Genomic DNA, 72,089 nt, shown 5'->3' with positions numbered 1-72,089 from the left:
GTACCTTCATCATCATCTTCCACTCTCTGCAACTTCATCCATCTTCTTCCACTCTTCACAAACTTCATCTCCTCCAATCTTCTGAATTCAACAATCTCCAAGAAAACAGAATCAAATCTTCAAATACCTGCTTCATCTTCATCAATCATCATCACATAACTCTTCAATTCCTTCGTGAGACATCTTCAACGCACCTCGTAAGTTGCAACATCGTGTAAGCTGCAGGATCGATAGTACAGTGATACTCATCATTCACGAGTAATAACCACCTCACGGCTTCGTCGTCATACACGAAATTCAATCGTACCAATAACGCAGCGCGAATCTGAAACGGAGAAGAAAGATAGAGCCGAATTGGCTTTGGAATTCTCATCACCGCAATACTGTGGAAGCTTCGTCGGAGATTGGTGAGAGGGCGTTTGAGGTGGAGATATGGGGACGGCGACGCGATTTTTGCTAACGGAGACGAACGGAAGAAGATCGGAGAAGAGTGAGAGGCCGTTTTTGGAGCTCTACCCGGAAAAGATCGCACCGGAGATGGGAGCTTGATTCGCCGTCGAGAGAGATAGAGGAGAGGTGAGTTTCCAAGAACCCTAATCCCTTTCTATTATTCAATTATTTTTAATTCAATTTTCTTCTTTTTTTTTAATTAGAATTTGAGTAAAAAAACTGGATGCTGAAAAAGCCTTGGATTGGAACAAGCTCTTGGGCCATGAGAATGCTGTTTGGCCCATGTCACGTTTGTGCTATAGAAAATTGAACAAAAACAACACTTTGGGCCAATACTGTGCTGGGCTACACCCCCTGTTTTCAGGCTCTCACCCCTGTTTCCATGTTTTCCTTTTTAGATGTAGATTTTTGACATAATCTTTGTTCTATTTTTTAGGTAATAAAGAGTTCCCTTAGCAACATAAAAAAGGAATAAAAACATGTAGATATTTTGACATTTTTCGGTTCTAGTTGTGTTGATAAAAATTGGCATAAAAAACAATAAAAATACTAGTTTAGACTTATTAGAATTTAGGTTCTTTAAGTGCAATTTAGACTTGAGATAGAATTCTCTTAACACCAATAAAACTCATAAAAATAGTAGTATTTTTTAGAATAATTTTGTACTAATATTTGAATTGCTTCTCTATTGCTTTTGTATCATTTTCATGCTATCTTTGTATAATTGTTGTGTAATCTTGTTGCTTAGCTTTTTGGCCATATTTTGGGCCTATTTTGTCAATATCATTTGTTTGCTCCTTTTAGAACATATTCCATTAACATGATAACTTTAGGTAGACTTTCCCTTAGATTCTAGTTTAGATCTTTAATAGGTTTTAGTGCATAACCTTAGATTAGAGAATAGGTTAGTGCCCCTCTTTCATTTCTTTTTCTTTTTCAACTCTAAAATACTTAATAAAAAAACCTGACAAAGATCACACTGTGACCTTTTCTGATGTGTAGTGAGAAAGAAATGATTGGGGCGTAGGCCCCGATGTACGTTCTTTCTCACATAGTAGAAAAGAAATGATTGGGGTGTAGGCCCCGATGTACGTTCTTTTCTACTAAACGGAAAAGAAATGATTGGAATGTAGATTTCGATGTATTTCTTATCCGTTATTTAGAGAATCGATTGTGGTGTAGACCTCGATGTGCATTCTCTAAATAGTCAAAAACAAAACTCTTTTTCTTGGTGTGATCTAAGTCGCAAAGTAAATCTCCCTTAAAAAATACTCAACCAGAAAACATTCAAAATGATTAATAAAGGCTTTGACTTAAAACAGAGTAAGGAAGCGATGCGAAGCCCTGTAGAGGGTCTTCGTCATCGTGGAATTACAATGAAAGACACAAACCAAACTTTTGCTTTTCTTTTGCCTTGTTAGGCGCTTAAGAACAAGTTAAGTCCTTTCCAAAAGTAGGCGTATAAGTCTCCAAAGGTCGAGCATCGTGGATTGTGACCTTAACCGTTGTTCAACTAAAAAACACAAAACAAATGGAAACTATGGAGCCGAACTACGGTCGCTCTGATTCCTGGTAAGGGATACGTAGGCATTGGGTCGCGGGGCCTAAGCGAGCACACTTGTAAATAATTCCTTCTTTTCCCCGTATTTCTTTTGCATGCATTCGCATTTAGGTTTTATACATAGATACACCCTTTAGATAGAAACAAACATAGGTGGATACCATCGAGTACGATGGGCGTGAGGGGTGCTAGCACCTTCCCCTTGCGTAACCGACTCCCGTACCCTGTTCTCTGGTCGAAAGACCTTGTTCTTATTCTGAGTTAGGTTTTCTGATATTCCTTTCCCGCGATGGGATGAATATATTAGTGGCGACTCTGATCCATTTTTCGCGGTAGCGACAATAGGCGACAAGTGCTTCGTCGAATTCAGTAGATTTTGCGCGTTCGATTGACTTGATTTGCGTAGTAGTGTCCACTTCTCTGTTTCGTTCTGCTTGAACCTGATCAATTAGATTTTGAATATCGATGAGGGTTTCGCTTACATCACTAGGGCAAGCAGTGATGTTAATCTTGCCTATCAACTTTTTGATGTTTGAGCCAGCACTTACTTTTGTCTTCAATTTCTCGAAAAAGTCAACTTCAAAAACAGACTCTTTCACTTGCTTCAAGAGATCATCATAAGATGTTTCAGATGCACTAGTGCCAGAAGGAGTCGAAGCCCCAGACATACTCTTATCAGAAAAGGATTCCCTCTGAGCCATCATTAGTTTCATGTATCTAAGAGGGTCTTTATGCTTCAGAGTAGTCATTTCCTCTTCCGTAAGTGGCAAGTTTGGATCTTGGGTTGCAGCAGTTTGAACAGGATTGGGTTGTGAGGTGTTTGCAGCAGCCGTTTCGACGATAGGATCTTTGTTCATTTCAGGTTCTGTCTCTTCCTCAATCATTCTTTCATTATGATCGAAAGTTTGTTCAACGTCCTCAGTGGATAGATTATCATCATAATCTATGGGAAAACTGGCATGAAGAGGAAGATTGTTAGGAGTCTCTTCAGAGTCCTCACCTCCCGAGTTGGCTTCTTCTGCGTGTACCAAATCTCTGTCCAGGTCTTCTCCGAGAGAAGAAATCTCTTGCTATTGTTGAGTGTTAGTCTGTTTGAGCAATGGTTCCCCAGTTGAAGATCCTTTGTTTTGAGCAACATTGCTTTAGGGTAGAGGTTGGTTTCCTTCATCTGAGGGATCACCTTGGTTGGCAGCAGTAGTAGTCATGATTTTTTCCTAAAGAGAAGAATTTTAGTATAGAAAAGAAACTCGTCATTTCGTCAAACGAAGAATAATAAGAAATTCTTACCGGTTGAACATCAGGTTCAGAAGCATTGCTCCCAATGTGCTCCAAAACCAAGTTGCCAGAAGGCTGAGGTTGAGTTTCTCTGGGAGGAGGAGGAACGATTTTGAGTTTAACATTAGCAAGGTTTGTATCTTGGTAAGAAGATACGGTTGCTTTGTGTTTCTTTTGTTTCTTCTCTTTTGGTTTGGGAGAAGCAATCTCTTCATGTTCTTCGACAACGGCAGCATCACTACTGGACTTTTTCCTTTTGTTTGGTGTCAAATGAGGTTTGCCACTACCCTGAAAAAGGAAAAAACGATGGTTGTTAGAGATTGGAAAGAAATAAAAGACGGTATCATTAAATACCTTTGATTTTTTCGTTGTTTTGGAAGCAACCTTGACAACTGGAACTCCTTGACTCGAAGAAGTGGTCATGCCCGAAGCAGTTTTAGCTGCAAGTTTGTCCTTTCTCGGTATTTTCCTTTCGATGGCTGAAAAGAAAATAATTTGGTCGAAACATGCAATATGATAAAGATTAGTAAGTTGAAAGGGTGTAAAACCATGAAATCCAAACATTCAACACCTTGACCCACTAGAGAGGTAATCCTCACTGCATCCAAGTCGAATTGAAGGAAGTCTTTGAAACTGTCTAAGGTATGTTTGGTTGCAATTACTCTTTTAGAAGGTTTTTGTCGATCATTCGTCAACTCTTTAAAGAGATCCCCACATACAAACCAAGTTGGATAAGGGGAAAGAATGATAAAGCAAAATCTGCACTAGGTAAGTTTGGAAATTGGGGTGGCTCAAACTCAAAAGCTAAGTCATATCTAAATTCGGGTTTCACGACTTGAAGAGTCTTTCTTTTAGAAATTTGTTTTTCAAACTTTTCTTTGAGAATAGGGGTTGCATCACAAACCGTTCGAAGAATCTGGGTAGGATTATAGATAGTTTCAAAGTACTTCTAGAATGCTTGGATTTCTTTGCAATGTGTGATTTTACCTTTGTAAGATTGGTCCTGCAAAGATGAAAAAGCTTTCGTTAGATTGGCTTCAATTTCTTCAGTGGTGAACATATTCTAAAAATAGAAGTTCGTCTACCATTGGTCGAACCCTGTTGTGGAATAGAATGTTGGCTGGTACGCTATCAATTGGAATTCAGCAAAATATGCATAACATTGTTGGTGTGCTGCAATATCTCGAGCTGCCCAAATAGTGCTCGCAACACATAGATCACATTTTCTTTGAAAAAGGGAAACAGGGATAAGTTGGCATAACCCAAATTGTCTGGAGACGAAGTTAGGTTGATAAGCCAACAAGCATACATGGCTTTTTACTGGCAGGATTCTAAAGACCAGCAATCGAGGAAACAAGAATGCACGCCATATATTTTCAATTGTGGTGTCACTTTGTTTGACGACATCTTCAAGTGAAGCAGTAAACCAAGATGGACCATGAATTCAATTGGCGAATGGAGCCATCGAAGGAGTAAAGGTGTGACATGACGAAAACATTAAGGTGTATTGGGTGAGAGAGGCTTACAAATTTGTATCCTCGTCAGCAGGAGTTAACCGAAGAAGTCTGGTACCTTCGCTTGTTCTATTCTTTATATCTGGGTTGTTTTCATTAACTTGTCCACGTGTTGACAAAGAAGGTTCAAAAGTAGAATTAAGCCACAGTTGAAGGAGCCAATAAGGTCCAGACAGAAGCAAGTTGGTGCCAAGTTTATAGTTTTGTAATTTATCACTCGCAGACCCTAAACTCTCATATAAGCCTGCTAAGAGAAGTTCACTTAAACATATTTTTCGACCAGCATGCAATTGATTAGCAAGTGTCAGAAACCTCTTTGCAACTTGCAAGGATTTACAACAAAAGACGAACTTAGATAACCATAAACCTAAGAATGCTATATGTTCTGTATTAGAGACAGTTTCTTCTTGAGTATGGTACAGACTGGTGTAGGAACTAAAAGTAGCATTCTTGACGGTAAATCCGATTAAGTTCTCGCTATCTTGATAAGGGTCGAAAGTTTCTCCTGTTGGGGGAAGTCCATAAATATCAACTATGTCGAAAAGTGTGGGAGTTATCATTCCACATGGGAGGTGGAAAGTGTTATATGTGCTATCCCAATAGTACAAGCTAGATAACTACAAAGGTTGACAATAGCTAAATCCTAATCTTGACATTTGAATAAGGTCGAAAATACCTAATTCTTTCCAAAGCGAAGCTTTTTGGGTTTCAACTTTATCTAGCCAAGATAAATATGATTTGTCTAAGGATGGACAAGAACAAAATGGCCTAAAGTTATTCGTGATATAGTCTAATTGGAAAGCTTCTCTCGTTTCCCTAGTGGAATCAGCAGATTGCTGAGTTGAACCTTTTTTCTTAGAAGGAATGGTTTTGTTCACTATGGGTTTTATGTCAGAGTGACATGGGAGAATTTTTACGCATTTCCCAAATGACTTTCTAGGGCTAACGGTCCTAAGAACCCTAATGTACTTTCAGAGAGAAGAGATGGAATCATTACCTGAGAAGCCATGATAATTCTTTTCTCTTTCGTAAGTTTTAGGGTTGTGATGTTTTCCCGATTTCCAGTAGTCACGATCTTGCTTGTTGGAGTAGTGTGAAGGCCGGAACTCTTGGAAGAGCCAATGTCTGTGGTTTTCTTTAATTTCTTTGATTGCTTATCAGAAGGCATTGTGATTTTTAGGTTTTGATATGGAAAGAGGGTTTCTGGAACAGAGTTACAGAGATTGTGAGGAAGAGGGAAGGTTGAAGATAGAGTTGCGTGAAAAAGAGAAATTTGAGGTAATGATGGGTCTTTATAGAGTCAGCTTACGAAGAGTAGGTTAGATTTTTCAGAAGTCTTGGGTCACATGCCATCCGTTTTAAAGGACAGCTGTGAACTTACTGTTTAAATTTCTCGAGAGTGGGAAGTTATGATGAATAATAACTGCATGCACATCTCGATGAAACGTTTTGAAAAAGTAAACCACGATTGATTGACAGTTACTACTGTAGAACTAAAGAGCGGTCAAAATCTAGAGTTACAAGATAAGTCTATCCCTGCATGAATTCGAAATAGCCATTTATTAGGGGAAATTTGTTAGCTGAAGATTTTGACTAGCAGATCGTGATACCTTGAAGTGTTGGATTATGATGAAGAAATAGTTCTCATAGAGCTAGTTAAGGATTTTTCTCCTTGGAAGAAGTATTATTCGACCAAGAGTAGTTTTCATCATATTTACAAGTGTCCTTCGACGGAAGCGCTAACATGATCGAAACGCTAAAGCAGGAAGATTTGAATTTCAAATGGAACGGTTTTGCTTAGCGGACGCGTGGGAACATCTGAAATGAAGTGAGCGCTTGAAATATCGAACGTGGCAAAGATCTATGTAGAGACCGTTAGGGTCGAAGTAGTATAAATAGGAGCACTATTGTTTAGTTTGATACGTTCGAATCAATATACAGAAAATTCACAAAATTACTCGAAGTACCGGCGCGAGAGAAAAAAGTCTTTGCTAAAACAATGTATGTGTGAAGAATATCATATTTACATATGTCTATGCTATTTGTTCAATGCAAAGTTATACGTAAAAGTTATTTGTTTATACAGTTGCTTTATTTCATTTCAAAGTCATTTATTTATTGCACTTTACATTAGAAAGTTGTATATTTCTGCAAATTAGAAAGATTATTGAACATGAATCAAATTACTAAAACACTATTCGACAATGTCCTAGGATCAATCTAGTCGATCCTGCGAGTAACCAGATTGTTTAAACACTTTGGAGGACTAGCGGTTATTTTTCAGAAATCACTGGTAAACACCTATACCGAGAAGACATATGCGGTTGGTTTTGCTTTTTTGGAGTGCAAAAAAAATGGATAATTTTACATGGGCATTAGAAGTGTGTCGATCACTTTTGAAGGAACAAGTCGAGATGCCTAAGGCAATTGTTACGGACCATGATACCGCGTTGATGAATAGGGTGGCAAGGGTATTTCCTTCTTATAACGCATTACTTTGTCGATATCACATAACATGTAATGTGAGAAGTAAGGTTAAACCGATGGTAGGGACGAAACAAGTAGAGACCGAATATGGGAAATCAATGAAGGCCGGTGTGGTTGTTGAACAAATAATGGACGCATGGAGTCGGATTACAAATTCTTCGACAAAAGAATTATACGCCGATTATATCATTCAATTTCAGAAAGTGTGTGAAAGGTATCCTGATTTATTGAAATATGTTGAAAACACCATTCTTGATAAGGTGAAGGGGAAGTTTGTATGTGCATGGAATGATAATGGCAGACACCTTGGGAATACAACCAGCAATAGAGTCGTGTCGGCACATGCTAGTTTGAAAAATTGGTTGGCTAATAGCAAGGGTGACTTGTGTCGAGATTGGGAATCTATAAATCTCATGATTAAAAACCAACACAATGAGAGACAAACAACATTTGGTCGGAGCATTACGGTGTTGGAACATCGATTCAAGGACAACATACTTTATTCTCAATTGATCGGCAATGTGTCTTGGGCCGGGTTGAACTATATTTTTTACGAGGCTAAACGAGGTGAAGTTGTAGGTTCCGATAGCGTAAAGTGTGGTTTTACTATTTCTAAAACGTATGGTCTCCTGTGTGCGCCTATTATTACTAAAAATATAGAACTAGGTGAGGAAATAAGAATGAAAGAAGTTATCCCTCATTGGAAAAGACTTATTTTTTATGATGATGGTTGCATCGAAGGAGAAAAATAACATATCTCCATTACTTCCAAATTGGAAGTGAAATTATGGTATCAAATATGTGATGTCGAATGAGATGTCACGACACAAATATATATGTTGATCACAATTATGGAACAAGACAGCAGCAGTAATGATAACAGTGCAGAAAGATAAATAACACAAGGAATAATTTACCTTGTTTGGAACAACCTTCCTACTCTGAGGGCTACCAAGCCAGGGATGAAATCAATTGTTAGAACATAGTTTGGTTCTAATCTTATCTTAGTGTTTTGATGATAACAATTAAATAAATTTTGTATAATTAAATATGATACTCTAATCCTATATCTCTTATTTCAGAAGAAGTTCTAACATGTGCTAAAGTTCAAGCAAAACAAGTACCATTAGAACTTGGACTACATACAATGCTAAAATGAACAATATAAAGAAAAGTCACGCTGAAGTCTAAAAGAAGTTCTAATGAAGAAACTTCTTAAAGCACCAACCGCTGAAGCATAATTCTGATAGACATTATTTCTACAAAGTCGGAAAGAAGTTTTCTTGAAGAAATACAAGATAAAATACTCTAATAGAAGAAAGATTACCGTTGGAGACATAATGATTATTAACGGCTAAAAGCATATTTAGTAACAAGTCTCAAGAAGCGTGGAAAGCAAGTTTATCCAAGATAACACACAAACAAGAAAAGCTAAGCTAGCCTATTATCTAGTATTGGACGAAATCTTCAAATTGCTATAAATAGAAGATCATTTGAAAAAGAAAATAGACAACACAAGAGAGCTCATACATGATATAGACAATACAAGCAAGATACATGCAAGCACGCTAAAAGAAAAGATTTCATACTTGAACACTTATACTGAAAGAAAATATTATTGTTCATAGTATCATTTTAAGTTCATCTTCATTGTACCAAAACTTAGTGAAAAATCACAGTTGTGATACAGCTTAGATTAAGAAGCATTTAAGATCACTTGTTAGAGAATCAGTTTGTAATTTTTTCTTGAGTAACCAAGTTGTGGTTAAGATTCTCAAGAAGTTAAAGTTTGTATTCCTTGAGTAACCAAGTTGTGGTTAAGATTCTCAAGAAGACGTTGGTTGTTTCCTCCGTGGATTGTTGTAATCAGTTTTTTATTAATGGATTAAGTCCTCGACGGAGAGAGGCGAAATCACCTTGACGGGTGGACTGGAGTAGTTAAGTTATACCGAATCAGGATAAAAATATCGTGTCATTTTTATATTGCAAAAGAAACCACTTATTCAAACCCCCCCTTTCCAAGTGTTTTCATAACCTTCATCAATATCCGATAGTATCAATTCAGAGTTAAACTCCCCCGTTTATAACTCCTCACTTAATCACTACCCTTCCGATGACTTCTACCTAAGACTCACCTAGGTATGAGGCCCTCCTCAAATCCCCTCAGTCACAAACCCGTGACATTAAACAACACAAACAATAGATCGTAGAAGACACTCTTCCAAAACACACAATTCTCAATGCTTAAAAGCTTATGAGAACGACACTACTCTCCTTGCTTAACAGCTTCGGAGATTAAATCAGCATTCAACACCTACAGGTTTGTGAATGCACACATATGGAACTTACAGCACAACTAACAAATAAGGAATCCTATAACCCTAAAAACACAAATATCATTTCCACTTAAAACTAGGTATAGGCCAGTCAATTTATAGAATTAGTATTGATTGAATTGGGCCTAAAACCGCAGCAAGGAGGGTGCACGAAGCCTGTTGCTTGATCTCCAAGAAAATAGGTTTTCCATCCAATCTTTCCTAAATTGTCTCCAATTATGAAGATTGTGAAAACCATCAAATATCTCTAATTGAATCAATCTTGGATGCACATCAGCTAACCAAATATTCCATAATATTCTATAGCTTAATAAAACAAATGATATACTTGACAGATCAGCTCCAGCTCACACACCTCAATAAACACGATATTATACATGTGATGTTGTGACAACTTGTTCAACATGTTGAACCCTGATTGATATTAATTTATATTCAACATGTTTCAGCCAGGTTGGTTTTACCAAAATGCATGCCAATCTTAGATGAAATTCTGGTCTCAGATATGAGATGTCGAATGATATGTCACAACACGATATCTGAGTTATGAACAAGAATAATAACAGTAACAATAAACGACAGAAAGTAAATAACACAACGATATGTTTACCCAGTTCGGAACAATCCTTCCTAATTTGGGGGCTACCAAGCCAGTATGAAATCAATATCCGATAGTATCAATTCGAAGTTAAACAGTCCCAGTTCACCCTTCTCACTTAATCACTACCCTTCCTATGACTTCTACCTAAGACTCACATAGGTATGAGGCCCTCCTTAAATCCCTTCCAATCACAATCCCTGTGACAAAAATAAAAACCAAAGAAAAATAACCAGAAGATACTCTTCCATAACAAACTACTCCTTGATGCTTAAAAGCTTACGAGGATGCAAATACTCTCCTTGCTTAAAAGCTTCGGAGATCAAAACAACATTCAACACCTAAAGGTTTGTGAATGTACACATATGGAACACACCGAAAATAAGGATTCCTAAACCCTAAAACAAATAATATCAGTTCCATAACTAAACTAGGTTACAGCCCTTCTATTTATAGATATGTCTTTTTATGGACTGGGCTTCAAATCGTAGCAGTGAGGCTGCCAAAATTTTGCTACTTATTCTCCAAGAAATTAGGTCTTCAATCCAATTTTTCCTTTAATATCTTCAATAATAGACAGCATGGAAATCTTCTGATTGAAACCATCTTTGCAAAAATATCAGCTGATTGATTTCTTCGAATATTCTAAGCTGAAATAAAGATTCTTGTAGAAAATAAAACCGCCTGATCCATTAGCCAGATCAACTTTCTGCAGCCAGGATGTCATGACATCTTGTTCAACATGTTGAAGTCTGCATGCTAAGTCATCTAGCATCTCTTCCAACATGATCTTCCTTAGTATGTTTTAGCAAAATGCATGCCAAAAATCAGAGAGCCTTCATTAGAGAAACTACAATCTCCCCCTTTGGCACATTTTGGATAAAACAACCAAATAACCCTTTCATCATAAGAGCAGCAGCAGCGGAAAGCACGAGCAAGGTAACAACACAAACAAGGTAACAAATTAGAATCACAGTCACATCTCCCCCTCAACATATGCTAGCAAAGTATATCCTAACATAGTAGCAACAAGCAGACTCCCCCTCAAGCATAAGCACATCCTGCATACTCAATTACTACTCCCCCTTTTTAGCCACAAAGTGACAAAGGTAATAGAACTAAGCAAGGTACCTGTTAATCATCATTTTTTTCTTCTTTTCAAACATGTAATCTTAAAAATATCCTGGGAATTTAATCCTTACAAAATCATAAACTAAAATAAACAAAATCATAATGCAAACCCAAATAAAATAAAATGACCAGCAGTCATGCACTAGCAACCACAGTAGAAGTTCCTTTTTCTCAAATGGTACCAGCAGAAGTTGTACCCATTTCAGCCTCTTTAGCTCTTCCACTTGTAGATGCCCCTCTTGAAGTAATTGCTATAATTCTTAATAAATACATACCCCAAGTTTTCCCTTGAGGTGAGTATTATTCAGGCATTTCTGAGAACTAATAGCAAGCTCCCTTCCAGTTTTACCATGCTCCAGAATCACAGTCCTTATTTGCCTAGTATCTCTAATGAGATGCCTAGGATCCTTGTAAGTATTGAGGACATTAGAGTTGTCACATGATAATGTCATGACATTTAGAGAAGCATTATCATTAGGCACCATTTGTTGGGCACCAACATTTTTACCCATTGGAAAAATCACACAATTCTGCTCGTCACAAGGCCAAGAGACATTAATTTCCAGGATAGAAACTTCTTCAGAATTTTCAGTCTAATCATAGCATTCTACCAGGATACAGTCCAAATCATAGGAATGTAGAGCTTTGCTTGTACCCAATACTGACTCCAGAATTCCTCCTGCTTGACTGAGGTGGTTTGTTGTGAGTGCTTCTTGACCTCTGATACAACCACCAATTTCTGAAGCTATATTTGTTCCGGTATTAGTAAAATGTAGAAGCTTCCTAGTCGTGCTTTGATGCAGATTTTGATAACTGCTTCCTCTTTCTTCATCTTTAGAACCTTTCTGGTGATAGGAGATAGAAATTCCTCCATGAATGGTACTCTCCCGACTGAGTTCCCAACCAACATCCTTTGCACACATGCTTTGATAGAGGAGAATTGAGTCCTCCATTTGTTTAGCTCGCGCTCCTAGAAACTTTGCCAACCTTAACTGCATCTGTTTGACAAGATGTTGGAACATTTCATCCGACATCCCTTTGGTACTTATACATACCTGGGCATAGTTTCTCGAGCCCTTCTTGACACAGAGAGCTTTGTCAATTTCATTCCCTTCATATTCATGACTGACTTAGGGCTCAATTAACATCATCCACCATGCACTTAGATCTTGGTTCGTGTCTCACTCACACATTCTTAGATCGAGTATGAGTTCAAGAAATGACTGATTACTTATATAATCCCCTTCAATTTGATATTCACCTAGACAACCAGTATGAAAATCAATACTTTCTTCAACTTTGGGGGCGATGTCTTGCTTACTTAGGACATGCTTCTCATAATCTCTTGGGATCAGGTTCCTTGTATCATTCCTTGTGTACTGATTGAGTTCAGCTTCCATGAAATTAACCCATGACTCATCAGTTTCTACTTTATTCGCATACCTTGACCCACAACTGGAACTTGAATAACCTTTCCTTGATTTGGAAGTTACTCTTTGACTAGGAACATTGAACCTCTGTTATTAAGGGTGACCTTTTGGCATTCTGAAGACTAGGTCTCTGACAGCTATCTGAGTTTCTTCAGCTTCAGCATTTGCACTAGATTCTTCAATGTTGGTATCAGATGTTGAAACATCTTCAGCAAAGCTTACTTCATATGGTGTTGTAGTTGTCTTGATAGTGTTCTCTTTTCTGATAGAGTTAATGATGATCATATCTGTAGATTCCATTATCTCCTTGGACTTGGTCGGGTCACACTTTTCTTCCTTACGAAATGTGACTTTGGAATCCGCAGACTTCTTTCTGTCAGAAATCACCATTTTGGCCTTACAGAGGTTATTACTCATGACACCTGCATCTTTCCTTCCTCTTGAGCCTTCAGCTTCATTGACTGGGATTTTCTTCCATGCATAGCATGGCTTGCGTCTCGAGACACAGTTATCACACATGTCCCAGGAATGAAAACTTTCTTCTCCTCTGGTTTTATCTTAGTATGTTTCCTTTGATGGGACAGCATCCGTTAGGAATATCTAGTCAAGTTGTAGCATGTATCCTTTGAATGACCCATCTTGCCACAATGATCGCATTTAAGGTATTTATGCTGAGAGCTATCATACCTTTTCTGTGTTACATTCAGATGTTGTGACATAGATTTCGACATCTTCTGCTTCTGCCTTTGAGGGACCTCCTTGATTTTCATCCCAACTTGGATCCTAAAGTCAAGGTTTCTTGTTTTCTTCATATCGGTACCAATACTTGACCTTTTTGTCACTTGAGTCATGTTGTGTTGGTTTGAGTTTGATAACACACCATCTTCTTTAAGATCCTCAATGATTGCCAAAAGCTTCTTTTTCTCTTCCTGCAGTAGGGCAGCATCATTCCGGTGCTCTATTACTCTCTTACGTAGTTTTTCATTTTCTAAACACGTCTCTGAGAATCCTGCTACCAATTCACTTACAGTAAGTTCTCCAACATATGACTCACTATCAGACTCATCAGGCTCCCATGCTTCAGTCAAGACATTTTCTTGTCTGACTATTATCTTTCTGTTTTCTCTTTTGAACCTTTCCCCTGACCATGACACAACTGACCCTTTCTCATGTTTCTTGAGGTATATGATTTTTTTTCTTGTTCATACCCTTCATTATTCATCCTTGACTTCCCTATGTTGTTGAAATTCTCTCTCAACACTGTCAGGTTGTCGGATGAGCTTTCAGGGGTCATCTCCTCCTTGGTTTTGGAGGTCGAGGCAAAAGCCATATTCTTCTTGTCAGGATGTTGAGATATTTGATATAACATCTCTGATCCAGTCTGGGGATGACTAGAATCTAAAGCTGACTTCTTTTTCTCATTTAGTCCTATGGGATGACTAGAATCTAGCTAACTTTTGAACTTCGTTAAGTTCAAATTTTAGAGAGCTGATCTCTTCTTCCAGTTCAGAGAAAGTCCTCAATTGTTCTTTCTTTTCTTCATTCAGTTGGCGCACCAGACCTTTCTGTTTCTCCCTTTCTTCACATAATTCAGCACTTGTGAGACACAAGTCTCTGTATGATGCAACTAGATCATCATATGTTGAATCACAATCATCAAATGTCCATATGCTTGTTAAAGCATTTACATGTTTGGCATATTCTTCTTCAAGGTCACTATCAGAGTCTTCTTCAGGCCTAATTATAGATAGGCCCTTCTTCTATCTCTTAAGATATGTAGGACACTCAGGTTTAATGTGTCCAAAACCTCCACATTCATAGTAGTGTATACCCTTTTCTTGCGAGGACTTTTCTTCAGACTTCCTTCTTCCAGAATCATTTGAATTTTCAATGTCAGATGAGTTGTTTTGGACATTTGATCTTGGATTCCTGCCCATCTGCTTCATCACATTGTTGAATTTTCTCCCAAGCAATACTATGGCATTAGATATTCCTTCATCTAAACCCAAATCACATCCTTCCATACCATCTTCAGTGTTGGCAACAAAAGTTATGCTTTTGTTCTTCTTTTCAGCTCTATCATTGATGCTCAACTCATACGTCTGGAGAGATCCTACTAGATCATCCAACCTCATTCGATCAATGTTTTGAGCTTCTTCTATGGCAGTCACCTTCATGTCAAATCTCTATGGAAGAGACCTGAGCATCTTTCTTACCAGTTTTTCTTCTGGTATCTTTTCTCCTAATGCACTAGACGCACTCTCTATCTCAATAGCATTCATATGAAAGTCGTGAATACTTTCATCATCCTTCATTCTTAGATTCTCAAACTGAGTGATTAGCAGCTGAAGTCTTGTCATCTTCATTTTGGATATGCCTTCATGAGCAGTTTTGAGAATTTCGCATGCATCCTTGGCTACTTCACATGTGCTCACCAATCTGAAGATGTTCTTGTCAATTGAATTGAAGATGGCATTCAGGGCTTTGGAATTTCCAAGAGCTAGTTCATCCTCTTCTTTGACCCAGTCTTCTCCAGGCTTTAGCTTAGTAGTGGGTTGTTTGTCTGCTCCAATAACAAGAGGATTCTTCCATCCTTTCAAAACCGCCTTCCAAGCCCTAATGTCTATGGAGATCAAAAAGGCAACCATACGTGGTTTCTAGTAATCATAATTACTTCCATCAAGAACAGGTGGTCTATTTAAAAATCCTCCTTCCTTGTCCATCATACTAGAAAGTAACCTCCCTAGATCTCACCCAGATGCAGAGCAGAATGCCTGCTCTGATACCAATTGAAACTCTGGTATCAGATATATGATGTTGAATGAGATGTCACGACACAAATATCTGTTCATCACAATTATGGAACAAGACAACAGCAGTAATGATAACAGTGCAGAAAGATAAATAACACAAGAAAATGTTTACCCAATTCGGAACAACCTTCCTACTCTGGGGGCTACCAAGCCAGGGATGAAATCAATATCCGATAGTATCAATTTAGAGCTAAACTCCCCTATTTACAACTCCACACTTAATCACTACCCTTCCTATGACTTCTACCTAAGACTCACCTAGGTATGAAGCCCTCCTCAAACCTCCTCAGTCACAAACCCGTGACAAACAACACAAACAATAAACTGTAGAAGACACTCTTCCAAAACACGCAATTCTCAATGCTTAAAAGCTTATGAGAACGAAACTACTCTCCTTGCTTAACAGCTTTGGAGATTAAATCAGCATTCAACACCTACAGGTTTGTGAATGCACACATATGGAACTTACAACACAACTAACAAATAAGGATTCCTATAACCCTAAAAACATAAATATCAGTTCCACTTAAAACTAGGTATAAGCCAGTCTATTTATAGAATTAGTATTGACTGAATTGGGCCTAAAACCGCAGCAAGGAGGCTGCACAAAGTCTGTTGCTTGATCTCCAAGAAAATAGGTTTTCCATCCAATCTTTCCTAAATTGTCTCCAATTATGAAGATTGTGAAAACCATAAAATATCTATGATTGAATCAATCTTGGATGCACATCAACTAACCGAATATTCCATAGTATTTTGTAGCTTAATAAAATAAATGATATACTTGAAATATCAGCTCCAGCTCAAACACCTCAGTAAACACGATGTCATACCTATGATGTTGTGACATCTTGTTCAATATGTTGAACCCTGAATGATATTGCTTTATATTCAACATGTTTCAGCCAGGTTGGTTTTACCAAAATGCATGCCAATCTTAGAAAAACTACAGGAAGCGATACAAGTGAGGTTTTCAAAGGCCGATGAAACAGTTGCGGAAGATTGGGTATCCCGAAACAACTGACATGAAACCGCTGTTTGAACAAGAATTGTTCTGATCAATATTCTTAGTTTTTATGATAACAATTAATATGAATTTTGTATAAGACAATGTGGTACTCTAATCCTATGCACTTTCCATTTAAGGAAATATATGATGAGTATGCACAATTCAGCGCAAGAAGCACTGACTCAGAAGGTTCAAGTATGCAACATCAGAACATGCTCTCGCAAGACATCAGAAGATGGTCAAGCAGAATCAGAACATGGTCTATTGAAGCATCAGAAGAACTTGAGTTCAGAAGCAGAAGCACTGAAGTTCTTATGGTATCACACTAGAAGCATTTCAAAGTCAGAAGACGAGAGGATGCTCTACACCAAGCTGTTTGACTCTGATTAATTCAAACATTGTATCTACAAAGATCAGATCAGAAGCAAGTACAAGATGGCAGGCTACGCTGACTGACAAAAGGAACGTTAGAAGCTATTAAAGGAAAAGTCAGTTAAACCAGGAAAAGCAAGGCTCGAGGTAGTTGACAAAAGAGTTAAACATTAAATGCAATGTTGTACGGATCACGCAACGCATTAAATGCTCCCAACGGTCATCTTCTCAAAACGCCTATAAATAGTGAAGTTCTGATCAGAAGCAAGGTCAACCAATTTACGAACAACTCTTTCAATCTTGCTGAAACGCTGCTGAATCAAAAGCTATCAAACTTCATCTTCAACCTCACATTACTGTTGTAATATCTTAGTGAGATTTAAGCTTAGAACTTAAGAGAAATATCACAGTTGTGATTATAGCTTATTAAGAAGCATTGTAATACTCTTGTAAGAATTTGTTTACATTAATTTGTAAAAGGTTCCTAGAGTGATCAAGGTGTGATCAGAATACTCTAGAAGACTTAAAAGGTATCTAAGTGAAAACCATTATAATCAAGGTTGATTAGTGGATTAAATCCTCAGGTGAGGTAAATCACTTTAAGGGGGTGGACTGGAGTAGTTTTGTTAACAACGAGCAAGGATAAAAATCATTGTGCAATTGTTTTTATCTTAAGAGTTTTTAAAGTCACACTTATTCAAACCCCCCTTTCTAAGTGTTTTTCTATCCTTCAACCGCTTTCTTAACCGGTTAAGACAAAGGGTGCTTCGAAGGAATTGAAGCCTATACCAAAAGACAACTCGACTACACGGGCTCCTTCATATCGTGAGCACGTCGATAAACTTTTTCCCGACTCACCGACGCCTAAATCTTAAAAATCTCAAATAAGTTCAAACAAATGAGCTCGCATAAGCAAACCTCCTTCGACACCCATTCCACCGAAAATTCCATTCTTCAAAGAGATGCGAGTTTTTATGCACAAATACATCGAGCGAATCGTCAATCTTGCGGGGACGGTAATTGCGGTTACCGGGTCGTCTCAGGGTTGCTTGGTAATGGAGAAGATAGTCATACGCTTGTCCGTCATCAACTTATCCAAGATTTGAAGATGCATAAAGACTCGTACACGCGGTTATATGGAGAGGGCGCTAAATTTGAAGCAGTTAATGAAGCTCTTGTTCCTTGGTTGGGCGCTTACGCACCAGTGTCAAAATGGATGAGATTCCCAAAAATGGGATATCTTATTGAAAGCGCGTATGATAGGGTGTACATTGACTTGACGCGTTATTGTTTTTTGGAAACCTTATTTCCACTCCGGACCGCACCACCAACAAATCCAAATGATCCCATCATGTGTATTGGATGGCTTTCAAAATCGAGTCATTTTGTGCAAGTTTACTTGAAACTGAGATGCCCCATACCATCTACGTCACCGAAACGGGTGCTTCATCATACCGAAGATGCCAAGATGTGGTCGGATCTTTTTATTGATAGGATGCACAAATTCGAAATATTGAACAACATTGAGAAGGAAGCGAATAAGGAAAAATCAAAATTGGAACCACCAATAGATTTAGCCGGCGATAGTTCTTTTGATGTCTTTTGTAGTTTCAAAGTGTAATGTATGCACTCTTTAACATTGCAATATAATCATTTTTGTCAATTATAATCATTTTCGTCAATATATGCATTCTCATAATTCTGCCCTGCTATATTATTTTGTTTTGCTAAAATAACTTACTGGGAAAATTCCGTAGATGTATCTACGTGTTGTACCCCAATTTTTGACCCTGAGATCCCACCTCATTTTGAGAATAATTTTATCAGCATCATCATCATTATCATCATTGTTCATATATCATTCGCTAACCAAAAATATACAAAAAAGAAAGATTGTGTTGTGCTTGTTGCTTGTTTCCTAAGGCAGGTGATTGACCAAGGATACTCGGGAAAATTAGGGTTTTGAGGCCCACAAAAGAGCTCAAGCATTTTGATATGCTCAAGTGATTCCCCTCATCAAAATACAAATCCAAGAGTGGCTAAATTCAAGATCAACAACTTCCAATTTCATTTTATGCACAAATTAGGGTTTTTGACCTAATTCATCTGAGGAGTTGACTTTTAATCAGGACATGGCTCTATAGCTCAAATCATGATTCAAATATCTCCAATTCCTTATTATAATTAACTCATGTAATTCATTTGAGGAGAAGAGCTTGATTCAATTGAGATCTACAAGAATGCAATTCATTTGGAAAAAGTCAACTATATAAGACTACCTTTGACTTTTGGGAAATTCAGTCAACCATGGAGTTTTGAAGATCAAAATCATGAATATATGATTATTGAAGTTATTTGATCATGAAAATTCAATAAAATCAATCATGAATCAAAAAATCAACAAAATTCAAAATTGGAAAACTTAGAATTTTCCAAGTGTTTTATGCATATAAGGCACCAATTTGGAACATCAAGATCCAAGAGGAATTTGAAAAAAAACTTCCAACATGAAATATGTAGATCTCAATCCAAACTACAACTTTTCCACATGTAACTTTTTTCCAAAAAATCAACCATTTGAGAGATATGGGCTCTTGAAGTTTCATCCGACACATAGAAAACTTTTCGAAATGTTTGAAACTATATTTCTTCCAACTTTGTGACCAATTTTTACCAAGATGCAAAATGAATTTGAGGAAATTTCCAACACCAAAGTTGTATTCCTTATCGCAAGCTTTCTAAAGAGTCTTATAGCACAAAAATCAAATGCTTGAGCTAAGAGATATGAATTTATGAAGATGGCACCATAACACTTGAATTCAAGTCATGAACATGAAGAACCAATTTTGCAAATCCAATTCAAATCAGCATAATCTTTGTTAGCAGACCCTCTTGCTTGTTCTAAACACCATAATCAGAGGATTACACTTGCTTTTAAGCTATTATCCAAGTGCTTTGACCATTGCCCATTGAATCATGTCATTTCAAGCATAAAGATATGACTTCCATTCTTGTAAAGTGGCTTTAATCACCATCAACTCTTGCTTGGAGCCACTGCATTGTTTGTTCTGCACCAAAATAAAACCAAAACTAACAAGCAACACTCTAAAACTCAGAAGAATCACCCTACACCATGTTTAAAGCAAATGCAAGTACCATGGACCCTATAACTTTCACATTTCTTCACCAAGAAGCAAAATCTCATAACTTTAGTTTGAAGCAACCTTTTGATCTGATTTTACCCCCCACAAACCATAAATTGTGCCTATAAATAGAGGCATTTGCTTGTGAAATCAAAGACACCAAAAATCTCCAAGTCACCCTCTCATTCAAAATCTCCAAAATTGTCACTTGTACAAACTTGTCAATTTTGAGTTCCAAGATTGTTTAGTGTCAAACAAGCATTCAAACATCATCCATAGACCTCATAGAAATTGTCCAGACCCTTAGTTTGAGCATGTAACCACCAAAACACCACCCTCTATTTTTACTTTGAAACTTAGCACATAGATTCGATTTGAGCTATACAGGCCATCTTAAACTCATTCAAGCATTCAAATACCATCTATACACTTCATAGAAGCTTCCTAACATCTGTAACCAAAGAATCAACATCCACCATTTGCACTTGAGCCATTTGCAGTAGAGGTCGGGTAGAAGAATCCAGGAAGTTCCAAAAGCTTCCAAGCATTCAGTTAGCATCCTTGAGGTCTAAGGAAGCTCTCCAGATCATTCAAACACTTCTGGAATTCCTCCATTGCAGTTTTCGATTTCCAGCTTCAAGAGGTAAGTTTCAAACTTTGACTTTCTTATTCTTGTACCTATTTCAATAAAACTCAATACCATTTTGTTCAGTACAATGTAGGGATCAAAAGCCCTCTATTGGCTTTCATTTATTCATCATGTACATCATTTAATTTTGTTTTCAAAAATTAAGGTTCTTAGCATTTTCTGAGAAACTCATGAGCCACAGTTAAAATAAATTAATGAAAGATACATAGTTAAATTCGTCTTGAAAAATCATGTGAGTTACACCTTTACATTTTCAAAAATGATTGAGTATTGGTCCAATTCGAAAATCCATATTTTCTTGTCTCAAGGTTGTAGATGAAGATGAGTTGAACTTTGAAACTTGTTTTCTTTTATATATTTGTTCGCGTGTTTGTTTGACAATTAGAGCGCTTTGGATCAGTGGCTATGTTTTGCGCCAATAACATTAGAGGCGTGGGTTCAAACCTCCCAAGGGCCAAACCTTAATTTTTACCACTTGTTTCCTTCCCTTTTTTTACAACTTTGATAAATCATAATAGCAAAAATATTTCTTTTAATCTAATTTTTTGCACACTCTTCATTTATATTACCTATTTTATGAATATAATTTAAAATCCCAAAAATATTTAATTATTTAATCATTTAAAAATTAAATCAAAAACAAGTCTTTTATGTGTTTTAAAGCTTTAAAAATCATTTCCTTTGATATTTTTCACCAAGTAATTTGTCTATAACTTGTGTAAATCATTTAGGGGTAGGTTTAAATCGATATTGATGATACCATTTTCCCTTAAGTCAACTCTCTTTTGGGGTTAGGTTTTTAATCAACTTTGAAAAATCAATTAGGTTTAGGTACAAAAACCCTAATTGTGGTGATCCTTCTAACCTTTGATCTTTAGGACTACCATGTTGATATAACTTGTTGCTTTGATATTTCCTTACTCATATACTTGTTAATTTACATTTTTGTACATTTATACTTTGTTTATGTTATTATCCTTATATATATATATATATATATATATATATATATATATATATATATATATATATATATATATATATATATATAGGGCATATCATATGAGAATGTATTTTTTATATGAGAATTTGAGAATGAATTTGAGCCATTGTATTTTAAAATAAATGGTGGAGATTATGTGTGAATCTTTTTTTCTCTCTCCTCCATTATTAAAATAAATGATGTAGGAGAAAGAAAAAAAGATTCACACATAATCTCCACCATTTATTTTAAAATTCAATGGTTCAGATTCATTCTCACATTATCATATAAATATGGCATTCTCATATGATATGCCCTATATATATATATATATATATATATATATATATATATATATATATATATATATATATATATATATATATATATATATATATATATATATATATATATGTATATATATATATATATTGCTGAACTAACCCACATGCATGAGATATCTATCCATCCATCATACATCATATTTATTCATACATGAAATGATATTGAGGTATGTCACCCTTTTATTCATTCAACTTTTATCTTTGATTTTATACCTTGATATATTGTTGAATTCACCCTTGATTTTATCCATGATGCACATGTTATCACACACACACACACACACACACACTTGAGATATTCATCATGAATGATTGCTTGAGATGTTGCCTAAAACTCTAAAGGAATGGGAATGGTATTGACTAAAATTGTCAAGGTACTCACTCATCTTTCCAAACTCTTTTACTCTGTGCTTAGTATTGGAATTGTTAAAGCTTTGCACCCCACTTGTTTTAAAAAATGGTTTTGTATTGTTAAAGCTCAACCCTTTTAAACTCAACCCTTGGTTTTGTATTGTTAATGCTCAGCCAATCTATTTTATTAAACCTTAGCCTTGTATTGTTAAAGCTTGGCTCCTTTTATTAAACTTGTTAAGCATTTTAAAGCTTAACATTTTAAAAACCCGTTGAGTATTGTCAAAGCTCAACACCCGAAAAGATTTTGCCTCTTGGCCCTTTTATTTTCCTTTTAAGAGGAACTACAAAAGATCTGGCCTCCCTATTCCGAATGTCGATTTCAAGGACTACTTATAAATATCGAGTTCGAATAATGTTCAATTAACCAAAAACTAGAATTTGGGTTTTGTTTTGCAAATTGTAAATTAAAATAAGTACATATAACTGCATAATAAATTGGCTTTGACAAATATGAGGAACATGCTAGGGCAAGGCATATGATTTAACATGTAAAACTCTAAATTCTTATTTCAATAACAAGTTCCAAATAATGAACTACCAGCTCTTAAGTTTATTTTTCCCTAAAACCTTAGTGGGAAAACCTTTAAACATTTAATCCTAATCCATGTGTCTAAAAAAATTAGTGATGAAATTTATCATTTGAATTATCAAGAATGTATCGGTTTTTATAGGGTATCCCTAGTCCTTGGTGATATCTACTATAATATAATCGATCAAAGGATTTAACAACGCCAGTCCAGCTCTAATTGTTAACCATGAGTCAATCCCTATTGGCCTGACAGGGAAAACATTAAAGACATTGAACGATTAAATTGATTATGAAAAACAAAATTATTATTGGAAATAAGGAATGAAAGTGGTTTACAATGTCAAATTAGGGACACCCTCTAGTATTGTGGGGGGGGGGGGGGGGGGGGGGGTTAGCTACTCATATTGTTCAAAATAATTTGAAGATAAACATTACACATTACAAGTAGTTGGATAACTTGGATCTTCAATTGCTTCCGCTCATGAAAATATTTCACCCTCCAATGACCTTAGTGTCTCCAATCTTCGATCGTGTAAATATTCTTCGCTCTGTCAAAATTCCTTTTTTCATCGTAAAAAATCTCCTAAATAGTGAAAAACCCATCGGCATGGTTTGAAATGCCCAAAATACCCTTGCAGCCTAATACTTGATCCAAAAAATGATAAAAGATGAAAAACGGCGTATTGAACTGACACGGGCCGTGTCAGGTGACACGGGTGGCCGTGTCAGCCTTATTCCCTTTACAATTCTTAATTTATGCTCGTGACATGCTGACACGGCCCGTGTCAGATGACATGGGTGCCCGTGTTTCACCACGGGTTCTTCTCTTTGCAGTGCTCCTCTCTTGACACGACCCGTGTCAGGTGACACGGGTGGCCATGTCAGGTTTTCTGTAACTTTATCATCAAATTCCTGAAACATCGGATTTCTCTACTTTCTCCCACCGGGTCTTTTGGGTCTTTCATTTGGACCAAAACACAATTACACACAGACAACCAAAGCATAAAATGCAGAAAAACTAGAAATAAAGCTCAAAACGGAAAAACAAGTAAATAACTTACGGTAAATAAAATTGACTCAAATGATCACAAATTCAAAGCAATGTACTACAAATTACCTGGATTGTTGCTGAATAGGTGATAGAAAATATAGTAGAAACGGTGACTGATCAGACCTCGTGAAAGATAAGGATTTCACTCATTTGAACTTCAAAAAAACTACAAAGTTTTTAGTGGAGATGATTAAGGATAAGAGAATTAATGTTTGGAGAAGATAAATGCAGAAGAACAACCACGAGATTCAACGTCGATAGCATCAGGAAACATATTTTAGAATTTGAGTAAATTAGATTCAATTTTATGACTTGACAAGATTATTTGGTGGACCATAATGTAGTACATCAAGCCATCATATGTTCAAAGGGAATTTTTCATAGCACCTTTATCATTACTCACCCACCTTGGTGAAAATTCAAAAATACCCCCTTTCGCATCGTTCAAAGTTTAAAATTCGAACGCACCGCAACACTACAAACCCAATAACACAACTACACCAAATGTAAATAAAAACTATATTCGAAATACAAAATCTAGTTGCACCTATGGATATTAAAATCTAGATGCTACCATTTAAGTGGCGCATATATTATTTTCCTCTCAAATCCCCTGCCTTTGAAACCAAATAAGTAACTTCACTCAATAACAAGAACAAAGCTCTCATTAATCTGATTCCAACATTTTTTCAACCTTTTCTCTCAACATATACTTTTGTTCATTCAAACAACCACCTTCATCAACTTCTACTCCTTTTCATTCAAGAAAATCAACTCCATCTATCACATTTTGTTAGTTTCTTATTCTTTCCTTTTCTGCTTTTGATACATGCAATGCGATTCCTTAAATGATTCTTGTTAAATTCCATTAGGTTACATCAAATTGAAACTAGTTAAGATACATAAGGTTACTTCCTTTGTTTTAATCTTTATGCATTTGGGTTGTCGAATGTGTGCTAAGGTTTTCCACAAATTGTATTATCTCATATTGATGTATCTATCTTTGCAATACCCTGACATACTAAAGTGTATAAAATATTCTAGGAAGATAACAAAGCTTACTCATAAAAATGAACCTTGGATATAGAAAGTATTAGAGATATCTTAAATTGAAGGACTTATGTATGAAAATATATGAATATATTTACCATGTTATTTTGTCCGCATTTATTGAGAGATGCAGAGACATCATCATTTCATCTTCCCATTGGTGACATGAGTATCACCCTTGATGATGCATCGTGTCTATCTTCGGATAAAATGAAGATTCACAATTAAAAAAGTATATACAACAACACCCATTGTTAACATATTACCACATTTGTTTAGACCAATCGTCGTGATACCTTTAACCTTTCATGGGTTCGAATCCCAGCACAAGCAAGCTCGTGATTTCTTCAATATTTTAGTTGCGCAAAATTTTTTGTTTTATTTTTAAATAAAAATAGAAGTGATATCACTACGATTGTTTGTCCCAATTGTTGTGATATATTTTTCACTTTTTTTTTGAATTTTTAAATGCTTAAAAATTGGCGCTTTTTATAAAATTTCATTAAGTAAACCATATATCACCACACTTGGTTTAGATGACCGTGGTGGAATGAAATATTCACTTAAAAATAAATAAGCTAGCATGTCTCTTAAGTAGCCATTTTTTCATTTCCATTAGCAAAACCATTTTCATCCTTAACATTCAGCGCTGAGAAACCATTTTCAATCAACGTCGTCTTCATCGTTCATTAATGAAACCAAAGTCTTTTCAACCAACTTCATATTCATATTCATCGTTCAACATACTTCATCTTCATCGTTCGTTAATGAAATAAAACCCTTTTCAACCAACATCATCTTCATCGTTTTTGGCTTATGTACCATCGAGGAAGAAGATAACACCAAATTCATCGTTCTTGGTATAACAACCATCGAGGAGGAAGACGAGACTTTTATTTAGATTTTTTACTAATTCATCACATTTTTGGTACGTAAACATTTTCCCCATGCATTTATAGTAAAATTCAATTGCCACTGTGTTGATGTTTATTTTTACGTTGCTGATGTTGTTGAATGTGTATTATCACATTTGTTTGGTTAAGATTGGATGAATAGGTTGTTGTTGCTCATGGTTATATTTAGAAATAATTGGTTAAATAACACATTTATTTGTTTATGTTGTTGTTGTTGCTATCGTTGTTTATGTAGTTGTTGGTGTTGTTGTTTATGCCATTATCGTTGATGTTTATGTTTCTATGTCTTATTGTTGAATGTTTTTTTAGTCTTGATAGATGGACCCTTCTTCATCTAGTAGTGATGAAAGTTATACAAATGAAGCTCGTACAAGTGATTTTCAATCTATAGACGAAAAAGAGAAGAAAAAAAAAACAAAGAGGTTTCATAATGATGTTTAAATTAAAAAAGTCCACACCTCGCATAACAAAGTTACGATCGAGTTTAATGATGTATATTTGATAGTTGATGGTCCATATTCTTATCTTTTTAAGAGTTATGTTGCATTCCTTATACATAGAGAAGTCAGTATATTGATAAATGATTGGAAATATGCACTAATGGAAGTGAACGAGAGCATATGGACAAATGTTAAGGTATTAATTTTAATTTTCATCGATTAAATATTACTTTCTATAATTACTAATACATACTTATTGATATATTTGTAATTGACGTTTGAGTTTTCTGACGAAGATAAGTTGAAAAAAATGGATCACTTATACTGGTATGTGTTGGAGGGGCTTTAAGTTATGACTTACACATGACTACATTAGGGAGCCTAAGCCTGATGTTGAGCATTTGTGGGTGAGATATAATTATCTTGACAGGAAGGTTTGGATAAAGTTTGTGAAGTCTCATAGTTCTTATGAGTTCCTGGTTAATACTAATTTTATTTTCTGATAATTTTATGATTATGCTTTATAGATACAACCATACAAGTTAATATTATTCCTATGTTTATAACACATTAAAAATGAAGCACGAAAGCTGAACAAGGAAAAACACAAGTACCCACATAGATTGTATCGTGGGAGATACAGGAAACTTGAGAAAATAATGATTAATGAAAAAATAGAACAATTTGGAAATGATGACTTCATGAGTCATGATCGCAACTCATCTCTACCACCATGACATGAGAAGTAGAAGAGGGCTCGACAAAGACCAAATGAAGAGTACACTTTAGATGCCTTAAAAGCAGTCGTTGAGACTATTGTAAGTAGGATTTGTTGTGCGTGTGTTATGGGTTATTTAAATTTCATTTGTAATTAACAATATATATCTTATCATATTGTGTAGGATTCGTTGGTTGTGTCGGCCCGTGAAGGTTCCTTTGTTCCAAAACCACGACATGATATAATAGTAGAAGAAATCAGAAAAAAGGAGCATGGGGTGTGTCCATGGTGTTAGAGATGACATCGGCCTGAGAGTGACATTTGGTACATTGAGAAAAAGTATCGGACATATGCAAAAAAAAACAATTGAAGAGTTTGAGAAGAAGTTGGAAAGTCAAAAGAAAGAATTTGAAGATGCGTTAGCGAAGGAGCGGGAAAATTGTAGGAAAGAAATGGAAGAAAATAAAGATTAATATGTGGTATGGAGAATATTTTGATATCTGAAATGTATGATATGTATTGTGTTGATTTTGTTTTGTGCTCCTGTTATTTTTATGATGTAGAGAATCACTACAATAGTCGAACAATGTACACATGAAAATGGTGATGATCAATTTTCTGAAAGAACTGTTATACATGGTGCATGCATAAAAGGAAGTTGTTTAGCCTCCCTTACCGATCATAATGAGTTATTGACTCCTTCTCAAGAATCAACAACCAAAATCTCATGTCACATTATTGAAAAGAAAGATCTAATTCTTGTTGAGCTACAACATGATCGAAAGTTAAAGTGTTTCTATTTTGATCCTAGCGATATAAGGGATTTTGTCATTGGAAATCAGTGGCTCGTGTAACACCCCAAATTCTACCCGAAAATATCATGCGAGAAATCAGAGTATTTTAAAAACTATCAACAAGCATTTAGGATATCACATTTACTTCATATAAACAACTCATAAACAGATACATAGCACTTAAATATCAGAGAAGCACAAAACAACTTATAACAGCTCTTAGACAAACCAACTTCAATTTAATATGCAGCGGAATCATAACATTCGGCTTTATAAACAAATAATCTTATTTAATCGGAAACAACTTCAAACATCATAGTACTTCTCATTATCCAGTTAGGAACTCAGCAACTAAAACATGAACAACATAGAAACAACAATATAGACAACCCCCCGATGGCTACATATCAGAGCGACACACCAACCGAACACGATGAAGCTACAAACTTCCACAGCTATACTTGAGTACCTGTCCATTTCCCATGATAGGGGAAACATCAGCAGAAGGGGTGAGATATCAAACATTATAAAGGAAAGTATGATAATACATATAGCAAAGGTAAGATCATACACAATTCACCACTTCTCAATATAAGCAATTTGCATCACAACAATAATGTTAACTATCAACTATAACAATGTATTCAAGTTTACAAGTATGTCATTCAAGCACATAATAACATACACTTCATAATCACAACGGAAATTAATACAACTATCAACAATGGCAAAACATGGTTCATATATTCCACATATATACATATATCATTAATACATATATATTTGCATTCTCATCATATATGTATCATTTACATATATCACATCCACACACATCAACAATTCATATCAAATGAATTCAACTTCGCAAACTATGCATTCACACATCATAGCATTCACTTCATAAACACAACAATTTCAAATGCGACTCAATATGCGACTCAAACTATGCATATGCATGTGGTACCATTGGAGTAAAACTCCAAACTTAGAACATTTCCAGTAATTCTGAGGCATAAGGAAAAGCCTTCATCTTATCAACAGGGTCACATATCAACATCACACGGTTCAACTTTATGTTATGCTATCCTATGCGGTAACATACAACGACCACAACTCGACAACGAAACAACAACACAACAACAACAACACAACAACAGTCACATATCAACATCACACCGTTCAACTTTAGCCATAGGCTCACAACACGACTTAACAACAGCACAACAATGATCACATATCAACATCACACTGTTCAACTTTAGTCAAAGGTTCACAACAAAACTTATCAAGTTCATAGCAACATATATGCAATATTAGAATTTGCTAGGATTCACACCATAAGGCTATCCACATAACAATACATAATAATAATCATATTAGCAACCACAACATTATCCGCAACAAAGGCATCCAAACCAAAACCACAATTTTGGTTCAACTCGCAAAATAATCACAATATGCCAATATATCAAGTAAACCAATTCAACTTCCAATTAACATTTAACTAATTTAGATATCATATTAATTATAAAAACGACATCATTGGCATAGCAATATATTATTCTCAACGTAAATATTCAACCAAAACACTCTTACGCTAAATTACTCAAAATACCATAGTTAACCGATAAACCGAATAATTTATCCAAGTCTAAGTATTTTCCAATCAAATAGACTTATTGAAATTAATTCAACTATTAATTAAATCAACCAATTAATAACCATATTATATTAATTCATTTCACTTCAATTTCTATTCCATTTCTAATTCTACAACAAAACTCATTATTTCACTATGAATGGTTTACCCACAACAAACACAATAATCTAATACATAAAGATCAACAATTGCACACAACTTATCACATTTATATCATCACATTCCAACAAACCACCAAATACCCAAAATTGCAACATAGAAGAACATGGATATCAAGTATAGAATCTACCCACCATAACCTACTATCATACACCCCTTTATCATGAAAGAACCTCACCCTTACCTTGGTAAATATGGACTCTTTCACCATAGCTCTAAGCTTTTCTCAAAAAGAAATCCTTTCTAACATCATTTGGAGACACACCTAAAAACCAGTTCGAGAATCAGCTTATCAGACAAATTTAAAACCCTGAAAATCAAAAATCGCTCCGGCCAGAACTTACCTCTATGGGTCAGGAACGTTGCGTCCAAGTACTGCAACGATCCAACGGCTGGATTGAGAGATACGTTCGTTTTGCCAAGGTGACTCTATGCTGAAACGTGCTGCGAAAAATGAGGCTTCCTCCATAATTTTTCTTCTTCTCTCAAGTGCTCTTCCCTTCTTTCTCCCCCAAAATGAGTTATGAGACTCCAACTCTAAAACCCTAACTTTCTACTCTTACTATCTCTCTTATGTCAATTGGGCTTAACCCACCAATCCATCCATTATGTTTCTATCACTTAGGCCCATTTAGTTATATATCTCTAATAACTCAATTAAGTCAAACAACACAAACACTCACATAATTAAATGCTTAAATAATTATTATATCACATAATAACTAAATAAATAAGTTATTATTAATAGGGATAAATAACTGTTCCCCCTGCCATTAGGGCGAGTTTTGATTTTGCCCCCTATTAATTATTTTTTAAAGCTTGCCCCCTTATAAAACCCAGATTACCAACCCAGTAGCCCCTACACCCATGTGAAGCTGAGTTGGCCAGTTAAGATCCCTGCTGGCATTTGCTCATTTGATGACATGGAAATAATGTTTATATCACATGTTAAATGGCAACATTAGGTTACAGATTTTCCAATCCTTTTCTTCTTCATCGTGCTCGAGCCTTCCATTCTTCCTCTTCTTCATCGTGCTCGCAGGCTTCCATTGTTGCTCTTCTTCATCGTTCTTGGTTGCTTCACATCTTGCTCTTCTCCATCGTCCCAACTGCAGCCATCACCATAATGTCTGGTAGAAAATCGATTGGAAGCTGCACAAGCAATACATCTACGGGTCCACCCAGATGTGGATGTGACCTAGCTATGAAGATGTGGGTTTAGTCGACAGCTCGAAACCTAAATCGGAACTTCTGGAAGTGTCGCAATGCTGGGGTAAGCTTGAGTTTGAATTTCCTGATTTTTGAATCCGGTTTATTTCTACTCCCGAATCTTGATAAACACTGGGTGTTGGGTTTTTTGTTTATGCAGAGTGAGAATAGCTGCGATTTGTTCATATGGGATGATGAATATGGAGACTCACTAAAATGGAATGCTAATATTCAAGGGGTGTGTAAAATCTGTGACAAAACAAAAAAGGAGTTACAGACTGTTTTGAAGAAATTACTGAAGGCCAAATTGAAGATTGAAGTAGAGAGGAAGACTGTTTTTAAGTTGAAGATGGCACTTGCATTTTCTTGGTTGTTTTTTGCATTTATGTACAAGTTGATGTAACTGTCAATCTTATGTAGGTTGATATCTACTTAGTTTCAATTTAATGAATTTAGTAAGAATTTGAAACAGTTAATGTATGAGTTTAGTAAGAATTTGATGAATGAAATTGTTGAACTATGTTATAACACTAAGCATTTGAAACAGTTGATGGCTGCTATTAAGCTGAATCTTATAGATATTCATTCATTAACTAGTGCACCAAAAGTGGGCAATTGTCAGTACAAAATATTGCAGCAAAATATAGATATTGTCATTACAAAATAATGCACCAAAAGCGTGCAATTTAAAACTTAGTAGTTCAAATAAAGGCACCAAACATGTGCACCAAAACAACAACATTCAAAATAATTCAACAGTTACAAGATTTTCAATAAAGATCTTCAATAGCCTTCTTCTTAGCCTTCTTAGCAACCTTCCTTGCACCTTGAGTTCCATTGCAATCCTCTTATTCACTTAAACTGATAGGCTGATCCTCTGAACCTCGTCCAATGATAGGCTTTTTAAACCAGAAAAGTTTGACCCTCTCACTTTGCCTCCTTCTCTTTGGTATGGACTCTTGCTTGACCTTAGCTTTCCCCTTCTTGATCTGGTTTGGCACACTGTGTTAGAGATTTGGTATGATAATCCTGGATATCTTCAAGAATCGTGTTTGTTCACTTTCCGAACAAAGTATTTCGACCCTATTCTTTGTCTGGGTTCACGAAATCTTTGCGGGGATAATTCTTGAAGAACGATCTGTTTCTGACAATGGAGAACAGATCAGAATGTAGAGAGGAAGTGTGTAATTTCGTAAACCAAATTGAGACCAAAAGACTCCTTATATAGGAGACCAATAATAGAGACGAAAGGACACACCTTTTCGGAAACAGTTATGTCTGTTGGAACGGGTGCAACTATTCAAACCGAATTGTTATGTCCGTTGGGAAAGGGTGCAACTATTCAAACAAAATTTTTGCTCGGGGCGCTGCCCCGCACCCCGCCAGAGGCTCCGCCCCTTGGACCCCGACGGGGCGCTGCCCCGCACCCCGCCAGGGGCTACGCCCCTTGGAACCCCGTTTCTATTACTCATATTCAATTACACGTTTGGCTCGACGAGCGTGCACTCCGCACTACCCTAACTCGTTTCAAACTTAACGCATAATTGCATTGGCCTATAGTAAATCACATTACTACCAAAATGCATTGATGATACTAAAATCACCAACAAACTCCCCCCATTTTAGTATAATCCTTGATTTTACTTTACAGGTATAACGATCAAACAAATGCATAGAAGAAAATGTCTTACGATTGAATTTTCATCTTAGTACAAATACACATTCCAAATATTCGAAAATCGGGGTGTCATAATGATTGAACCCGTCAATCCATTTGAATATCTAAAGATATAGTACACATATGTTTCTTACAATACTCTACTATTCATACTTGACACTTTACAAGCCATGTGTCCTTATCCATTAGTAAGCATATAGGAAGCCAAGTCCAAGCTTCTTGAAGCGGCAAAACTTCATGCTCACATAGGTGATCCTTTTAATCTTGTACCTGCATTCACAATTTTTCAAAAGAACCATTAAGAAGATATACTTCAACCTAGCCATCACTTGCAGGTCCGAGCACATACCTTGGGAAGATAAACACAATTGCTCCAATCTTTAACTATGATCTTTCCACATTGAATTCTGCTTCTAACATTGTATTAGAAGGGAATTGGGTATACCATAACTAATAGATTTAAATGGACTTTAATCCCATCCCAATTACCGACTTCTTTACTAAGTCTCTTGCTAACCCCTTCGTCAAGTGGTCAGCTAAGTTTTGTTGCGACCGAACAAACTCAATAGATATCACCCCATTCATGATTAATTCCCTAATCATACTATGTCTAATACCAAAATGTCTAGACTTTCCATTGTATATTTGACTGTATGCTTTAGCCAGTGTGGCACTACTATCACAACGGATTGAAATTGGTGATATCGGTTTAGGCCATATCGGAATCTCATATACCAGGTTCCTTAGCCATTCTGCTTCTTTACCAGCAGCAGCTAATGCTACAAACTCAGATTCCATTGTGGAACTAGTTATACATGTTTGCTTTTTGGAAGCCCATGAGATGGCACCTCCCCCAAGCAAGAACACCCATCCACTTGTAGAGGATGAATCTTCAACATTATTTATCCAACTAGCATCCGTATAACCTTCTAACACCGAAGGAAATCCCATATATGACAATCCATGATTCATAGTACCTTTTAAGTACTTGAATACCCTAGTTATTGCATGCCAATGATGTTTACTAGGATTACTAGTAAATCTGCTCAACTTTCCAACCGCATAAGCAATATCCGGTCTAGTGCTAATCATAGCATACATCAAAGAGCCTATAGCTCTTGAGTATTCGAGTTGATCCACAGGTTTACCTGTATTTGGCATAAGCTTTTCTCCTGGATCCATGGGAGTACTTACCGGAGAACAATTCTTCTTCCAAATCACCATTCAGAAATGCTGTTTTGACATCCATTTGATGAATCACTAGATTATGAATAGCCGCCAAGGCAATCAACAATCTAATAGTAGTGATACGGGCAACCGGAGCATAGGTATCGAAATAATCAATCCCTTCTTTTTGTCTGAAGCCTTGGATAACTAATCTAGCTTTAAACTTGTCAATTGTACCATCGACTTTCATCTTCTTTTTGAAGATCCATTTGCAACCCAATGGTTTACAGCCTGGTGGTAAATCAGATAATACCCAAGTATTATTTTCCATGATAGAACCAATCTCTTCATCAATTGCTTCTTTCCAAAAATTAGAATCTCGAGATTTCACAGCTTCATCATACGTTCTTGGATCCTCCTCTATACTATAGCAATAGTAGTATTGAGTTTCAATCTGATCCTTTGATCCCTCAACTAAATATAGTTGAAAATCAGATCCATAAGATCTAGTTTTTCTTGCTCTTTTGCTTCTACGGGGTTCAAGTGTCTCACTTGGCACATCATATGAATGATCATCCCTTAGAGATTCGTCCGAATTAGGTATAGATAACTTTGGTCTAGGTATAGAAGAGAAACAATTCTCATCAAATATGGCATCTCTTGATTCTATAATTGTGTTAATAGAAATCGAGTCATTAGGTTCTATAACATAAAACCTATAAGCCTTGGAGTGTTCAGCATATCCAACAAAGATGCAAGCTACACCCTTTTCGCCCAAAGTTTTCCTTTTTGGATCCGGGAGTCTAACCACGGCCCTACAACCCCAAACACGTAGAAATGTTAAGTTGGGTCGTTTCTTATACCAAAGTTCATATGGGGTAGTCTTGTTCCTTTTATTAGGAACCCTATTTAACAAATAGCAAGCCGTTAACATAGCTTCTCCCCAAAACCCTTCACTCAAACCAGAGTAAGATAACAAGGCATTTACCATTTCTTTAAGAATTCTATTTTTCCTTTCAGCCACACCATTTTATTGAGGTGTATAAGGTGCCGTAGTCTCATGAATGATTCCTACGGATTGGAAAAATACAGGATCATAATATTCACCACCTCTATCGGTGCGTAATGTTTTAATCATTACATTCCGTTGCACTTCAACTTCAGTTTTATAAATTTTGAATTTATCTAAGGCTTCGTCCTTAGCGTGCAACAAATAAACATAGCAGAATCTCGATGCATCATCAATGAAAGTGACAAAATATTTTTTATTCCCTAATGATGGAGTAGAATGCAAATCACATAAATCACTATGTATTAACTCAAGAATGACAGATTTCCTTGTTATACTTTTAAAAGGTTGCCTAGTGATCTTTGTTAACAAGCAAGTTTTACACTTTTCGTTATTTTCATTAAAAACAGGAATTAAATCGTCTTTGGACATTTCATGCATTCTTTTATAATGTACATGTCCTAAACGAGCATGCCATAACGAAAAATTGATAACATTCGAAGAAGACATAAATATAGAATCAGAATCTTTAGGAACTCCATTCAAATTCATCATAAACATTCCATTATTATAATAACCAAATCCTACAAACACACCAGACTTCGATAAAATATATTTATCGGATTCACACACTTGCTTGTATCCAAGCTTATTCAATACAGGACCAGAAATTAAATTCTTATGTAACTTAGGAACATACAATACATTAAACAAAGTAATAGTCTTTCCAGAACTGAATTCTAGCACCACGTTTCCTTTGCCTTCAACGGGAGCGAAATGATCATCTCCCATGTATAGAACAGAACCATCTTCCACTGGAACAAGATTCTTGAACCAGAAACGATCCTTGCAAACATGTGTTGTGGCGCCAGAATCAATCCACCACGCGATAGCATCATCCTGCACATAAAATGCCTCAGAAGTTAGTGAAACCGAATGTTTAATCAAACTATTCAAATCACAAATTGATTTCTGACCTTGGTTTTCGGATTGGTTCTTAGACCCCTTTCCTGAACCACTTGCGTTCGCGTTGTTGTGCTTTTTATCGAAACGACAATCCTTCTTGAAGTGGCCTGTTCTGCCACACTTCCAGCATTCTAGTTTCGGTTTCTTGTTAACACCGAAATTGCCTTTTTTGTTATTGAAAGCACGTTTCTTTCCTTTGTTTTTGTTGTAATCGTTCTTACCACCCTCTTCGATCATATTAACCGAGGGCCCAGCAATTTCTTTGCCTTTTCCTTTGTTATCCTCATGCGCTCGTAGAGATTCCTCTATGCGCAAGTGACTTCCAAGTTGGATCAAAGACAGTTCGTCTTTTCCATGTTTCAGATTGTGTTTGAAATCCTTCCATGAAGGAGGCAACTTGTCTATGATGCTTGAGACAGATATTGTTTCATCCATCTTCAATCCATGCAGTGTGAACTGTCCAAGGATTCGGAGGAGTTCATTGAATTGTTCCATGACAGACCTCGATTCAACCATTTTGTAATTGTTGAAATCGGTCACCAGGAACTTTTTACTGGATGAGTCCTCTGCCATGTACTTGGCTTCGAGACGATCCCACAATTCCTTTGCAGATTCCACGTTTTGGTAAATATCAAATAAGGGATCAGACATACCGTTAAGAATGTGCCCTCTGCATATGTAATCGTCGTTCTCCCACTTTGATCGGCGTCTCAGATTTTCAACCGTGTCATCTTCCTCAAGTTCTGGAATTGGTGTAGACAAGACGTGCACCACCTTCAACGTTGTTAACATGAAATGCATCTTCTTCTGCCAACGCCTAAAGTCTTGTCCTTGAAACTTGTCCAATTTTCCGAAACTTTTAGTCATCTCCTTCACGGTGCTTCCTCCTCCAGCCATGATTATCAGAAAGAATACTTTGTTCGTTTGTTAGAGATTTGGTATGATAATCCTGGATATCTTCAAGAATCGTGTTTGTTCACTTTCCGAACAAAGTATTTCGACCCTATTCTTTGTCTGGGTTCACGAAATCTTTGCGGGGATAATTCTTGAAGAACGATCTGTTTCTGACAATGGAGAACAGATCAGAATGTAGAGAGGAAGTGTGTAATTTCGTAAACCAAATTGAGACCAAAAGACTCCTTATATAGGAGACCAATAATAGAGACGAAAGGACACACCTTTTCGGAAACTGTTATGTCTGTTGGAACGGGTGCAACTATTCAAACCGAGTTGTTATGTCCGTTGGGAAAGGGTGCAACTATTCAGGGGGACCCCAGCCAGGGGCGCTGCCCCTTGGACCTCGGTAGGGCGCTGCCCCGCACCCCGCCAGGGGCTCCGCCCCTTGGACCCCGACGGGGCGCTGCCCCGCACCCCGCCAGGGGCTACGCCCCTTGGAACCCCGTTTCTATTACTCATATTCAATTACACGTTTGGCTCGACGAGCGTGCACTCCGCACTACCCTAACTCGTTTCAAACTTAACGCATAATTGCATTGGCCTATAGTAAATCACATTACTACCAAAATGCATTGATGATACTAAAATCACCAACACACTGGTGGCAGATTTTGTAAGACTTTGACTTGGCAGATCTGGTATACTTGAAATCATTTCATCAGTGATGTCTCCAATCGATTTTCTACCAGACATTATGGTGATGGCTGCAGTTGGGACGATGGAGAAGAGCAAGATGTGAAGCAACCAAGAACGATGAAGAAGAGCAACAATGGAAGCCTGCGAGCACGATGAAGAAGAGGAAGAATGGAAGGCTCGAGCACGATGAAGAAGAAAAGGATTGGAAAATCTGTAACCTAATGTTGCCATTTAACATGTGATATAAACATTATTTCCATGTCATCAAATGAGCAAATGCCAGCAGGGATCTTAATTGGCCAACTCAGCTTAACATGGGTGTAGGGGCTACTGGGTTGGTAATCTGGGTTTTATAAGGGGGCAAGCTTTAAAAAATATTTAATAGGGGGCAATAGCAAAACTCGCCCTAATGGCAGGGGGGAACAGTTACTTATCCCTTATTAATAACACCAAATAATATAATTACTAATATAATTAATTAAAATATTAGTAAAAATCGGGATGTTACAGCTTAACATAGAGATACCACAGGTTTGGTACACGTAAGTATATAATTGGATTTCTCATTATGATACATTCATTGTTTTGTATAGAATTTTTTTAACTAGTAAGGTATATTCACCATGTTTGTATTAAATTAAATAAATCGGATATTTGTGGATTAATGGATCCAGTTAGTATTTGATTTACAAGTAATTCTACAAAAAAATTGAAACATATACACCATCACAATTAGTTGAGAGAAAAGACTGTTACTTAGCACCATTTCTCCATACGTGAGTAATTTTGAAATCATGGTTTCTCTATTATATATAGTTAGTTTCCATGTTTTACCAAATACTAATTATATATGCTTGTGTTCATTAGCACCATTTCTCCATACGTGAGTAATTTTGAAATCATGGTTTCTCTATTATATATAGTTAGTTTCCATGTTTTACCAATTACTGATTATATATATATATATATATATATATATATTTATATGTATATACACACACACACACACGCATGTGTGGTTATATATTCATGAAATGTTTAAATTTGTATACAAGGAGATAAGCAAAGGGATAGTGTGGTTATTATGTAATAAAACACATGTTAAACATTGTCTCTACCAGCATCGTTGTTTTGTAAAAAATATTTAGGTTTGTAATATATGTTTAAATTACAGATATAAAAAATATGGGGTATATATGGAAAAATAAAATAAAAAGTATTTCACCGCGGTTGTTTAAGATGACTGTGGTGATAGGTAGCGCGCCAAATATTATATACCATACAATCACTAGAAATAAAACTCATGATCTTTATATATTGCACAATTGTTGTTTACTATAACTGTTGTGATAGGTAGCGCGCTACCTAGTTTATCACAACGGTCACACATCCATGGTAGAAAATAACATACTTACAACCATACCTCACCTCGCAACGGTTGGTCAACCGTGATGATATCCCTTTTCCAGCCGTTGTGAGAAGGGTTTTTTGTAGTAGTGATTGTTATATCACTCTACAATTCATATATCCGAGCACTCAATCTAATGGTGAAAAAATTAGGAGTTGATGCGAAAGTGGCCCAAAAAGAGATAGAAGACACTAGAGGGTGTCATGTCAGATATTCATTCCAAACAGAAAAATATATTGGCCACTTGAATGCAGATGTAAATGTTGCAGGTGATCATGTATTGGTTGCCTATTATATGCAATATGCATAGACATACTTTGATTGGCACGAGCATTCTTGTGGAGAAAATTTTTAGTTATGTCAATGTTGTCTACCTTAAATACTTCATGGACTTAAAGGGGATTCACAAGTACAACTAGGGAATAAATTGTTTGGTTTATCTGTACTCCAAATTAGTTGAAGGTAGTAAATAGAAGACTAGTAAGATGATTGGATGCAACTGTTTATTTTAAGTAATTTATTCACATGTCATTTATTAATTTGATACTACATGTTGTTCTACACGGTTATTGATATTTCCTCTAAACCATTTTCAAGCCTGAATATTCCAACATTTCTCAAGTATTTCTAGTTGGGATGTTAAGTATTTCTAGTTGGAATGTTTCTAATTACACTGAAGAGTTGCCACATGCAGGCTAGTGAGCCATACAGACGGTGTGAACGAGTATTTTAAAGTTTTCATAGGATTTGAGAGAAGTGAATGGTGTGGCATTAGGGATGGCAAAGGATAGTCTGCGTACCCACAGTTTAAAAAAATCTTTGTACTCGAGATCATACCCACATGGGCAGCAACATTTCTAGTTGTACCCGGACCCTATGAGTAGCTAAGTACCCATATCCATACTCGTTTACCCGCATTTCTAATAAAAAATTATCAATCAATTACAATTTATTATTCCATTTAAAGTTTATAACGACAATTATATTAAAATGTATTCAAGTTTATTTTTGAGTTAAAAAATAAACAAACACTTATATTAAAATGCATACAAGTTTAATGGTGATTTATTTCATAAAATTGTTAAATATAAATGTACATATAATAATAAAAATAAAAATATATAAATATATATACTGCGGGTATGGAGTGGGATGGGTACCTACACCATATCCACTTATTTTTGTGAATAATTGAATGTGTACATGCCCGTAATTATTTTACGAGTTTCTATCCTATCTATTATGAGTAATTTTAACAGGTACTCATTGGAGAGGAGATGAGTCAAATTACCATCCCTATGTGACATAAACAATTCCATATAAAAATTAAGTTTGGGATGGTTCCGAGTTAGTTGTATTCTTGACAAAGTTTATTTTAACTAAGAATCAAAGCCTTATTTTTTATTAATTCTTAACTATGTGATATATCAATAAATCTTTGATCTGATTTTTCAAAAGTCAATTTGAATATTCAGAAACCAATCTCATTTTATTAAATCAATTCCATACACCTAAAATATGACATAAAATCTCTTTATAAAACAAGACTATCACAAATTTTTAAGCGAAAATAAATAAACCTGACAATCAAGAAAATTATTAATAAAATATTTTTTTTGCAAAAACATGTATGATAAAAAAAAATAGGGAAATAGAACACTAAGATCCTTATTAAAAAGAAAAGTATCATAATAAAAAATGTAACACGAAGAAAAAAAATATGAGATGCCTATTTAAGTTGTGTGTTTGTTGAGTCATTGTTGTACTTACCCGCAGTTTCATCTCTACGTCACTCAAATATGGATAGAAACTACCAAAGTTTTTCTTCAGCTGTTGTTTCCCTTTTGAGTGCATATTTCATATTACTATGTTTCAGCATCCATTCATCATTTGGTTGCCTGCAACAAGAGAAGCAAGCTCTCGTTGAATTCAAAGAAAGTTTCAATGATCCTTCCTTCAGACTTTCCTCTTGGGAAGGAAATGATTGTTGCAGATGGAAAGGTATAAGCTGTAACAACATTACAGAACATGTTGTCAAGATTGACCTTAGGAATCCATGCTACCCTCCAAGAGGACAACCTTATCCATCAAACTGTTCCTTCTCAACTTCTAAACTTGAATCTCAACGTCTCCATCCTTCTCTTTTAAATTTCAAATATCTTACCTATTTGGACCTTAGCGGAAACAATTTCAGTTCATCTCCAATACCATCTTTTCTCAGTTTTATGAACCAGTTACAACACCTTTCTCTCTCCGATTCCCATTTTAATGGCATGATCCCAAACAACCTTGGAAACCTCACAAAATTGACCATTCTTGATCTTAGTTACAATTCTTGGCTATACTCGAACGACATCTATTGGCTTTCAAGACTTTCGTTGCTTCAGTATCTTTACATGAGTGATGTTTTTCTCGAGAGAACACAAAACTTATTCACGGTACTTAACATGATTCCTACTTTGTTAGAATTAGACTTTACCAACTGCAGCTTAGCCCATATGCACAGTGATGATCAACTTGTTAGTTACACAAATCTTTCTACCATTGAGTCTCTCAGTCTCGCAGATAACGGACTTGATAGTCCAGATCTGATTGCTTTTAGAAACACAACTTCAGTCATGTATATTGACCTTTCCAACAATAATCTTACTTCAGTTCCATTTTGGTTAGGCAATTGTGCAAAACTTGAAACTCTATATCTTGGAAACAATGCTCTTAAAGGTTCATTTCCAACCGCTCTTAGAAATCTGACTACTTTGACATTGCTTGATATTCCCCAAAACAATATTGAGTCTATTCCATTGTGGTTAGGAGGGTTAGAGGGCCTTTTGTATCTCAATATGTCATGGAACCATATTGAGGGTTCTCTAACATCAATTCTGGGAAATATGTGTCATCTTCAGTCACTAGATTTGTCTGCAAATAGACTTCAACGAGATGCACTCGTCGGTAATTTAGAATCTTCAAGATGCAATGGATTTGACTTACACAAACTTGACCTATCCCAAAACAATTTCAATGATCAGCTGCCAACATGGTTGGGAAGACTTCAAAATCTGGTAATTCTCACACTATATTCGAGTTTTTTTAATGGTCCTATACCAAATATTTGGGGAAACTTGTCAAACTTGCAATATTTAATCCTTTCTAACAATCACTTAAATGGGTCTATTCCAAACTCTCTTGGGAAACTTGGGAATCTGAGCATCTTGGACATATCTAATAATGACTTGTTTGGGGGTCTTCCTTGTAGTTTAACAGCACTTGTAAATCTAGAGTATCTGCTTCTCAACAATAATAATTTAACAGGGTCTCTTCCTAATTGTATTGGCCAATTTGTCAATCTAAAATCTTTGATTATTTCTTCAAATCATTTTTACGGTGTTATTCCGAAAAGTATTGAAAAAATAAGGACCCTAGAAAACCTTGATTTGTCTGAAAACTTGCTGAATGGAACAATCCCACAAAATATTGGACAACTTTCAAAACTGCACACCCTTTATCTTAGTAAAAATAATTTGACAGGGAAGTTTCCATCTAGTCTTGGTCAACTTATGAACCTTCACAATTTAGACATGTCGCTCAACAATTTCGAAGGAGTGTTTTATGAAATAAATTTTCCAAAGTTACTAGGCTATGTGAACCTTACCAATAATCATTTCACAGGGCCACTTCCCCAAAATATTGCTCATAGATTGCCAAATGTTACTTATTTGCTTCTTGGAGAGAACCGCATAAACGGTTCCATTCCAAATTCGTTGTGCAAAATAAATTCTTTGTACAATCTTGACCTTTCAGACAACAATTTAGCTGGCAACATTCCTGATTGTTGGAGTTCAACTAAAAGATTAAATGAGATAAACCTATCATCAAACAAACTATCTGGATTTATTCCTAGCTCGTTTGGCCACCTTTCCACTTTGGTATGGTTACATTTGAATAATAACAGTTTTCATGGGGAGTTTCCATCATTCTTGAAGAATTTAAAGCAACTGTTAATCTTAGATATTGGAGAGAATCAAATGTCGGGGAATATACCTTCATGGATTGGAGACATTTTCACCTCAATCCAAATTCTAAGGTTAACACAAAACAAGTTTCAAGGAAACATTCCATCACAACTTTGCAAACTTTCAGCTTTGCAAATCTTGGACCTTTCCAACAACATGTTGATCGGTTCAATCCCTCACTGTATTGGAAATCTTACAGCAATGATTCAAGGAAGTAAACCATCAGTTGCCTTAGCTCCTGGAGAGTCGAGGTATATTGAATGGTATGAACAAGATGTCAGCCAGATCATTAGAGGAAGAGAAGATCATTATACAAGAAATTTAAAACTAGTGGCCAATATGGATTTATCAAACAACAATTTGAGTGGACCTATTCCTAAGGGAATATTTCTTCTTACGGGTTTACAAGGCTTAAATCTGTCACACAATCACCTATCCGGTGAAGTTCCTATAACCATAGGGGACATGAGGTCACTTGAATCTTTGGACCTTTCTCATGATCAACTTTCAGGCCTAATTCCAAACACCATATCTAGCTTAACTTTCCTAAGTCACTTAAACTTGTCCTACAACAATCTTTCAGGACCAATTCCACAAACAAACCAATTTTTAACACTTAATGATGATCCATCTATTTATTTTGGCAACAAATATCTTTGTGGTGCACCATTGTCCAACAAATGTGATACTAATAAAAATAATAGAGATGAAAATGGAGATGAAGGTGTCAAAGAAGACAAGGTTGAGAAAATATGGTTTTACTTTGTGATAGCACTTGGTTTTGGTAGTGGCTTTTGGACTGTGATTGGAGTTTTGTTGTTGAAGAAGGTTTGGAGGCATGCTTACTTTAGTTGCATTGATAAGGCAGTGTATAGGATAAAAGTGAAATTCGAATAGAGTTAGGAGGGTTAAAGAAAATATGTATGGGAAACCCTGTTGATCAGTAAAACATTATTATCTATATGTCTGAAAATATACCAATAAGAAATAAGGGAGTGTGCCTCGCTTTACAAACTGATATCAGCTGCTTGGATCTCTGTCGCAGAGGGGGAATATGTCATCGTACGTCTGCTTAGTGTATTTTGATTGGTGTTTTATATTTATGTTTGGTTGTTTATTTGTTTTTCAGTGTTCTGTATTTAGTATTCTGTATTTGGTTGTGGTGCTAATAGTACCACCTTTTACTCTCCTTTTGATAATTTTGATTGGAACAATGAAAAGTAGAGTATACAGAAGTTCACAAAAGAAAAGAATTAGCATAAATCCCATATTAAAACAGTTGAAAGTGCTGCTTTTCGTATATTCACACAAAACTAAAACTAAAATCTGGATTCCTTTGTTATTTTGTGATTAGTTGATCTTAGGACTTAAGTAAAACTTTGGATCCCTAAGAAACCTTGAAACCATCTCTGCCTTGTCAGTGGAAAGATCTGTGTTCTCCAGAATTTGCTCTTTTGATGCCTTGGCAATTGCTTGGACAGAACCAATAGCTTGACTGAGCTGAGTTGAACCATCAAAACAACAAAATAACTCAACCTATATGCATGGCTATTACGGTTTTGTATGTGGTAAAATTATTAATACTACTATGCAGTATACTATCCTCAATCAGAAGAAAGGGTAGCATAAGACTAACATGCAATTATTCTCAGTAAATAGAAAAAAGGAATGTTTATGCACAAAGTACATATGACTGTTATAGTTTCACCAATTTTACACATTTATATTCAAGTAACCAGAGTTTTAGCAATGATGGATGGAGGCATGTAAATTTAAATATAAAAATAGAGAGAGATGTGTACCGCATTTGCATCGTGATTGTCAATGCCTGGGATTGATGTAACAACTTTAAGGTAAAAGTTCATTCCTTGCACCAACCGCTTCCTCTTTAAAACCATAACAAAGTTCATACATCAATATACTAGTTTCACTAATGTGAATCCGAGTAGCTACATAATATGAAATTTTAATGTAAAATCAATGAGCTAACCTCAGCTTTAAATTTTTCTTCAATTCCCTCCTGCTTGTATACTGCAATTAGTTGATGAATAAAAATAATAAATTGGAACTACACATTAAAACTAAATACAAGTTTCAGGTTCTACCTCCAGAAGAATGGGCAATTTTTACCATCTTTTCAAACCCCATCTCCAAGTCCTTAACGGGTATAAATGTAGGCTTGCCAATCACCATCCTAAATCTTCACATATTCATAAATATGATCCATGTTCTTTCATCATTCAAGTCATACATAGCTAACATTAATCAATCAGAACTGAAGTAACAAAACTTACTTGAAATATGACTCAATAAACGAATCCATTTCCTCTTTTCCTGGGAGTGTGATAACAGCATAAAAACGTGAAAATTGAGCCTTCAGTCGCTGAACTCTGCACCAGAAAAATCAAATCAAGCCTAAACTCCTTGCCAAATATAAATTCTACTTAAACATTACACAAACCATTAGCAATGACTCCAAGACAATTGCATAGTAACCTGTTGAAGATCGGAGCCACATTGTTGCAATCCCAGTTTGTCACAAAAATGAAGGCCACAGACAAACCTCCACAATTGAAAATAAAGTCCTACAAAGAAAATCCTCAAATATTTCAGTCATCATTTCATTTGAAAGTAACAAATTACAATAGGAAAGAAACAATGCAATTACTGGAGCAATTGGCACAAAATTAAGGCGAAATGAATTTGCAGAGAGGAAAGTGGAGATAAAGTCAATGAAGGATGAATGTTGATCCTCTTTCCAAGAACTTCTCATCAAACAGACTCCATTTGTCCCTACAATAATTCATAATAATGGCCTCATTCTAAACAAGTTAAGATAAGAATGCATTTTTTTTAGTGATTACAGATTAAACTTTTACACAACACAAGCAACATGGTTAAACAAAATGCGATCATTACTCCTTATAATTGAAGTATGGACACCGGAAACACGACCCTGACACGTCGACACCACTAACAATTTGAAATAATGAATAAATTAAACATAATCACAAGTGTCTGTGTTAGTTTCGGACACCGACACTGACACGGACAAATTATTTTCAGAGGTGATGGTGCTACAGAACCTACAATTGATTAGAAAATTAAAATTAACACCAACATATCGAAGAAACTAAAGCATTAGGAGAAGAGTATAAGCATTATTGCAAAATTTGCACAGTTAATGATAGATCAATCTGATGAGAATTGCTTTCTTAATAACACAATACTATAACTAAAAGCCTTAACTCAACACATTCCGCATGCAAATACTACATACTAAAGAACGAAAATTCAAAGTTAGGAAAAATTGAGATGCATTCTGGCGAATCTCTTCTTCAAGCATAGATCAATTTTGCAACAACAGTTAGTTATAGTTTTAAGAAACAGAATCCAAAGAGATCATAAATAGAAATAAAATTCTGATTAAACGGTGCTTTTATCGGTGAATTGAGAAAAATAGTTACCGGAGAATGATGCATTTGACGGAGTTGTTGAGCCTCTTCTGTATGTATCCATGAGTGAATCACAGAGTCAACAATGTCTCTAAGAGTGAAGAAAAATAAGAACAGAAAAAAATAAAAACTCAGCTGATAACTCTCTATTGAAAGTTTAAATAGCAAATTGAAAAACAAAAAGAATGAGAAGACGAGTGAACAAACCAGCGGCAGATGAAGAATTCTGTTACGGCGGTGTGCGGTGGTTATCGTTACACAGCACGGAAATGAGATCGGAGGGAAGCGCGTTGGTCTCCGTTCGTTCACACAAACAAAAAAACAAAGTAGTAGTTTCCCGCCTCGACGAAAGAACATTTAAGCGTGAAATGTAATTTTGATTTGAGCTTAATTGTGATTTCCCGATGGAGGAGTAAATCCCAATTATATTCCATGTGTATGACTTTATAATTAATAATTAGGACAAAAGTTAAATATATTTAATCATCAAATAATTATTATTCCCTAACATTGTAAAAATTATTCTCTCCCATTTCTATAATAAAAATAAATAAATTTATTGAATTAAGTATATTTATAATAGATATATTGACTATTCAATAATTTTATAACATAAATTTTTCCTTATAAATAAAAATTAAAGAAAATATTACATTGACCAGTATATATAAATTAAATTATTTTATTTTTGGTACAATTCAAAGTTTAAATATAATTTTAGTAATACAAACTCACTATTTTTAGTTTGTGTTTGATTTTTAAAAATACAAAATTTCAAAAATAATGATTCACGGATTTTTTTTTTTAATTCTACTTTCATCTCTATCACTTCTTTATTTCTTTGTATTGAATAATAAAGAACAAGCTATACTAGAGGGAACCAAACCAAAACCCCTTAAAAAAAGTCTAAGTCTTAGGGTATTAAACTTGTCTAACATAAAGTCTTTGTTAATATCACTATGCACAAAATTGAACCAATTGTTAGTTCTGGACATGAAATCAATGGTGGCTAACGTATTCGCACAACCATTGGCTTCCTTAAGAATATGAGTAACCAAACAATTCTTGTTCAGAGTAATAGCTACACAATTCAACCATTTATATCTTATCTTCCAAGGAACAAGGTTACAGTTGGTGAAAGCTTCCACGATAATTATGGAATGGGATTCAATCCAAAGATTGTCTCACTTTCTCTCTAGCATGCTTTACTGCTGTCATGGCTGTAGTAAGCTCCGAAATTAAAGCATCTGAACTCTCCACCACATATCCTAGCCAAAATGGAGGAGTTTAGAACTAGTATCTTTGATAAGATTCGGGTTTTGGTTGTTGAGAAACTCCTAGCATCTGATTCCATTTCATATGCTACTAAGTGGGATACTCTCAAAATCTATGTGGATACAGTTCTACAAAATCTGAAGACTTTTTCTACTGAGTCAATAGCTTCTTCTAGTCATAAGCAAGAGAAATTAGAGGCTAAATTGATTTCTATTGTTGCTCATCAAGAATCTATGGGTGCTCAACTTCAGTCTGTGGCTGCTAATCATGAAGAAATGGATGCTCAGTTGAAGTCAGCGGTTGCAAGGAAGAATGACATGAGATCTGATATCAAGGCCATCTTGGAGCTTTTAAAGAAATACTAGGCTTTAGAACTTAGAACCCTCTATTGTTTATGCCTATTTCTGAATTATTTTGCAATCTGACAATCATTTTTCCTTGCTTTTAATAATATATTTTTTCAATATCTTCTCTTATTTCCTTTACTTATGTTTTTTATTGATGACAAAAGAGGGAGTAAGATAAGTAAGTATTTAAGCGCCTGAATCTGAAAGTTAATAACTAGTATATTGCTTAAATTCTAAAGAATTGATTTATTGTGCTTTAAAGATCAATTTAATTAACGTGGATAAAACTTAGGGGGAGCTTACAAACCTTGCCTATTAGACTATTAGACTCGGGGGGGCTTACAAACCTCACACCTTGAAGTTAACTTGTCAATTAAATTGACAGTCATTATTCTTAAATACTTGTGTTTGTCATCATCAAAAGGGGGAGATTGTTGGAACAAGATTGGTTTGTACAATATCCCTAAAGTTATGATGATAACAAAGCAAGTAAAGAACAATTAGGTATACTAATATTTATTTAAGATCATAGACTAAAAATTGTGATATATACTAAGTACTAGTACTGAAAAAGAACATTTGAAGAGAAGCTAAAAGTTCCAATATATAATGGATCAGAACCTGAGAGTCAGAATATGAAAACTCTGACTCTAAAGAAGGTGAACTTCTGAAGACTAGAGTCTAAAGAAAGTCAACCTCTGAAGATCCAAACTCTAAAGACTTGGACTATGAAGTTGGTCAACATAATGATCAAGAAGACTCTAAAAGGTCACTATCAGACTCACGAATTATTTTGTCTTCTTCTGATCACATACAAAACCAAGCAAAAATCTGCACAGACACCAGGGATGCGACAGATAATTCCTTTTGAAGCAAAGGATATTCAAATGTCTTTTCAACCATATTGTCCATATCAAGAAACATTCCAACGTCTATGATCAAGCTTCTCCAAGACTCTCTTGTGTAAGCTCTTTTCTTTAACGACTCTTTTCTGTCTCTAATATAAGGAGCTGAAGACTTGAAGAAAAACGACGAATCTTTGACAATCAAAAAGAGTTATTACTCTATCAAATCAAAAACACAAGTTTTACTTAGAATTTCTTAACATCTAAATTTTATTTACACCTCTGATTGTATATCAAGTGTAATATCCAAATAATCTTTTATCTGATTATGATAGATTATTAGAAGTCTTTTGCTTATGTGCTTGAGCATTAGAAGTATCTTACTTGTGTGTTTGAGCATTAGAATTCTCTTGCTTGTATGCTTGAGCGTTTGTAATCAGTTGTGATCATAGTGAAATCCCTTGGAAGTGCAAGGGACTGGACTACTCTCGTTTTGTGGAAGGAACCAGGATATATTGTTTGTGTCTCTCTTTCTTTCACTATCTATCTTTGATCTAGTTTTTATCCACTACAAACATCTGAATTTGTATCAGATTCTAGACCTTGTGTTCAGAATCTAATAGGAGTGTTAAAGAAAAGAAAGAAAAAGCTAACATAATTCAACCCTCTTCTTGTGTTTTTATAACCTTCACAAGAATCTCCTAAAGAGATATTTTTATGTGTTTTGAAAGGATAAACTCAATTTTATCATCACCTACCTCAAAGATTAACTTTCAATTTTTTCACACCTATAATCACTCCAATCATAGCTAAGAAAGGTCTACCTAAGAATATGGGGATTTGGGAATCTTCCTCTATTTCCATAATCAAAAAGTCAGTGAGGATATACATCTGCCCAATCCTTATGGGCACATCCTCCAATATCCCAACGAGATACTTGATTTATCGATCTTCCATCTATAGAGAGATGTAGGTAGATTTGAATTTACCTAAATCGAGATTTTTACACATGGATAAAGAGGATTTGTTTATGAACTATCGAGCTTGTTATGAACTATCGTACTACTTTCAGTACTTAGGGCTAAAGTCTCATATCCTATAATGTCCTCTTATTTGAGAGGATGTATTTATGAACTTAGAATAAGTAAGCATGTGGGATAAAGCCTTAGTAAATGGGACATTTATGTAGAGCTTTTTCAGTAGCCCCACAAACTTTTCAAACATCGCACCACTTTTTCCATTGCAAACCTCTGCGAAAAATGGGATAAAGGGTTTATAGGGAAGACAACAACATATGTTTCCTCCTTATCTTCCTCTCTAATAACATCCTTTTCTGGTGGTGTTGGCTAACTCTCTTCCACCTACTAACTTTTCCCACTAGAATCATCTACTTGCTTACCACTTCTGGTTATTACATCATTCACTCGTCCCTTTGGATTAGGCTTAGGTTGTCCTAGAAAAGTTTGGGGTAGGACATATGATGATGATTGTTGTTATGCAACTTGAGAGATTTAAGTCTTCAACATCTTATTGTGGGTGGCAATATTCTCTACTTTGGTTGTTAACTGCTCAAGAACCTCATTTGTGTAGAGATTTTAGTTTCTAAAATCTTTGTTCTGACAAATTTGAGTCATCAGGAAATTTTCCATTAACATTTCTATATTGGAATTTTTAGGGGAAGCAACTATGCATTTTTGGAAACCCGGAGTTCCTATGGCAGGTTAGAGAGAGTTATTCTTGTAAGAAAATTTTGGGTGATCTCTTCACCCAAGATTGTAGGTGTTAGAGTACGAATTACCGCGTTTATTATTAACTTAGTTAACACTATCCTGGCCAGTTCCTCCATCAAGGATCATCTGACAATAAGTTGCGAAATATCCATTCAATCTGCAAGTTTCACAGGAAAGAACTGCAGGAGCAGTAGGAGCTATTGAGGTAATGCTTAGATTTTCAATCTTTTGGTCCAACGCTTGCACCTTAGCATTCATATGCTGAAAGGGGCCGACTTCTTAAAGTCCACTCTTTTAAGGAGCCTTTGTAGTGAGGCCACAATCGCTCTCCCACGAGTGGTGGTTCTTAGCCATGTCCTCGATAAGGGCACAAGTTACATCCTTAGAATTATTCATGAGGGCTCCTCTTTCCGTAATATCATGGGTCATCCTCGTAGAATAAAGGATACCATTGTAAAAGGTGTGGACAATAAGTTATTTTTTCAAGCTCGTAAAATGGGAATAACCTCAACAAGTCTTTGAATCGCTCCCAAGCCTTAAAGAGCAACTCACCCTCTTCTTGCCTAAAATTAGAAATTCAGCTTCTTATTTATGTCATCTTTCTCGACGGGAAATAACGTTAAAGGAACACAATTTTTAGCTTAGCCCATGTCGTAATGGAATTTGTCGGCATGGGTTGCAGCAATGCTTTGGCTTTATCCCAAGAGGAAAATCAAAACAAACTTTATTATATGTTTAATTCGATAACTTTTTTTGCATTTGTATAATAAGATTTATGGATTGATTTAAACTTATTAGCATATAAATTATATTGATAAAATTTAACATCAATAAAAAATTATTTGAGATACTAAAAAGATGGATCAAAATTAAAGATTTTGATTAAGTTTAATAAGACATTAGTTTTATGCATCTCATTGACATGTCAAATAATTTTATGATTCATGATAAATTTTAGGGTTTAATATACTTCACCCCCTGCCAATATAGCGAGTTTCGGTTTGGCCCTCTTGAATGTTTTTTTTTAGCAAACGCCCCTTATAAAACCCAAAACCTAGATTTACCAAACCCTTTTACCACATTTGCTGACTGGGCTGTGACTTGGAGATGATGTGGCAAAAGAGTTATATAATTAATTAATTGAATTATATTTTATAACATATTCATTTTATAATGACTGGCTAGAGTTTGGAGGCTATCAATGGCCTTGGCTTACACATTTATTTCCCGTGGTAGATGCAACCATACAAGCAATGAAAATGAAAAGTTGAATACAAATCAAACTGCTGTTGTCACAACATTAAGTTGTCCATTGATGTTCCATCGCTGATGCTTTATCCTTGTACAGTCATCACCTTTATTCATTACTGTGATGCTTATGCTAACTGTGGTTGACTTTCAGGAAGTGGCAAAACATTTACAATGCAACCATTACCACTCAGAGCTGCAAATGACCTTGTTAGACAGTTGCATCGACCAGTTTACCGAAATCAGAAATTTAAATTGTGGCTTAACTACTTTGAGATATATGGTGGAAAATTGTATGATCTTCTTGGTGACATGAAGTAGGTATTCCTTTCCTAAAGAATATAGGGTGTGTTGTGTGTGTGATAGTGTTAGGACTAAGGTTTAAATGCATGAGTTCAGAGTTGCAATTCTATATGTTCTTCAAGCATTTAGTTGTGCAGATCCATTTGTCTAATGCATTCCTCTAGATTTCCCAAGCAGTGCTAACTTCATCCTTTATCTGGTCTAGCTTAATTTTTATTGTTTATTTAGTTGTGCACATCCATTTGTCCAAATCAGCATGCATTTACAGTGCTTACTAAGTGCATTAACCTGTATATTATATTTGTCAATAGCTAGCTGAGTGGTTATGCTACTTTATAAACAGGAAACTCTTAATGAGAGAAGATGGACGGCAGCAAGTTTGTATTGTAGGACTACAAGAATTTGAATGGGGGACTTCTAGCATAGTATTAAGTTTTATGAGTAAAGACTTGAACCATCTGTATTTATGTTTATGAAGCTTTATTTGAGCTTCATTTGATATATAATAGTTTGCTTATCAAAAAAAAAAAAAAAAACTACTTGCATGGGGGACTTCTAGCATGTTTGCATGGAGGACTTCTAGCATGTTTTATGCATGTTAAGATTTTTGTTGATAACCTTATTGCACTAATTACTTTTAACTCACTAGCATACATAATATTATGTTTGATCGATATTGTAAATTTATTTAGAAGTGTTAAGAGCTCTCCTTTTCTTTTCATTTTAGTTTGTTTGCTCTCTATGTCTTGACTAAAAATGAAAGGAACAACTTATTTTATGTTTTTTTTATACTGTAATTTTTTGATATTATATTGATCATATCATAAAATTGATATTTTAGTTATATATATTTGCATGTTAGCTTTTTAATCTTAGTTTTTGGTTATCATTTTAAAGTCGAAACTAGATTTAACCTAATAAACCTAGGGATACCTCATTGAATTATGATAAATGTTGTTGTCTAAGTTTTAGAATTATATTTTCTTATAACTGCTGTGAACTTGGTTTGATAAATCTATGCTTCCTTGAGTTCCTTGTGTTCCTGTCCCGTGGAAATTTTCTTGTTCAGATCACACACCTGATCATATAGTTAAAAATCTCTTCATTTTTTTGCTAATCTGTGTAATAATTATAATAGGATTGAAGGAGCAGAACTACACCTTAGAACTAATATACTCTAATAAGTAGACAAGTAATGATCATAAGAATTACATTTTTCAAACTCTCAATTCTATTCCATAATATAAGGCAATTCATTGTTTGTTGTAATTCGCATGAATTTTCTTCTCCCTATTGTGATTCAGTCAATCTCATATACATATAATAATATACATTAATACACACATAACAAAGTAAGGTGAATAGGTACTACTCTAAGTAGTGACATTTCATGCAGAACAGGATGAGACAATTCCAATTTGCACTTGCCATGGAAATGGAATAGACTCAATTCCAATTTCCAACCAATAAAATTTTGGTCCTATATGTACATTCCCTGCCACAATAAAACAAATATTATAAACCAAGATTCCATAATATGTACTATTATATATGCAATAGACTCAATTCCATTTTTTTTCTCATGATGATTGGGAAAACTTTGAAACCTCTCTATAAAGCTGTTCTGCTTCGAATAGCTTTGAAACATATCCATCCATCCCATATTTTAAGCATTCCTCTTGTGTAGCCTGCATCACGTCTGCTGTCATAGCCAAAATCGGTAGATGGACATACAATTCTTGGTTGCTCACGTTGTTTTCAATCTTTCGGATTTGTTGTGTGGCTTCAAACCTATAGGAAAATGGTTGTATATTAGCTATCTTTGTGTTAATATAGAATGATATGTGTTATCAAGACGTTAGAAGAAAGAATTCGAGGTGCATACCCGTCCATTTTGTAACACCCATAATTTCAGTTTATTAATTTAATTTGGATTTAAATTAAATAATTGGAATTTTAGAATTTAAATTGGATTTAATTGGAAAATGATGGAGTAAGAGCTATTGGGCTTATGGTGTGATGTTAGTAAAAGAGGGGTGCTAATTGGTTAGGCCTTTTACTAAGTTGTGATATTTCATTTTATTTTATTTTTCATAAAATAAGAAAAAGGAACCATTTGGGGAAAAAGGAAGAACACGTGAAAAGAGCAAGAGAAGAGGAAGAGACAAGAACTTGAAACCGGAAGGAGAGCATTCAAGAAATTCATCGAGGTAAGGGGGGACTTTTCCTTTTAGTATCTCTTATGTGGTCTTAGGTGATAGGTAGATTGATGTATGGTTTGGTTCAATTAGATATTGGGATTGTTAGGTTAGGGTGTTAAAATTGGATTGAATTGATGATAATTGTGTGAACTATTTGGTTAATAATGAGTTTGGATAATGTTTTATGGTGTATAATTGAATGTATGATGATTATATGCCTGTATGTGATGTCTGGAATCGTTTTTGGGTGAAAAGGGAGTGAAATCGCAGGGTCTGTCGCAGACTTGGGGTTTGCTGAAATCGCAGGTCCGCTGAGCGGAGGGGGGTCCGCTGAGCGGAGGTCCCAACGTAGTTCGCTCCTGTTTGACGTCGCTTGAGGTCCGCTGAGCGGGGGTCTGAAGGATTTCGCTTCTGCCTTGCTCCGCTGAGCGAACCTTGCTGTGTGTGAATTTTCCAAACTTCAAAATAACGTATCTTTTGATCCGTGAATCATTTCTTAGTGCTGTTTTGGGCGTTGTGCAAGTAATTAAATGTTTTATATGATGAATGATGAATATTTGTATTATCCGACTTTATTTCTCTAAAAACTCGATTTAATTACTTGATGAGAATTGAACATTGTGTGCATATGAGATAGGTATGACAATGTGTTTGATGTGATGATGAATTGGTTGTGACTTGTTATTATGATTGTGATGGATGCATGACTATTTGAGTGATGTTGAAAACATGTACATACTTATTCGGTGATGCGGTGTTGAGATGAGTTGTTCATCGTGATTCGGTGTGTTTTAAGTATGTTATATGTGTTTTATTCATTCATATGCATTGATGTTGGATCCCGGTGATGTTTGGATCGTTGGTGGACATATTTCCCATTGTGTGGAAATTGTGTCGGTGAGCCGTATCTCGATGAGGCGTAGATCGGTTAGGTGGATTGATTCCACGGTTTATTGGTACCACATGCATAGTGTCAGTTGTGTCATATGCATTTTGTCATAATATGATTGTATGGATTTCTGCAGTAGGTGTTGTAATCTATTATTGTGTGAATTAATGAATAATAGATGGGAATCTGAATATGTATAATTGGGTGAACGGTATATTATGATGCTTGTTGCTTATGAATTGCATAATATTTACTAATTGAGAATGAGACTCACCCTTACATGTTGTCATTTTCAGATTGAGGAGTAGCGACATTAGTGCTTGGTGAGGATGACTCATAGAGTTTATCCGTTTATGTTGGATCGTGTCGGTCATGCTCTGATCTGTAACACCGGGGAACGATAGTTGTAGAGTTTTTATGAAATTAATCTACTTTATTTGGTGTTGGATTATAATTCCATTGGATGTATTTGATAATGTTTCTTATTCCGCTGTGATAAACATAATTACGATTTGGTGAACCGTTTCCTAATGAAGCATGACTTGGTTTATTTATTTTATATAATTGTAGCACCCTTGTGTTCATGTTTTACTCTGATATAATTGTTTAAAAAATTGTCGCGGGGTTTAGAAGGGTGTTACACATTTCAGGCATTTGAATATCCATGAAACATGCATCAAACTGATGAGGCGGGGGAGGATGAGGATATGGTGGTGTTGGTTATGGTGGAAGCAGGGATAGTGGATATGGAGGAAGTGGCGGTGGAGGTGGAGGTGGAGGTGGTGGTGGTGGAAAGTGGAGGTATTAGTGGTTAAATATAATTCAATTAATTAATTATATAACTCTTTTGCCACATCATCTCCAAGTCAAAGCCCAGTCAGCAAATGTGGTAAAAGGGTTTGGTAAATCCAGGTTTTGGATTTTATAAGGGGCGTTTGCTAAAAAAAACATTCAAGGGGGCCAAACCAAAACTCGCTATATTGGCAGGGGGTGAAGTATATTAAACCCTAAATTTTATAAATATGATCTATATAATAATAATAATAACTTTAAATCTAACAATTGATTTTAATATAAGGATATGTCGTAAAGACTTAACGGATGTGACTTATTTCATGTTTGACACATTGATGTCATTTGATACTGACTAATATATATAGAATATTTGGTAGATCAGTATAGAATCTTTTAATGGTTGGGTTAGCCGGTGGCTATTTCTAGTGATCATAGATTAATGTTAGAGTATTTCCTCTCTTTAGATGGTAGGTCTAAGTTTATGGGTGATTTTGTTATGATTTGACATGTTGTCTAATTTATTTGGAGAGTTTATAATGATGGTATCTTTAACGATGTTTTAACAAGTGTGAAATAAGTGGGAGAGAAGAGTAGTTTTTTTTTACTTGAAATACTTTCTAGGTGGAGCAGACGTAAACTCGTGTATTTTTTATGATTTGCCTTTAGAACTCTATTGTGTGTCTTAACAGAGTGTTTGTCTTGATTTTAAAATTTAGGTCAAATAACTTTGTGGCGGCAAATTTCCGTAACTTTGTCTCTATCTCTCTCCTGTTTTCCCTTCTCTCTCATCCTATCTATCTTTTTTAAAACTTAAAAAAAAAAACCTAAATGATACTAAAGTCACCATCACTGAAACTGTTTCCCTAAATTTGATAGTGGTTTGTGATTTGGTACTTGAACCTTGGGAATTAAGTTTCTAACTGCTTTAGTGTTTTTTTAGTTGTTTTGTTGCTTCTCTATATTATTTGGTTTTCTTATTGTACCTCTTAATTTCTTTTTCTTTTCTATTTAACACTTCTTGTTAACTAATACTACTCTCTCTTTTTACATTTAGATGGTTTTTACCTCTTTATTGATATAATATTTTATTAAAAAAACAATTCACCAAAAGTACACAAATTTTTTTAAGAGGAGAAACGTGTAATAACTTGATTTCATTTTTTTCTTTTTCTTTGCTAAGCATATGCCACACTTAATAAAAGTTTAACTTGATGAACATGCATTCCGTTAACCTGCCCCTACGCTGACATGTCAAAAACTTGCCAAACAGCATCATGCAAGTCAATTATTCAAAATAATTGACATATACCAAACAAACGTAGACTTTATATATTATACCAAACAAACGTAGACTTTATTTATTAGCGTAAAATCAACTTATTCAAAATAATAAGACAAATATAAATGTTAGTATACAATAATTATTTGTGTCAAAACGGTAATCGATCAGAAATAAGAAGGATGAAAAGAAAGCTGTGTTATTTAACTCTACTAGTTTTATTTCTTGCAGTTATCAGTTTTGCAAGAAACCCAAAACATCAAATACATGCACAACCCAATGGACAGATGAGTAACCAGCAGCCACGTATGAAGCCGCCGGTTCATCCGCCAGTTCCGATTCATGTCCCACCACAACCACATATACTTCATCGGCCGCCATCTCGACCGCCTCCCTAGGATGCAAGAAATAATTAAGAACGGCCAGTTGCAAAGAAGTGTATTCTTATACTTAAATCTAAACTATAATTTTTCTCATGTTGCCAACATTTCCTTTGTTGTAGGTTTAATTAGTGTTTTATATTTATGTTTGGTTGCTTATTTGTTTTTCAGTGTTCTGTATTTGGTTGTGGGTGCTAATTGTACGACCTTTTACTCTCTTTTTAATAATTTGATTGAAACAATGAAAACTAGATTATACATTAGTTCACAAAAGAAAGGAATTTGCATAAATCCCAAATTTAAACAGTTCAAAGTGCTGCTTTTCGTATCTAGGCAATGAACAAAAACTACAACTTGGATTCGTTTGTTATTTTGCGATTAGTTAGTTAATCTTGGGACTTAAGTAAAACTTTGGATCCCTGAGAAACCTTGAAACCATCTCTGCCTTGTCAGTGGAAAGATCTGTGTTCTCCAGAATTTGCTCTTTTGATGCCTTGGCAATTGCTTGAACAGAACCAATAGCTTGACTGAGCTGAATTGAAGGATCAGAATAACAAAATAACTCAACCTATATGTATGGCTATTACAGTTTTGCATGTGACGAAATTATTATTATGTAGTATATTATCCCCTATCAAGCATAAGACTAACATAGCATCAAAACTTCGACACCGATGCAATTATTATCCCCTAACAATGCACATATGACTGTTATATTAATACTTCCACCAATTTCGCACATCTATATTCAAGAAACCAAAGTTTTAGCAATGATGGATGGGGCATCTAAATTTAAAAATAAAAATAGAGAGAGATGTACCGCATTTGCATCGTGATTGTCAATGCCTGGGATTGATGTAACAACTTTGAGGTAAAAGTTCATTCCTTGCACCAACTTCTTCCTCTTCAAAATCATAACAAAGTTCATACATCAATATGCTAGTTTCACTTATATGAATCCTAACAGCTACATAATATGAAATTTAATGAAAAATCAACGAGCTGACCTCAGCTTTAAAGTTTTCTTCAATTCCCTCTTGCTTGTATACTGCAATTAGTTGGAGAATAATAACTATAAATTGGAACAGCACATTAAAGCTAGATAGATGTTTCAGGTTCTATTCTACCTCCAGAAGAATGGGCAATTTTTACCATCTTTTCAAACCCCATCTCCAAGTCCTTAACTGGTATAAATGTAGGCTTGCCAATCACCATCCCAAATCTTCACATATTCATAACCATGATCCAAGTTCTTTCATCATTCAAGTCATAAACAGCTAACATTAATCAATCAGAACAGAAGTAACAAAACTTACTTGAAATATGACTCAATAAATGAATCCATTTCCTCTTTTCCAGGAAGTGTGATAACAACATAAAAACGGGAAAACTGAGCCTTCAGTTGCTGAATTCTGCACCAGAAAATTCAAATCAAGCCTAAACTCTTTGGCATTAGCAATGACTCCAAAACAGTAACATATTAACCTGTTGAAGATTGGAGCCACATTGTTGCAGTCCCAGTTTGTCACAAAAATGAAAGCCACAGACAAACCCCCGCAATTGAAAATAAAATCCTACAAAGAAAATCCTCAAAATTTCAGTCATCATTTCATTTGAAAGGAACAAAATAGAATACGAACAAAGACTTTCATTTACCGGAGCAATTGGCACAAAAATAAGGCGAAAGGAATTTGCAGAGAGGAAAGCGGAGATAAAATCAATAAAGGATGAACGTTGATCCTCTTTCCATGAACTTCTCATCAAACAGACTCCATTTCCACCTACAATAATTTATAATAATGACCACATTCTAAACAGGTTAAGATATGAATGCATTTTCTAGTTATTAAACATTTACACAGGCAAACAAGGGTAAACAAAATGCTGTCATTACTTATTATAATTGAGTAGAAAATTAAAACAACATATCTAAGAAACAAAAGCATTAAGAGAAGAGAATAAGCATTTTTGCAAAGCTCCCGCAACGAATGATAGCTTTAACTGATCCTTAGATCAATCTGATGAGAATAGCTTTCTTAATAATTAAAATATGTCTTAGAGTCTTATAGCACTCTACATTAAGGCGGTGCTTAGTAGCCTTGCAATTTTCTATCTTTCGTTCTATAAGGCCCCGAAGAAAGTCATTAGGGAGCTCAACCGTATTCAAAGCAATTTCTTGTGGGGAGGGTCGGAAAACAAAAAATGCATTCATTGGATTAGTTGGGATACGGTTTGTCTACCGATGGAGAAGGGAGGGTTGGGGATTAAAAGATTGGAGGATTTTAATACTGCCCTTTTGCTTAAGTGGAAATGGAGGATCCTAGATAATCCGGAGGATTTGTGGTTTGATGTTTTGAAAAGTCGGTATGGGGATGTTAGTCTCGATGTTGTTCATGAGAATGGTAAAGGAAAGGGGGCTAATGTGAAGTCTTATTGGTGGAGAGATCTGCTGACGCTTGAGCCGGAAAATTTTTTTAACGCTAACTGTTTTGTTTTCTGCAGGTAAAGGTGATAAAATCTCATTTTGGTTTGCTAATTGGACTGGCAGGGGTCCTCTTAAGGACCGGTTCCCTCACCTGTTCTTTCTGTCAGCTTTAAAAGCCGTTTCTGTGGCGCTTATGGGATGGATGTCAAGCGGAGGATGGAGGTGGGGAGATTTTGGGGTTGAATGGTCTATGCTGCCTGCTAACAGGATTGCTTCGCTGCTGCCAGCTGAAGCTGTAGCGCCGCTGAGCCAGCAGGCCTCTCACACCAGTGCGGATTGGCTCCTTCCCCCTTCTTCGAGGCAAGCTACTAATAGTGAGCAGCCTCCTGCTGACTACAGTACTGTCCCGGTTTTATTGGAACAGCTGCAGTTGGAATTGGAGAGTGCTATGTTTACTAATTCAGGGGTGGACAGAGTCTTTTGGAAACCGGAAATTGAGGGTTCTTTCACAGTTAGAAGCTGTTATAAGTTACTCACTTTTAGGCATGTTCCGTTTGGCCCGGTTGGAGAATTTGACACAGCATTATCTCTTGTTTGGAAGACACAAGTGCCTTTGAAAGCTAGGGCATTTGGTTGGCGAAGCTTCCTTAATAGACTACCAACAAAAGGATCTCTAGTTAGAAAAGGTATTATCCCAAACTCCAATTCTTTTTGCGCTTTCTGCCGTGGAATCATAGAGGAACCGATCCACTTATTGTTGTCTTGTTATTGTGTTGATCTGATTTGGAGGGAAATGGCCGAGTGGATTGGTTTTAATAACTATAATGCGGTGGGAATTAAGGAAAGCTTCATGAGGTGGTTTAATTACGGGAGGAGAGTTGGTCTTAGAAAGGGAAAAGAGGGAGTTGTTTGGTTGGCGGTGGTGTGGCAGCTTTGGTTGGTTAGGAACGGCATCGTGTTTAAAGGCGATACTTGGAACATTTCCGATATAGTTTGGGGAGCTAAAGCATTGGTTTGGCGTTGGTCTTTCATAGGGAAAAATATACATCCCAATTGTAATTTTTACGAATTTAGTAAGGATCCCCTATTTTACTTGTCGTAATGCTCAATTGGAGTCTATTTTTCTTGGTCCGGTACTCATTCCGGCCTTCTTGTATCTTGTTTTGAGAACTTAGGTTCTCTTGATCAATATATTCCTTGCTTATTAAAAAAAAAAAAAAAAACCTCTGATAAAATGTGTCAGTGTCCGAAAGTGTCTGAAATTGACAACAAGATACTCGTTGTTAAATTTAATTTATTCTTTTTTACAAATTATTACTGACATGTCGGTGTCTTATTTTTCGGTGTGCGTTGATAGCATTTCGCAGTTATATACTAGTACTTCCTAAAGAACGAAAATCCAAAGTTAGTAAAAATTGGGATACATTCTTGCGAATCTCTTCTTCGAGCATATATCAATTTCGCATAAACAGTGATTTATAGTTTTATGAAACAGAATCCAAACACAGATCATTAACTAGAAATAAAATTCTGATTACACGGTGCTTTAATCGGTTAATTGAGAAAAATAGTTACCGGAGAGTGATGCATTTGGTGGAGTAGTTGAGTTTCTTCGGTATGTATCCATGAGTGAATCGCAGAGTCAACAATGTCGCTAAGAGTGAAGAAAAATATGGATTGAAAGTTTAAATAGCTAAGAGTAAAACAAAAAGGAACGAGAAGAAGAAGATTAAACAAACCAACGGCGGACGAAGGATTCTGTTACGGCGGTGTACGGTGGTTATCGTTACACGGAAATGAGATCGAAGGGAAGCGCGTTGGTCTCCGTGCATTCACACAAACGAAAAAAAAAAAGGTACTAGTTGTTTCCCGCCTTGACGAAAGAACTTCAACCAATATGCAAAATATTTAATGCGTGAAATGTAAATTGTGATTACACGATGGAGGACTAAATTTCAATTATCCATGTGTATGACTTTATAATTAATTAGGATTAGGATAAAAGTTTAAAATATTTAATGATCAAATATTTATTATTCTCTAACATTAAAAATTCTCTCTCTCTCGTTTTCATAATATAAATAAGGGAAAAGCTAACATGTGCCCCAAAGAGGCAAGTTAATTAGATATTTATAGAATTTTTTTCTTGGAACTTGTGCATTCAGTGTATGGAAACTTTAAATATGATTTTATTGCATTTAATTATATTTAACTTTTTTTTAATTATAGTATCCTTAACATGTGCCCTTATGGCACATGTTAGCATGACCCTATAAATAAATAAATTTCTTGAATTATTCAATAATCTTGTAACATAAAAAAAATTATAATAAAAATTAAAGAGAATATTACATTGACCATTGTGAGTCAAATTTAAAATGACTACATTTTTGAAGAGGAAGAATATTTGATCAATATGCTTACCAATGTTTTCTCTGTTCTTATAAGTTATGTTTTATGATCATTAACATATTAACATATCTCTTCAGGCCAGTCAAAGCAGCAACCTGCAAAGGTTCGTACCGTTAAAGAAGATGAAGGTGGAATCAAATAATTGATGACATTTTAAGCATAAATTTTGTTATTTGAAATTTTTGGTTGGTAGACTTTCTATTTTGAAGAAAACTTATTTTACAATATTTGCAATTGTTCGACATCTGTGTTTTGTTCTTAGACATTTGTTTGTTGCAATTCTTAAGTCATGTTGCAGCGTTTTGGCCCCTTTGTTTAGAAGTTAATGATTTTGGACCATTTGTTTTGGCTTTTTTTAAAAATGATTTTTATAGTGTTACCAAATTTTGTGAAAATTTTTTTTACAAATAAACTTTTTATAAAAGCTTCAAATAAAAATTTTATTTGAATAGTTATTCTTAAAATGTGATTTTAGGTATTTCATCTATTTATGGGGAAAAAATTTGGATATCAAAATTTTAAAAAATCACTTAATTTTGAAGCTATTTCAAATAGATTTTGATAAAAATCATTTTTGAAATACAACTTTTTGAAAAAATTATGATTTTGACTACGTTTTGGTCTTCAATTATGTACGTTTATGTTATAGGATGTCAAATTAAGTGTTTCATTTTAGAAAAAACAAATATAAAAAAACTTGTAATATTTTGAAAAACGGTTTTAGAAAATCTATTTTCAAAATTACAAAGAAAAAATCCATTTTTTTAAAGCTGAAACAAACTGACCCTTTATCTGTGATTTTATAATTTTTTTTTATAATTATGTTGATTTATAATTGCAGTTTGAGTTTATGCTTTCATTCATCATACTGTCATATGTTTCAAATTGATGAATTATCCAAATTGGCAAGAAGTTGCAAGGGTATATAGTTAATATAATCAAATGTACTCATGCATTTTAGTTTTTATATTGTGTTATGTATGTCTAAGGAATTTAGATAACATACTTTCACTTAACGATCTTTCAATATGCAGTGAATACATGATATTAAATATGCAGTTGTTAGCATAGCATGGTTTATTTATCATTACATCATAGCCTTACACGTGTACAATTTGTTACATGTTAGTTATTACAGTGTATATAGTTTAGATATTGTAACTTCACATTGAGCAATCAATGAATAAGAGCTTTATCCTTTTCCTTTTTCGTTTTCCATAGCTTGTTCATTTTTTTCTCTCTTTATCCCTCTGAACAGGGTATTAGAGCTCTCAAAGCTCTGGTAGTCATTGTTTTCTTCCTTTTTTTCATTTTTGTAACCTTTTTCTTCCCATTTCTTTCTTTGTTGCAGAATCGTATTATTCGTATTTTCACCTTCAATCTTGTTATTTTCTCTTATCAATGGCTTACCAGACCTACCACGATTTCTCTACGAATTCCACAAACCCTTACTATTTTCAGAAAGAAGGCAACAGACTTCTATCTAAAAATTAAGAGTTTCATATAATCTTGAATTTTTATTTCATAAATATCCTGATTTATGAATACTCGGTTTTTAGAATTTTTCTTATACGGTATTTTGGCTCGCTGTTGAATTTATTCTTACACAAACGCCAATTACTGTTTATCATTTCACACACGCTGTTTATTTGAGATTTATTTGCAGATAAATAGTACTGACGCAATTGGTACCGAAATAAATCTTTTGCAGGCGCAGAGTCCGGGGATTCAGACTGTACTGGTAACAAGTAAATTATTATTAACTTTTGTTTCCCACTAATTTTTGTACTATATTCTATTATTTTCAAAAATCTTTTCCTTTCTTTTCAAATCTCTTTCTTTCAAAATCAAATCCTAACTTTATTCTATACATCTTTTTTTTTCAAACCCTACCATACACTTTCTTTCAAATCCTACTACCACTCAAATTTTCCTTTTTTGTACGGAATCACTTCATTCTCCAACGTCTCTATCCTTCTTTTCACTCTATAAATACCTCTCATTTTTTCCATAAAATCTCACATCAAATTTCAACTCATCTCTCAAATTTCTACATCATATTCATTCTCTCTTCTTCCCCGGCAAAAATGGCGAAGCGGATAGAAACGTGTTTTCTTATGGTCATCACCGTCGTGGTGGTAATCATGTCCTTTTTTCTGTCTGCATAGTCCTGAAAAATGTGGACCTGGGTTGTTTACACTCCCAATCATCTATATGTTATTATTTATAGCATGGGTTATTAATCGTCATTCTTAAAGTTTGTCGTATCTTTTGTTTTCAAATAATGTACCGTTTATTTGTCGTACTGTTCATTATATTATGTAATGTTTGTACTGTCAGTATTAAATGTCGTACTATCTGTCGTACTGTTGTTTAATTATTAAGATAATATTTTGTGTGTTTTCTGCCAGTTAAATATTTATTTTTCTGTGCATTAAATGTTTTTCAGGGTTATTATCGGTAATTTCGTTCGCATACAGTATACATTATTTATTTATTATGTCTGTGTTTTTTTTTCTAACAACTCATGTAAATAAATTTTCACCATTAATACAACAGAAAACAAAAAGAAAAAATTAACTTTGACTGTTGAATTTTCACTTTAACTGCTACGTTAATGCCTGAACAGTCAGTTGACAGTCAAACCCACTGACAGTGCAATTCTCCGTGTTTTGTACCATCAATCAAAGCAATCTTTTGCATTTCAAAAATTCCAAGATTTTTGTTCTAGAAGTCTTCTGAATATCACATGATTAGCAAAGACTCAGCACTGCGCAAAAATCAGGTACGCTTAACTGTCTCCTACACGAACAGTCCCTAACTAGGGTTTTTGTTTTTTTCAGGAGAACAAGTTTTTGAGACCTCAAATGGATTTCATGGACCTCCATATATCTCAAAGTATCACCATACAAATTTTCAAACTTCAATTCGCTCAGACGCACAGTCAGCAGCTCAAATAGTCAACAGACGACCAGTTTGACCGAAAAGTCAACAGACAGTCAAAAATGAATTTTTTTTTCAAAATCCATATTTTGTCAAAATATTCATCATTTGATCATTGTTTGATCATAATTCATCAACGAAAGATCAAAAATCAACAAAACCCTAAGTTTCAAAATTAGGGTTTTCTCCTAAAAAGTCAACTGAACTTTGACTGGTCATAACTCCCTCATCCTTCATCCAAAAAATTCCAACCAAAGCTCACTTGGAAGGAAATTCAATTATCTTTCAAATGCAATTGGTCCCATGGTCATTAGATTCACCATTTGGAAAATATGAACCAAGACATTACAGGTCATTTTCAAAGTCAACAAAAAGTGGTTTTTTGTCAAAGGCCATAACATCAAGATAACTTCTCCAAATGAAAAAAAGTTTCCAAAGTGGCTTGTAGAGGACATTTTGAGGTTTCTAAAAAGTACAAGAACTCCTTCATATGATAAAAATTGAGGGATTTAGGCCTTGTTGAAGTTGGCCATTTTTTGGGAAAATGCATGAAATCAACATTGATCAAAAATGTTTTTTTTTCCAAAAGAGACCAAATTTCCATGATCCAAACATGTTTCTAACAATGCTAAGGGCCTCCCATGACCAACCTAAGGCCCATAACATTTTATTTCTTTTTGGTTTAATTTTATTACATTTAAGATTAAATTGAAAAGAAATGGTGCAAGATAATGTTATGTAGCTTTGATCTTAAGCATGAGTCATCAAGAAACATTCAAAGCTCTGCCCCAAAGAGATGGTACAGCAGAAGATTGAAGAAATTGGAGCCATGGTTGCTTGAATTCAAAGCTACATATTATTAAAAAAGTCAAAAAATCAACAAAGCACTTAATGCATGTTAGCTTAGTTTTTAAGTCCCTTCATGGCCTATAAATGAAGATGAATGCTTCAGCAACAAGGGAGACACGAAAGAATCCACAAAGAATAGCCAAGAAACTACAAAATTCTCAAAAAAACATCAAACACTTTGTAATTTTCGTTTTGCAATTTCTAGCTTACCTCAATAAAAAATAATCATTCAAATCATCCTCTGGGGTCACATAGAGTAAGATTGATGCACTAAACAAGTCTCATAATACTCTAAACACGTGTATCATAATCTTCATGTTCATAACTACATAGCTTTCGTTTTCCAAATTTTTACGTGAAATAACTTAATCTAACCTTTGATTTAAGTTTCTGACATCATTTAGAGTAGATCCAATGTAGCTCATGCAAGGTTTCACCCCTCTAACACAATCCACCATTGTTGGTTGTCCAAACTTGAAGAGCTTCGAGTTGCATCTTCCATGCATTTTTAATAAAAACTAATGCCACTAATGAACTCAGGGGGTCTTAATTAGGCTATCTGGGTTGTTTGCAACAATTTATTTTCTTGTGTTTTGCAGGTTTAAAGAAGAAGAAAATCGGAGACCAAAACCGTTGCCAAAACCCTTGAAAAACCGTTGCCATAGCTGTGTAGAAGATGATGAACAGTGACTATGACTTGTTGACCTCCACGCAGTTAGAACAAGATTTGTTCTGATCAATATTCTTAGTTTTGATGATAACAAGGATATGAATTTTGTGTGAGATAATGTGGTACTCTAATACATTGCAATTTCCATTTCAGGAAATAAATAAAGAGTATGCACAAATCAGCGCTCAGAAGCTTTGTCTCAGAAGGTTCAGCATGCAACATCAGAACATGGTCTGGCAAGACATCAGAAGATGGTCAAGGCAGAATCAGAACATGGGTCTATGGAAGCATCAGAAGCACTGAAGTTCTCATGGTATCACGCTCAGAAGCACTTCAAGGTCAGAAGACAAGAAGATGCTATGCACCAAGCTGTTTGACTCTGATGATATTCAAATATTATATTCACAAACATCAGATCAGAAGAAAGTACAAGTGGCAGGCTACGCTGACTGACAAAAGGAACGTTGGAAGCTATTAAAGGCAACGTCAGTAGACACAGCGTGAACAAGGCTCGAGGTAGTTGACAAAAGCGTGAAACATTAAATGCAATGCTGTACGGAACACGCAAAGCATTAAATGCGCCCAACGGTCATCTTCTCAAGCGCCTATAAATATGAAGTTCTGATGAGAAGCAAGGTTACCAATTCTGAACGAAATTATTCTAAAAGACTTGCTGAAACGCTGTTCAAATTCAAAGCTCAGAAACTTCATCTTCATCAAAGCTCACTACATTGCTGTTGTAATATATTAGTGAGATTAAGCTTAAACGTTAAGAGAAATATCACTGTTGTGATTATAGCTTTTAAGAAGCATTGTAAAACTCTTATTTGATTACATTAATTTGTAAGTAACTAGAGTGATCAAGTGTTGATCAGGATACTCTAGGAAGTCTTAGCTTGTGTCTAAGCAGTTGTAATTAGAGTGATCACGTGGTGGTCAGGATACTCTAAGAAAGTCTTAGCTTGTGTCTAAGCATTTGTTCCTGGAGTGATCAGGTTGTGATCAGGATACTCTAGAAGACTTAGTCGCGGACTAAGTGGAAAACCATTGTAATCTGTTGCGATTAGTGGATTAAATCCTCAGGTGAGGTAAATCACTCCGTGGGGGTGGACTGGAGTAGTTTAGTTAACAACGAACCAGGATAAAAATAACTGTGCATATTGTTTTTATCGCTCAAGTTTTTAGACTACACTTATTCAAACCCCCCTTTCTAAGTGTTTTTCTATCCTTCAATTGGCATCAGAGCGCCGGTTCTAAGGTGCAAGCACTTAACCGTGTTTAGAAAAGATTCAGGAAGAGAAAAACGCTTCAGTAAAAGATGGCTGGTGAATCTCAATCAAATCCAACTGCATCTACATCTGGCTCTGCTGAGCAATACAATGGTAACAATGGTTATACTAGACCACCAATATTCGATGGTGAAAACTTTGAATATTGGAAAGATAAACTGGAAAGTTACTTTCTTGGTCTGGATGCTGATCTATGGGATCTTCTGTTGGATGGTTACAAACATCCTGTTAAAGCTACTGGTGTAAGGCTCACGAGAAGCGAAATGACTGATGATCAAAAGAAAGATTTCAAAAATCATCACAAATGCAGAACTGTTTTGCTGAATGCTATCTCTCATGCTGAGTATGAGAAGATATCTAACAGGGAAACGGCCCATGACATATATGAGTCATTGAAAATGACCCATGAAGGAAATGCTCAAGTAAAGGAGACTAAAGCTCTTGCTCTAATCCAGAAATATGAAGCCTTCAAGATGGAGGATGATGAAGACATTGAGAAGATGTTTTCAAGATTTCAAACTCTGACTGCTGGATTAAGAGTTCTGGACAAAGGCTACACCAAGGCTGATCATGTAAAGAAGATCATCAGAAGCTTACCCAGAAGATGGGGTCCAATGGTGACTGCATTCAAGATTGCCAAGAATCTGAATGAAGTTTCTTTGGAAGAGTTTATCAGTGCCTTGAGAAGCCATGAAATAGAGCTGGATGCAAACGAGCCTCAGAAGAAAGGTAAGTCTATTGCATTAAAATCTAATATTAAAAAATGCACTAACGCTTTTCAGGCCAGAGAAGAAGATCCTGAAGAATCAGAATCTGAAGAAGAAGATGAATTGTCCATGATCTCCAGAAGGGTAAACCAACTCTGGAAGAGCAAGCAAAGGAAGTTCAGAGGCTTCAGAAGTTCAAAGAAATTTGAACGAGGAGAATCTTCTGGTGACAGAAGATCTGACAAGAAGAAGGCTGTCTGCTATGAGTGCAATGAGCCTGGACATTACAAGAATGAGTGTCTGAAACTTCAGAAGGAGAATCCCAAGAAGAAGTTTCATAAGAAGAAAGGTCTTATGGCAACATGGGATGATTCTGAATCATAATCAGGATTAGACTCTGAAGGAGAGCAGGCAAACTTTGCGCTGATGGCGACAGAAGATGATGGATCAGAATCTACATCAGAATCAGATTCTGAAGAGGTATTTTCTGAACTATCTAGAGAAGAGTTAGTTTCCAGTCTAACAGAGCTTCTTGAATTAAAAGCTCATCTTAGTATCAAATACAAAAAGCTGAAAAAGCAATTTGAATTTGAAACTAAGAAGCTTGAGTTGGAAAATTCTGAATTAAAAGAAAAAGTTTTAAAATTATCCAATAATGTTGGATCTCCTTCTGATTCAGAAAAATCCACTCCCAGTCTGAATCATATTCTGAAAGAATATGATTTAAGTTTCAGGAAGTTCTTATCTAGAAGTATTGGCAGAAGTCAGCTAGCTTCTATGATATATGCTGTGTCTGGGAACAAGAGAGTTGGCATTGGTTATGAGGGTGAAATCCCATACAAGCTTGAATCTGTGGATGATATGAAAATATCATACAAGCCTCTGTATAACCAATTTAAATTTGGCCACTCCCATGATATTAAGCACACATCACATGCACAAAGTTTTCACATAACACACACCAAGTGCATGTGACACAACCTAAGAAATATCATGGAACTCAGAATAAGAAGTATCATGCTGTTCCTCCTGTTAAATATTTTGCTAAACTCAAGTTCAATCAGAACTTGAGGAGAACTAACAAGAAAGGACCCAAGAAATTGTGGGTACCTAAGGAGAAGATAATTTCTGTTGCAGATATCCTTGGCGGCAAAGAGGACAGAAAGCAAAATGTCATGGTACCTGGACTCTGGGTGCTCGCGACACATGACGGGAAGAAGGTCTACATTCCATGACCTGGTGCTTAAACCAGGAGGAGAAGTCAAGTTTGGAGGAGATCAGAAGGGCAAAATCATTGGCTCTGGAACCATAAGTCTTGGTAACTCTCCTTCCATAACTAATGTACTTCTTGTTGAAGGATTAACGCATAACTTATTGTCCATAAGTCAATTAAGTGACAATGGTTATGATATAATCTTCAATCAAAAGTCTTGCAAGGCTGTAAGTCAGAAGGATGGCTCAATCCTATTTACAGGCAAGAGGAAGAACAACATTTATAAGATTGATCTTTCTGATCTTAAGAATCAGAAGGTGACTTGTCTTATGTCTGTTTCTGAAGAGCAATGGGTCTGGCACAGAAGATTAGGACATGCTAGTTTGAGAAAGATTTCTTAGATTAACAAACTAAATCTGGTCAGAGGACTCCCCAATCTGAAATTCAAATCAGATGCTCTTTGTGAAGCATGTCAGAAGGGCAAGTTCTCCAGACCTGCATTCAAGTCTAAGAATGTTGTTTCTACCTCAAGGCCGTTAGAACTCTTGCACATTGATCTGTTTGGCCCAGTCAAAACAGCATCTGTTAGAGGGAAGAAATATGGATTAGTCATCGTTGATGATTATAGCCGCTGGACGTGGGTAAAGTTCTTGAAACACAAGGATGAGTCTCATTCAGTGTTCTTTGAATTCTGCACTCAGATTCAATCTGAGAAAGAGTGTAAAATCATAAAGGTCAGAAGTGATCATGGTGGCGAATTTGGGATCAGATTCTTTGAGGAGTTCTTCAAAGAAAATGGTATTGCCCATGATTTCTCTTGCCCCAGAACTCCACAGCAAAATGGAGTTGTAGAGCGAAAGAATAGGACTCTACAAGAAATGGCCAGAACCATGATCAATGAAACCAATATGGCTAAGCATTTCTGGGCAGAAGCAATTAACACTGCATGCTATATTCAGAATAGAATCTCTATCAGACCTATTCTAAATAAGACTCCTTATGAATTGTGGAAGAACAGAAAGCCCAACATTTCATATTTCCATCCTTTTGGATGTGTATGTTTTATTCTGAATACTAAAGATCATCTTGGTAAGTTTGATTCCAAAGCACAAAAATGTTTCCTTCTTGGATATTCTGAACGCTCTAAAGGATACAGAGTATACAATACTGAAACATTGATTGTAGAAGAATCAATCAATATCAGGTTTGATGATAAGCTTGGTCTTGAAAAACCAAAGCAGTTTGAGAATTTTGCAGATTTTGATATTGATATATCAGAAGTTGAAGAAACAAGAAGCAAAGCTGCAGAAGCTGGCAGTCTCAGAAGCAATGGATCAGAAGATCAAGTTGCTGCATCTTTAGAGAATCTTAGGATTTCTGAAGAACCAACTATCAGAAGATCACCTAGACTTGCCTCAGCTCATTCAGAAGATGTGATCCTTGGAAAGAAAGATGATCCCATCAGAACAAGGGCATTCCTTAAGAACAATGCAGAATGTCAATTAGGTCTTGTTTCTTTGATCGAGCCAACTTCTGTTGATCAAGCTCTAGAAGATCCAGACTGGATAATTGCCATGCAAGAAGAACTAAATCAGTTTACAAGGAATGATGTATGGGACTTGGTTCCTAGACCAAAAGGATTTAACATCATCGGTACTAAGTGGGTTTTCAGAAACAAGCTAAGTGAGAAAGGTGAAGTGGTAAGAAACAAAGCCAGACTGGTTGCTCAGGGTTATAGTCAGCAAGAAGGGATTGATTATACAGAAACCTTTGCACCAGTGGCCAGGTTAGAATCTATTCGTCTATTAATTTCTTTTGCCACTCAACACAACATCACTCTTTATCAGATGGATGTCAAGAGTGCCTTCTTAAATGGTTATATAGATGAAGAAGTTTATGTTCACCAACCTCCTGGTTTTGAAGACTCCATGTCTCCAAATCATGTTTTCAAATTAAAGAAATCATTATACG

At 35.4% G+C, this 72,089-nt stretch overlaps 5 protein-coding genes and 1 non-coding gene across 6 annotated transcripts; 4 read left to right on the top strand and 2 right to left on the bottom strand.

Moving 5' to 3' along the window:
• The first annotated feature begins 7,343 nt into the window (after positions 1-7,343).
• On the top strand, positions 7,344-8,039 carry LOC131597095 (uncharacterized). Its single transcript, XM_058869808.1, has one exon. The coding sequence runs from the start codon at positions 7,344-7,346 to the stop codon at positions 8,037-8,039; it is 696 nt and encodes a 231-aa protein (XP_058725791.1).
• Positions 8,040-17,874: 9,835 nt separating this feature from the next.
• On the top strand, positions 17,875-18,597 carry LOC131597094 (uncharacterized). The gene has a single exon (XM_058869807.1). It carries the CDS (start codon positions 17,875-17,877, stop codon positions 18,595-18,597), a length of 723 nt encoding a protein of 240 aa, XP_058725790.1.
• A 22,007-nt stretch (positions 18,598-40,604) lies between these two features.
• LOC131594727 (receptor-like protein EIX2) lies at positions 40,605-43,760 on the top strand. The gene has a single exon (XM_058866930.1). The coding sequence runs from the start codon at positions 40,653-40,655 to the stop codon at positions 43,758-43,760; it is 3,108 nt and encodes a 1,035-aa protein (XP_058722913.1). The 5' UTR covers positions 40,605-40,652.
• Positions 43,761-44,120: 360 nt separating this feature from the next.
• Positions 44,121-46,691, bottom strand: LOC131594728 (protein PARTING DANCERS-like). Its single transcript, XM_058866931.1, has 9 exons — positions 46,526-46,691; positions 46,331-46,409; positions 45,532-45,656; positions 45,360-45,448; positions 45,158-45,253; positions 44,969-45,063; positions 44,854-44,894; positions 44,666-44,749; positions 44,121-44,363 (listed from the first exon to the last, which is right to left on the bottom strand). Exons 2-9 carry the CDS (start codon positions 46,380-46,382, stop codon positions 44,214-44,216), a joined length of 732 nt encoding a protein of 243 aa, XP_058722914.1. The 5' UTR covers positions 46,383-46,409; positions 46,526-46,691; the 3' UTR covers positions 44,121-44,213.
• A 4,314-nt stretch (positions 46,692-51,005) lies between these two features.
• On the top strand, positions 51,006-51,107 carry LOC131600876 (small nucleolar RNA R71). The gene has a single exon (XR_009283480.1). It is a non-coding gene; the product is annotated as a small nucleolar RNA R71 (small nucleolar RNA).
• A 7,631-nt stretch (positions 51,108-58,738) lies between these two features.
• On the bottom strand, positions 58,739-61,870 carry LOC131599077 (protein PARTING DANCERS-like). The gene is made up of 4 exons (XM_058871571.1): positions 61,611-61,870; positions 59,267-59,391; positions 58,927-59,184; positions 58,739-58,832 (listed from the first exon to the last, which is right to left on the bottom strand). The coding sequence occupies exons 1-3, from the start codon at positions 61,660-61,662 to the stop codon at positions 58,939-58,941; spliced, it is 423 nt and encodes a 140-aa protein (XP_058727554.1). The 5' UTR covers positions 61,663-61,870; the 3' UTR covers positions 58,739-58,832; positions 58,927-58,938.
• Between the last annotated feature and the right edge of the window lie 10,219 nt (positions 61,871-72,089).

Source organism: Vicia villosa, linkage group LG4 (genome assembly GCF_029867415.1).
Source record: "Vicia villosa cultivar HV-30 ecotype Madison, WI linkage group LG4, Vvil1.0, whole genome shotgun sequence".
NCBI classification, from domain to species: domain Eukaryota; kingdom Viridiplantae; phylum Streptophyta; class Magnoliopsida; order Fabales; family Fabaceae; genus Vicia; species Vicia villosa.
The sequence above is the reverse complement of the archived record's forward strand: the minus strand, read 5'-3'. Positions and strand labels throughout refer to the sequence as shown.

What these genes read in the sequence shown, in the direction of transcription:
- LOC131594728 (XM_058866931.1), bottom strand. Translation starts at nt 46,382, where the DNA reads ATGGATACATACAGAAGAGGCTCAACAACTCCGTCAAATGCATCATTC. An exon ending in GTGGCTCCGATCTTCAACAG is followed by an intron (nt 45,254 to 45,359) that starts GTTACTATGCAA and finishes TTTCTGGTGCAG; the next exon opens with AGTTCAGCGACTGAAGGCTC. An exon ending in ACAATCACGATGCAAATGCG is followed by an intron (nt 44,364 to 44,665) that starts GTACACATCTCT and finishes GGTTCAACTCAG; the next exon opens with CTCAGTCAAGCTATTGGTTC.
- LOC131599077 (XM_058871571.1), bottom strand. Translation starts at nt 61,662, where the DNA reads ATGGATACATACCGAAGAAACTCAACTACTCCACCAAATGCATCACTC. An exon ending in ACCAAATGCATCACTCTCCG is followed by an intron (nt 59,392 to 61,610) that starts GTAACTATTTTT and finishes AAATTATTGTAG; the next exon opens with GTGGAAATGGAGTCTGTTTG. An exon ending in TTTTTGTGCCAATTGCTCCG is followed by an intron (nt 59,185 to 59,266) that starts GTAAATGAAAGT and finishes TTTTCTTTGTAG; the next exon opens with GATTTTATTTTCAATTGCGG.
- LOC131597095 (XM_058869808.1), top strand. Translation starts at nt 7,344, where the DNA reads ATGGTAGGGACGAAACAAGTAGAGACCGAATATGGGAAATCAATGAAG.
- LOC131594727 (XM_058866930.1), top strand. Translation starts at nt 40,653, where the DNA reads ATGGATAGAAACTACCAAAGTTTTTCTTCAGCTGTTGTTTCCCTTTTG.
- LOC131597094 (XM_058869807.1), top strand. Translation starts at nt 17,875, where the DNA reads ATGAGCTCGCATAAGCAAACCTCCTTCGACACCCATTCCACCGAAAAT.